This window comes from Acanthopagrus latus, chromosome 23 (assembly GCF_904848185.1).
Source record: "Acanthopagrus latus isolate v.2019 chromosome 23, fAcaLat1.1, whole genome shotgun sequence".
NCBI classification, from domain to species: domain Eukaryota; kingdom Metazoa; phylum Chordata; class Actinopteri; order Spariformes; family Sparidae; genus Acanthopagrus; species Acanthopagrus latus.
Window position 1 is genome coordinate 7,263,788 of NC_051061.1, and position 69,098 is coordinate 7,332,885.

At 43.4% G+C, this 69,098-nt stretch overlaps 7 protein-coding genes and 1 long non-coding RNA gene across 13 annotated transcripts; 5 read left to right on the forward strand and 3 right to left on the reverse strand.

The window, feature by feature from the left end:
* The first annotated feature begins 366 nt into the window (after positions 1-366).
* mief1 (mitochondrial elongation factor 1) lies at positions 367-6,140 on the forward strand. Of its 2 annotated transcripts, none has more exons than XM_037088439.1 (6): positions 367-496; positions 1,410-1,723; positions 2,072-2,225; positions 2,326-2,506; positions 2,896-3,167; positions 3,463-6,140. In XM_037088439.1, the coding sequence occupies exons 3-6, from the start codon at positions 2,079-2,081 to the stop codon at positions 4,300-4,302; spliced, it is 1,440 nt and encodes a 479-aa protein (XP_036944334.1). In that variant the 5' UTR covers positions 367-496; positions 1,410-1,723; positions 2,072-2,078; the 3' UTR covers positions 4,303-6,140. The 2 variants fall into 2 exon arrangements, with proteins under 2 accessions (XP_036944334.1, XP_036944335.1); XM_037088440.1 differs by having other exon boundaries at positions 468-602.
* Positions 6,141-6,809: 669 nt separating this feature from the next.
* napsa (napsin A aspartic peptidase) lies at positions 6,810-12,797 on the reverse strand. Its single transcript, XM_037088441.1, has 9 exons — positions 12,602-12,797; positions 11,364-11,517; positions 10,770-10,893; positions 9,531-9,649; positions 9,179-9,378; positions 8,827-8,949; positions 8,416-8,560; positions 8,085-8,183; positions 6,810-7,499 (listed from the first exon to the last, which is right to left on the reverse strand). The coding sequence occupies exons 1-9, from the start codon at positions 12,775-12,777 to the stop codon at positions 7,338-7,340; spliced, it is 1,302 nt and encodes a 433-aa protein (XP_036944336.1). The 5' UTR covers positions 12,778-12,797; the 3' UTR covers positions 6,810-7,337.
* A 2,211-nt stretch (positions 12,798-15,008) lies between these two features.
* Positions 15,009-24,514, forward strand: LOC119014315 (verprolin-like). Of its 2 annotated transcripts, XM_037089355.1 has the most exons (14): positions 15,009-15,051; positions 15,450-15,635; positions 18,617-18,712; positions 18,883-19,032; positions 20,144-20,296; positions 20,414-20,530; positions 20,688-20,807; positions 20,999-21,079; positions 21,832-21,963; positions 22,092-22,163; positions 22,308-22,347; positions 22,684-22,738; positions 23,016-23,725; positions 24,416-24,514. In XM_037089355.1, exons 2-14 carry the CDS (start codon positions 15,630-15,632, stop codon positions 24,418-24,420), a joined length of 1,737 nt encoding a protein of 578 aa, XP_036945250.1. In that variant the 5' UTR covers positions 15,009-15,051; positions 15,450-15,629; the 3' UTR covers positions 24,421-24,514. The 2 variants fall into 2 exon arrangements, with proteins under 2 accessions (XP_036945250.1, XP_036945249.1); XM_037089354.1 differs by lacking the exons at positions 15,009-15,051; positions 15,450-15,635; positions 24,416-24,514 and adding an exon at positions 16,265-16,305 and having other exon boundaries at positions 23,016-24,246.
* Positions 24,515-24,542: 28 nt separating this feature from the next.
* On the forward strand, positions 24,543-27,332 carry atf4b (activating transcription factor 4b). The gene is made up of 3 exons (XM_037089356.1): positions 24,543-24,700; positions 25,429-25,887; positions 25,978-27,332. Exons 2-3 carry the CDS (start codon positions 25,533-25,535, stop codon positions 26,922-26,924), a joined length of 1,302 nt encoding a protein of 433 aa, XP_036945251.1. The 5' UTR covers positions 24,543-24,700; positions 25,429-25,532; the 3' UTR covers positions 26,925-27,332.
* Positions 27,333-29,802: 2,470 nt separating this feature from the next.
* si:dkey-110g7.8 (GTPase IMAP family member 8) lies at positions 29,803-38,211 on the reverse strand. Its single transcript, XM_037088877.1, has 7 exons — positions 37,939-38,211; positions 36,932-37,563; positions 35,567-36,125; positions 34,139-34,236; positions 33,918-34,049; positions 33,065-33,655; positions 29,803-32,319 (listed from the first exon to the last, which is right to left on the reverse strand). Exons 2-7 carry the CDS (start codon positions 36,960-36,962, stop codon positions 32,246-32,248), a joined length of 1,485 nt encoding a protein of 494 aa, XP_036944772.1. The 5' UTR covers positions 36,963-37,563; positions 37,939-38,211; the 3' UTR covers positions 29,803-32,245.
* Positions 38,212-38,340: 129 nt separating this feature from the next.
* adsl (adenylosuccinate lyase) lies at positions 38,341-44,441 on the forward strand. Its single transcript, XM_037088878.1, has 12 exons — positions 38,341-38,628; positions 40,528-40,731; positions 40,922-40,966; positions 41,212-41,291; positions 41,478-41,649; positions 41,958-42,004; positions 42,181-42,271; positions 42,397-42,466; positions 42,573-42,720; positions 43,037-43,217; positions 43,327-43,503; positions 44,267-44,441. Exons 1-12 carry the CDS (start codon positions 38,485-38,487, stop codon positions 44,351-44,353), a joined length of 1,446 nt encoding a protein of 481 aa, XP_036944773.1. The 5' UTR covers positions 38,341-38,484; the 3' UTR covers positions 44,354-44,441.
* Positions 44,442-44,577: 136 nt separating this feature from the next.
* tmem150b (transmembrane protein 150B) lies at positions 44,578-48,976 on the forward strand. 4 transcript variants are annotated; one of them, XM_037088880.1, is made up of 7 exons: positions 44,578-45,211; positions 45,323-45,462; positions 46,481-46,540; positions 46,683-46,750; positions 46,883-47,010; positions 47,129-47,306; positions 48,231-48,976. In XM_037088880.1, exons 2-7 carry the CDS (start codon positions 45,398-45,400, stop codon positions 48,440-48,442), a joined length of 711 nt encoding a protein of 236 aa, XP_036944775.1. In that variant the 5' UTR covers positions 44,578-45,211; positions 45,323-45,397; the 3' UTR covers positions 48,443-48,976. The 4 variants fall into 4 exon arrangements, with proteins under 4 accessions (XP_036944775.1, XP_036944774.1, XP_036944776.1 ...); XM_037088879.1 differs by having other exon boundaries at positions 45,383-45,462; XM_037088881.1 differs by lacking the exon at positions 44,578-45,211 and having other exon boundaries at positions 45,378-45,462; positions 46,481-46,587; positions 46,857-47,010.
* Positions 47,218-53,215, reverse strand: LOC119013953. Its single transcript, XR_005072861.1, has 3 exons — positions 53,071-53,215; positions 51,977-52,106; positions 47,218-47,327 (listed from the first exon to the last, which is right to left on the reverse strand). It is a non-coding gene; the product is annotated as an uncharacterized LOC119013953 (long non-coding RNA).
* Positions 53,216-69,098: the final 15,883 nt, after the last annotated feature.

The following is a 69,098-nucleotide window of genomic DNA, read 5'->3' on the forward strand; positions in this document are numbered from 1 at the left end:
AGGATACAAATAAAGATTTTACTTGGATCAACACTGTGCGAAGATGTGGTTTCTTATCATGGCAAATTATATATGACATGTCTAGCTTACAATAAAACACAGCTTGCATAGACTAATATTATCACTACCATGCAACACTTTTGGTATACTAACTACATAAAGACTACCTTATAGGTCTTTAAACCATAACTCTTACATCATTAAATCCATAATAAATACACAAACATAATAATTGCTTAATGCAACCATGTAAAATAAATTTTAAAATGCAAAGTAGATGATTATTATAACAATAGTATTAGATATTATTATAAAAGTAGTGACCATTTATAAACATTTTAATAAAATCTATGACGTAGTGTAAGAAATTGTAAGTAACCCGGATGTAGTTTGGAGGGGCTATTAGTTTCCGGCTGCCACTGTCGCATCTGACCCCCGGCTAGAGCAGAGCCCAGTCTCTGTCTGAAGATAAAATCTCTGGTCCAATTTCACGAACGTAGGTTTGCTCATGTTTCCTTTCTTTGTGAACTTGTGTTTTTCTGCCTCCGCAATGTCCCCCGCGTTTTTCTACAAGCGTGTTTCGTCAGTAAGGCTGGCTGAAGGTAAGGTCAGCGCTCTCCTAGCCTAACAGCTAGTTAGCGTGTTAAGCTAACAAGCTAGTCAAGAGGTGTGTGACTTTTCCATCGGGCCAGCCATTTTCTGAAGACAAATGTACCTCGGCAGCTTACAATGCCAGTATTTTATCCTCGGTAAAGGTAGTGCTCACATAGCGGTCGTTGGGAATCAGGGAGTCGATGAGTCAGGATGTTTAGCTTAAACTGTCCCGTTTGCAGGGTGGTTGATAACGTGAGCTCATGGCACAGCCTGTACGAGCTGACTCTGCACCGGAGAGGATGTAATGTTGTTGGGTGTGGGCCATTTGATCCATATAACGGCTACGTTTAATCTGGCAAAGGCGCACCTTGTGTAAAGATGGCACTCGCTGAAACGTGAATACAATATGTCATCTTCAGAGCAGAGACAGATTGAAGATAGATGGACTGAGGGATCATAACTTTAACATGCTACTGTTGCTCTGTCAGAGCAGAGTGACCACTATTCAGGAGTCAAAGGCAGGTGGCTGTTAGCTCCCCCTGGCTTTATATTGCATTGCAGCGCATTGCAGAAACTGTTTAGATAAGTCAATCTCTTTTGTTCCCTCTCCCCACCCGTACTCTCTCACTGTGGCTGTACTTTCACTCATTCCTCCACCTCCTGCCTCTGACATCCATCACTCATCATGAACCCAGCATGAAAACTGGACACACTTGATCCCAGATGACCTTTCTAGTATTTAAGATGAAACACGTTCTGCAGTGTCACTGTTTTCTCTCTCCATACTTTTATAACGTTTGCTGCCCTCCTCCCAGGTGCCAGGGTGTCCCCCCTCTCCATGTGTGGTCCCTAATGGGCGGCTGGTCTCGCAGTGCCGTGCTGGAGCTGTACCGGGCGCTGCTCCGTGCAGGGCGTCACCTTCAGTACACCGACCGCAACTACTATCGCCGCGCTGTGGCTCGCGAGTTTCGCCGCTGCCAGGCTCTGACAGTACCTGAGGATAAGGAGGACGCGCTGAAGAGGGGCCAGTTCTTCCTCAGCAGCCGACTGGGTGGGCTTATGTAGCGGGGGAGAGGTTCACGGATCACCTGGAGGCGGGTTAAAGGTCATCTGGTGGTGTATCTCCCAGGTAGGTTCACAGATATCATTTATTGTGGAAGATGGTGGACAGTTTAGATCTCATGAGTCAGGTTAGGTGTGGTAACTTGTGACTGATATACCTTCTGTATGTATAGTACTTCATCAGTGCTGATTGAGAGGTGTCAATGTGCGTCACAGCAGCCAAAGGACAGCTCATTATAACAATAAACAATGATTATATTAAAAAGCAACAACAACATAATAAAAAGGAAGTGGATAAAGAGACTTGTGTACGTTTCACTTGAGAATTTGGTTATGCTACATACTCTGTGGCAGCGTCTGAGCTAACCAGCAGAACACAGGAAATACCTTTTATCTTGATGTCCTCTGTTTTCAGTGCCAGGATGGCGGGCGTGAACGGAGACCGCAAAGGGAAGAAAGATGACAATGGGATCGGCACAGCCATTGACTTCATGCTCTCCAATGCCAAGCTTGTGCTGGGAGTGGGAGGAGCAGCCATGCTTGGCATCGCAACACTAGCTGTCAAAAGAGTAAGTGCGAAGTGATTTATGCCCTGACTTTTCTCCACCCCACTCCGCGTAAATATCCGTACTAATGTGAACGACGTGCACATGATTCTTTGTCGTGCAGATGTATGACCGTGCCATCAGTGCTCCCACCAGCCCCACCAAGATGGAGCAGGGAGGAAAGAGAAGCTGGGAGGAGCCCGCCTGGATGGGTTCATCCCCGCGGGTTCTAAACCATGACATGAAGTCTACAGTTAGCAGGTCGCTGCAGTCTCTGCCCACTTCATCGCATGCTTTTGAACCAGGTGAGGAAAACAAAGTGCCCTTTTAAATTGCAGTTAAAATTCACCCACATCATTGTTTCTAACATGTCTTTCATGTTAAATTTACCAGCCAATTTATTTAAGTTTCGGCTTTCAGCCAGCTGTCATTTTTGTCTGTTGACAGACAGCCTAATTGGAGGAATCTTGCTCTTCCTGTACAGTGGGTGTTAGCTCTCTGTAGTAGCTGTTTTACGTTAGTTTGATTTGATGTAGTTGAACCTTAAAATCATTATTTCTCAGATGCTGTAGAAGCCCTTTAATTAAGTATTTGTAGATTCTACCATTTTGAAAACGACACATCTCCCCTTCAGAAGTCAACAGTGTTTTGCCAAATCCATATTTTCACTTTCACTTGTTTCTAATCTCCTCAGACTGCCTGCGGAGGGCTGTGGGTCGAGCTGCTGTGGGGAGCAGCGGTGCCACTCAGTCGGACCTGATGCGGGCCCGAATGCGTCTGTCCCTGCAGGAACATCTGTGGGAGTTCTACCAGTGTAACGTGAACATCCCGGCCGAGGAGCAGGCTATGGCCAGGAGGGCAGCGCTGGACATCTGTGCTGAGCTCAGAGTGTTCCTGCACGCCAAACTGCCGGACATGCCGCTCAGAGAGATGTACCTGAGTGGCAGTCTGTATGACGACCTACAGGTAAGAGGTTACACACATTCGGTCCAGTGTTTGGACAAAGGAGCTTTGATTTTACTTCATTTGAGAATATTAATTAGATTTTCTGATCCTTAAGTTGCCAATTGGAGCTGAAAATTCAACTTTTAGCCTTTTTCATCAGTTTTCTATTTAAGTAACTTTGTTGTTGTTTTCCTACATTGCCCTTGTGTTATTTTTAAATAGGCATAACTGTAAGGGTTTAGCAAATGCAGATAATATCACAGCTGTTGAATTTGTCAGTGCTTCTTTAATTGGTATTCATTCCGACATCTTCTAGGTGGTGACAGCAGACCACGCCCAGCTCATGGTGCCTCTCATCCTGGAGAAGAACTTGTGGTCATCCATCCCTGGCGAGGACACCATCATGAATGTCCCTGGTTTCTGGCTTGTCCGCAGGGAGAATCTGGAGTACTTCCCACGGAACAGCAGCTACTGGGACCGCTGCATGGTTGGAGGTTACCTCTCCCCAAAATCGGTCCTGGAAGTCTTCGACAAGCTTGTGGCTGGCTCCATCAACTGGCCAGCCATAGGGAGCGTCCTCGACTACATCATCCGTCCCGTGGTTCCCTCGGAAACGCTGACCCTGGAGGTGCAGTACGAGACAGACCGGAAGCTGTACGTGGACTTCTTACCTCTACTTGTAATGGAGGATGGAACTTCGCTGATTGCCAAACCTCATCGACTCGCTGCAGAGCGCCATGAAAATCTGTGGCGGCAGAGTTTCAGAGTTGCTGAGACAGCACGACTCAGGGCCCTGGACCAAGAGGACGGGGGCTGCCGGTGCGCCTGCCTGAAGGTGGCGAAGGCTGTGTGCAAGCTGAACCCCGCCCTTACCCGACTCAACGCCAGCCAGCTCACCAACACCATCTTGTTGCTGTGCGAAAAAGAAGGTGACTGGACCCAGGAAGCGCTGGCCGACCGCTTCCTTCAGCTGCTGCGGGCGTTAGTGGGACACCTAGAGGCCGGGAGGTTGCCATGTGCCCTCAGCCCTAAAGTTAACTTATTCTGTGAGCTGACTGAACATGAGGTGGACGAGCTGGGGTATACGCTCTACTGCGCCCTTTCAGATCCCGAGGGGCTGCTGAGAACTGCCATGGCACAGTCGGACCATCCCTGACGTCCTCGCTTGTCACTGCACAGCAATGTGGCTGAAACACACCCCTCTGTTTGTGGCGAACAGCGACCTCGAGCCATGATGACGTCTCTGGAAATGAAAACAGTGCATGAAATCATCCTCTCCTGGTCTCTTCATCTTAAATGTCTCTTGATGAACACAGTAGCAGTAAAGATCAATGTGAGTCTTGACATGAAAGTTGCATATGTGGGATCATACAAATAGTCTTTTAATCTCCGAAAGTGGCAGCCTGTTGGAGTGCGTGTGGCTCTCACTAAAGCCACTGTATTAATGAAGTTAATGTTATTAATGCCTAGCACACTGGATGGAGGGATTGGACTCTGGTTGACTCATATCAGAATGGAAGTGGAACACTTGAAATCTTCGACAGAGTTATGTACCTCTGTATTGAATTTAAGCTGTCTTAACAGGTGTCAGAGTTCTTGGAGGACAGACGTGTCCAATGCAGCTCAGTGCCGTTTACTCTGTTTTGAGTTGGGTTCATATCGGGTGAGAGAATGTGAAGTTGACTGTGTGAAGCTAATAAATCTTTTGATCTGCCTGAGAGACTCAAAATTCTTGAGGTAGAGACACATACTAAATCCTTCTCCATGCCCCTGTTGTTGGCACTGACATCAAACAGTGCCAGTTCAGTTTGAAATCCAGGTCTTTGTCTGAGAACTTCATTAATACAGTGGCTGTGCTCATGATGTAAGCTTTACATGTTTGCAGGGATGTGTGAAAGCAAACATTCCGCTGTGATTGGAATGTCTGCCGCCTGCATGTGTTTATCTAGAAATCAAACCGATGAATATACACCAGAGATGTACGTCGATGTCCATTTTTAATGTTTTCTATATCGCGCCAATTTTATTTACTGTTATATACAGGTTAGTGGAAATGGCTCAACAAAGCGGCATCACCATCTTATCATCCACTTATTTTGGCGTGACCGGAAAATGTTTCCATGTGACTGTCCATGTCACACAGAGCCGCTCTTTGTTTGTCCCAAGCAGGAAGTTTTGCTTTCCCCAGGCTCACATTTGTTGCTTTTTGTACACAGGTCGGATTTGCTTTAACTCCTTTTTTTTTTTAATCTCTGAAGACCTCCATCACAGGTTACTTTGCACTGTTGAAATGTTTAGTGTTCTGTTGTAGATTTTGCGACAAGTGTGTCTCAGTGGGACATTCTGAAAGTGTATTTTGTCCACTGGTTTTTGCTTTAATTTAAACTATGAAACTCGTTCAACATCAACTGTTTTTTTGTTTTTTTTTTTAATTGTCCGCTGGCGCTAGTTTGTGCTGGATCTAGTGAGAGGACCTTTCTCAGCCACCTGCAGGAGAAGGTTTTTGTCATTTGGTGAATTAGCCTCAGTGTTAACCTCGGGTCTTGGCCTGATTTCAGTTACGGCCTGTTACTTCTGTAGTCCTGTATTTGTGTGAGCACACTCTTAAGTCCACATTAAACCCTGATTAACTTGTAGTTGCCCTTCTGGACCAGTCTTACTAGAGTAGGTAGCTAGACATGGATTAGCGGTATACAATTAGGCCATGTTATCTGTCAATTCTGACCCTTTACATCAAGTAGGTGTATGGCAATGTTATCATCTAACCTGAAGGCATGATCACTACTTCTGCCCCGTCAGGTCTTCCTATATAATAGATTTCAGGTGCTAGTCCTTTAGATTGTGATCTGATTGAGAGTGATCCACTCACAGGTCTTCTGTTATGTAAAAACAGCTTTGATAGCCAAGGTATCCCATGACATTGCAGGTGACAGCAGGTGGCGTCACTAATACAATAGCTGCCAGGTGGACATTGTGTCTCAACTCTACACGTTGTCCAAATAATCCCACGGTTGCTTTTTGTTCTCACTTTTAGCCTTAGAATGAAAAAAAAAAACAAATGCAGTTACTACAGAGCAAGTGTCCCCTCAGTCCCTGTCCCACTGTCTGTATAGTGTACAATATGTTGATAGTTCTGATGTGCATTCAGTTAATAATCAGCCAGATAATAATGGAGAAACAGGTGAATATTTTTGTATTTATTGTACATTTGTAACCAAAAAGAGCCGAAAATTATTTGCATTGATTTAATTCAACATGTTAAGTACCACTTATTGTGCTCCATGAAGTGCTTTGTTCTGGATGTACTCGTATAAAATGAATCCACAGTAGATCTTTGTGCGCATATTAAGTGTCTTCCTTTGCAGACCTGGTTTATGCTACAAGTTACTACTGTGCCGATGGGAGGGGAGTCACTGTGCCACATTTATATTGTTAAAAACAAATCAAAACAAATCCAAAGTAGATCTCTACCTCGTGGAGAGCATACTGGCCATATGCTGTGTTGCATGCTTTGTATTTTCCTTAGCTTTTTTTTTTTAAGTTCAGCTCTGGAGTTGAACATTGCAGCACTTTGAATACTTCATTAAATGTTACAAATGACATTCTATCGGTTAAACTTTGTGTTTTTTCCCCGCCCTCCTCAAAAGGAAGCGCACACATTTCAAAATTTGAAAAGACAGTTATTTATTTCAAGTTCATTTAGTGACATTTGGTAAGAACAATACATGGCGTGTTAAAAGAAACATCCTGAGATACCTTCAGCGTACAAAAGCAGCTAGTTTTAACAGACACTGGAAACTGGAAATGTGGTTCAGTTGGTAAGAGTTAGCTGTTGTTCCATCAAAGCATAAAGTACAAAAATTCTAGCACAAATGCATAGTTCTGATTGACCCCTGTCATATTAAAGATGAAGGTCAACCTCAGACAGCTTTGCATACAAGTGGAAGTAACCGAGTGAAGCAGTCCCTTTGTTCAGTGGCAGAAAGAACATCCACGCTTCTTGCTAAATGTGTGGAAAATAATTATTGCAGCATCCATATTCATGTGAACTCCACATTCTAAGCAGATATGACCATTTTGAAATGCTTTGGTTTGTTGCAAATCAAATAACGCAACATTGGTGAATTATAGCTTTGCCTGAAATTATCTTTAAAGTTAGATTACCACCGCAGATGAGACGCATTTAGCAGACTACTTGGCTGGGGCAAAGCCCACACGATCAGCGTTTCTGTCAAAGACAGTGTAGTACTTCCCGATGAATATATCTCCCAGGATCCACAGGGGCCCTGCGGGAGGAGGGATGTCCATAGCCATGAAGCCCGACAGACAGATTGACATACCCATCTGAGACTCCTGCATCAAAAGTAGAGAGACGAAATATCTGTCAGTTTTGCAAGAATAGTTTAAAGATATGGTGACACGTGTATCAAATTCTGTTTTACGACAGTGGTCTGGTCACAGCACTTATGCACGTAAAACACCTCATTGGCCACCATTAATTTCTCCTGTCCATGTTGGCTGTGAGGAGATCACCTAATATAATGCTTCCCAGTGTAAAGGGAAAGGAGACAATTCAGTCCCCTGTATGGGCAAGAAACTTTGCACTAAAATGGCAATAACCTTTGGAAGTCTAGAATATGACAGGCTATTTGTCATGGCTGCCAGCCTAAATATATTTTTTGGCACTTTTAAAATTGATCTTGGAAAGTCTTGACTGAAAACCTTTTTGCAAATGAGATCAATTATACTTTTGGAGGTGGTTGACACACACACACACACACACACACACACACACACGAGGAGACTCTGTGCTGCTACTAGCAGAGCTTGTCTGCTATGATGTAGGACATACATGTTAATCATTTAAGTAATGCTGTATGAAATAACTGTCAGTGACTGAATTAAAACAAGTTATCCATCTGACGTGAGTGATTGTACCTTCATGACATAATCCTCTCCAGTCAGGTTAAACATCTTCCCTCCAATGTTGAAAGAGATGACAGGCAGCGATGGGATCCTATTACAGTCAATCCAGTACTAGTGAAGAAGCACAGTGGAGAACAGTGTTGAAATTCTTCAGAAGTAAAAAAAAAAAAAAAAAAAAGGAAAAAAAAGTGAGCCTTGTCGTTATGTTTCATCAACCTGCATTAGTGTCAAATGCAGCTTTTGCAACCCTTGACCACAAATGTCAACTGCCAGTAGGTTTTAGATGTTACAGCAACATGTAACAACTGTCAAGTGAGCTTTGTGTTTCATGCATCATCTTCACCTCTCCCATCAGCAGGGGCAGAGCTCCGATGGCTTTTTGCAGCGCTCTGACTTCTTCCACAGGACCTACAATTAGGGATGTTCCCGTGTCAACAATGGCCTGGCAACCAGCTTTGCAAAGACTGAGCTGGTTGCCAACTTGAAGTCTGTAGGGTGGGTGAGAGAGAATAGATACTTCAGTTTACTGTAAACTCCTGCTACAAATTTTGTTTTGTTGCTGTGATGGGGATTTTAAGACCATGAAATACCAACATTTCACCCATGTGCCCGCAACCATTTTAATGTACAGTTAAAACGGACTGAGCCTTAGCAAAATGAACTCCATCTATGACAAAACAGAACAGAGTGTGTCAACCTCGATACTACTCCCAGTTCTGTGTGATAATGATATCACATAAAGGTTCCTACTCACCCGTTCACTCTGATTTGCCAGTAGGCCTTTCGTGTCACATTGACATAGTGCAGGTCTCCAGTGTAGTACTGGGGATCTGTCCCTCCCAGAATCAGCTCTCCTCCTACAGCTGCTTTTGGGTCTCTAAGAGACAAAACAGACACAAGCAGAATTGTCCGAGTAAGCAAGAAATACCAAAATATGCCAACTAGAGTTGCGAGTGTGAAAACCCCCACACAGTTGCACAATTCATCATAGGCTGGGTTTTGATGTAGCAGTAGAATATAAACTTAGGACAAATTTGACCAATACAGGATCCAGTGACAGTACAGCCCGTTCATCTGACTATTTTATTCTTTTGTCAGAGACCAACCTGCTTATGTAGAAAGAGAAAATGTTCTGGGGCAGCAGTTTGGCAGCCATGGCTGTGTCAAACACAGGAACGACATTAGCCACCGATATGGAGGGGTAGGCCATGCCCAAAACCCCATCAAACCGTGCCACTGCAAACGTGATTCCAGGCTGCTTCACGGCTTCACCAAACTGCTGGTGAGGAACAGGCAGACCCGCAACCTGCAGGCAGAGGAGCAGGAGGCCGAGAGAGACGTCAATACTGATGGAAAACACCAAGTCTTATAATGAAATAATAGGAATGGTGTGACCAGCAAAATTGAGGAATGCCGTTAAACAAAAGTGCCATGTGAGCGAGCACGTGTGAAACTCACAGAGACTGTGTCCTCGCTAATGAAGCCAGACAAGCTGCCTCTGCCGTACCGGATGGAAAACTCTGTGCCGTTCTGAACGTATGTGGTCGACTTCTTTGAGTTGTAACGATGGTGAAGCCCTGATGAGAGAAGAGTCAAACACAACAATGAGCAGGATGTCAGAATGTTTGTGTTAATACATCAATAACTAAAATACTTTTAAATAGGGCCAGTGAGGTGACACAGACCATAAGGACACAAAACACTACAAAGAGACTCCACTGAAAGAGACACAAAAACAACTACCAAAAAAAAAAAAAAAAGGGACATTTTATGCCGTTTAGTCTGGGGGTCTGTAGATGTAGCTTGGGACTTCTACATGTTTGTGTCCAGGGACTAACTGCCATATTTGGATTTAAAAATGGCAGCTGTTATTGTAATAACTATACATTACAGTATTTAAAGTAGTTTGTTTTTTTCCACTTATTGCACTGAACATATCTGAGCTATAATTCCCACAATGATGCAACGCTGCACCTGTAATTTTGCACAATATTACTCAAGATACAAACGAACAGGATGTGCCTTTTCAACCATTTTAGAATATATGTAGTTAATATTTATCTCTTCTTTGCGATACATGTCAGTATTTCATCTGATCACATTTCTGCACTCCAGTCAATTGCTCAAGGGCACTACAACAACAAAAGTTAAAACTCTGGACAGAAGGATTGTCCCTATAGATTGCCTGATGATGTTTACTAAAATAATTCTAACCACCAGCTGACATAACATTAACCTGATTGGAACTTCTAGTTGAATTCACTCCATCTTGAAATCATAATATGTCAACCATTGCTACTGTATGTTTGTCTGATATATTGATTACCCACCATGGTGAACAGATTTGATTAGAAGCAATTCAGTTTAAGCTAACAGGACAACGTGTCTTCACATTGTTAAATGTCTTTTGAATGCAACTGAGGTCAAGGTCAAGTTTTACTTCCTTTTTACACAACACTGGAACTTTCCTACGGGTAACTTTTTAACTTCTGAACTTCAGTTCAACATTCCTGTGAATAAGCATTACTAAACAGATGATGGAGTGACCCTGAGGAGAAGCAAACTCTAAAGGGATAATGAGAGTAAGTGTTAAATTTTAGTCACAACTGTGACAGCATCTTCCAGGAAGTAGCCAACAGACACACAGGCAGTACAGAGAATGTCGAGCAAGTAATTTCCCCAAAGACGCAAACTCACAGCAGGCGATATCGAGGAAAGAGCAGTGTATGGAGGGGACCCAGAGGTTGGAGGAGCCTGTGTCAAACAGCACAGTGAAGTCCTGTGGAGGGGTGCCAATGCTGATCAGCCCATAGTACTGGGCCTGAGAAGACAAAGAAAAAAACTAAATATGAACACAGATTTGCTGTGAAACCTCCACTACATCTGCACGGCAATAGACAAGATTCATGCTTTAACGTATTGTGATCTAGTTCGTGTTCATTGCACAATGTGCATCAGGGAACAAATGCAGAGCAAACTGTCCCCATTTCATGTTTCAAAGTCAAAAAATTCAACCCATGATATCGTGGTTGCTAAGAGTAATATTTACTCAGTCATTCCTCCTTTTTCTTACTGTTAATGCTGCTCAAATATTGAACTTTCAGACTTTTCTTGGCCCACAGTGCCTTCTGTGGCTCCAAACTCTTGGGTTAAACTGAAAAGTATGACGGACATTTTCCACATTTGGTTGGAGGTACTCAAACCTCACCGTGGGGCGCACTCTCACCATCTGCCTCAAGGGGAGAGGATTATGACAGAATTGTCAATTTAAGTATACTATTAGCCACATACATCCATGAAGTTGGTCAGCCTCTCCACAGGCAGTTTGGGGGAGGGAGAGCTGTCCACCGCTCCTTTGCTCTTTGCTAAAGCCCGAAGCTCCTCTAAAGACATCCCATTGTCGCTCATCAGGCGGCGCATGCTTCTGGTTTTATGAAGGGGGACTCTGAAACAAGGCATTATTGAATTAAATGCAGCGGCAGAAAATAAGGAAGTACATTTAATCAAATGCTGTACTTCAGCACAGTTTTGAGGTGCTTGTATTTTGTTTTCTGCTTCATTAGGGTCTCCCTCCAGTACAACTTGGCAGACTTTGTTTAACAATACATAATATGATCAACAAATAATGCAATAGTATAGATTAACACAACACTTTATCAATACCTGAGGGGGAGCTACCCAGCAGATGAACTGTACTATTACAAGAATTAACATTAAACACTGTAATTTTGAAGAAGAAATTCAAACTCAGATTTATTAAGTCAGAAATATTTATTTTTATTTTGACCAGAAAATGGCTAATTTGCTCAGAGGAAGATAAGGTCCCCAGAACACTGTCTGAAGTTAGAAAGGTGGCAGGGTCCGCCACATATAACTAAAAGCAAAACAGTTTTTGGAATTGTGTTCCAGTTTATTTATCCAGTCATGAAAACATTTATTTGAGGCATGAGATCAGTCAATGAGGATCTCTCTCATCTAATTAACATCTCTTCACGCAAAACCAAATAGTACAACTTTAAAGTGAGGAGGACATGAATGCATCAATAACTGACATGTGTATTATTTAATACACTTGTCAGTTATTGATTCTGAAGATTTTTTTCTCTTTTTACTTAAGTTACGACTTTCACTTGCATTTTTGTAAAGTATTTTCTACTTTACATAAGTTCAAGAGTTGAGCACTTCCTCCATCTGGTTAAATATAACATGACTGGAGGCTGCTTCCTGGAACGGGGCGCTTGTCTCTGTTCTCCACATTCAAACTACAAAACTGGGCTAGGTGTTAGCATCATTTTAACCGCAACTGCGTCATTATCACAGCGAAATACTTTTTTTTTTGCACTAATTCAACGAGTGTTTACTGGAAACACGTGTGGCTAATTACGAGTGCACCAGAGGTCAAGGACGCTAAAACACCCACCCTTCACCTGCAGCCATTGGAGTCTGATGCTACGACCTGTTGCTAGGAAGGGATGCGGCCGCAAACGTTACGTTAGCTGCCAAAACATCAGCTAATAAACAGCCTTTACCTGATAATGGCGGCGCACTGTGTCACCAGCAGCGCCGCGACGATACAAAACATCTCCAGCCGTGTCATTTCTCGCCTCGCAGAAATAACACACACACTTTTTGTAAAGTTTCCTTTCCTGACGAGCGCACAAACACACGCTACTTTTTCAACTGACGCAGAGAGACAGAGTGACATGCATCGGCAATGTCCGCCTTCACTCGGTTTTCCCCGTTATGTTGCTCTGTGATTGGAGGGGGCATAATCAGTAGCGCGCTCTGATTGGCGGAAGAGGTTAGCCATCATCCCGCGTGCCAGACTGGCGCTCAAGGTGTGTTTACAGTCACGAGTTGTGATGGAACTGTCAACTGAGAGATAGAGCACGCACTGACACCTTGTGTCAATGTTTTAAAGTCCACCTGAGAAAACTTTTCATATAAAAGGGCGCATTAGTTTGTTCTTTTGATGAATACTTCTCACCAGAGAACTTATAAACCCAACCACGTAGACTGAAACCGACAGATAAGTGAGCTCATTAACCAGAAAAGATGTTGATGTGCCCTGACTGGCTTTTCTAATAAAATTTTGCGCTTGGTGTGTTGCATTTGACAAGCCTAATAAACGACACTGCCACCCCGCCCAGTCTTGCAATTCAAGTATGATCAGAACCAGAATTCCTTTATTAGTCCTGCACATGGCGAAATGTGTGTGTCACAGCAGCCAAAGGACAGTTCAATTTAACAATAAACAACAATAATAGTGAAAAATGAGTAATAAGTTTAAAGGTAAGAAATAGAAATAGACTTGTACATATATACTGTACAATATAAATTGTAATTATAAACACTGTGGGCAGTGTACTGTTATTAATAAATGATAATCCATATATCCATATAATTCAATAATTCCATCATTTGAGCCTTGGGAGAAAAAAAAACAGTCAGCATGAAGTTCATGTGTCAAACTTGGCAAATACTGAATCCTACATAACTCATAATCTTCATATTACTTTTGTCCCATGTCTATCAAACCCCATGACCCTGGTATGCTACACATGTGTTCTGTTAATTGGCACTCCATCAACATCAGGTTCAATTCAGTAGTACTCAGCTGGAGAAGACAGCTGTATTGTGTCCTCTGTAGCTGTGGACGCAGCTTTCAAATGTCTGAGAAAATGAGCCTTGAGTTGGAAACTATTACTACTATTACTGTTGCATCAAAGCAACCCTGCATTGCACACTGGGGACCTCACGTCTCAAGACTTTCCAATCTAATGCAGACAGGGGGACTGAAAGTCAGGACATGTCCTTCAAATTGACAAAAAGACGTTACACCCTTTAAAGCCAAAATCTTCACTGTTGCTGCTAAGCTTAAAACAAGTCCCCATCTTCCTCAGTTGTTCAGGAGAATGCTGCAGCGCTGACTATGAAATATCACACGACTCTCCACCAGCATGATGGATGATGGAATTTTCATTTTTGGGAGAACTGCTCCTTTAAGACACTGACCATGTAATCACAATGTCCCTGGTTAGAGGGACAGAGGGAACATTACTGCATGTCATGTGACCTCTGGTTCCCCTTATTTCCTGTCTCCTCTTTTTTTGTGTGTAAAGTTTAGGTGTAGCGTTAAAGGAATAGTTTGACATTTTTAGAGGTACCCAATTTGTTTTGCCATCTTTACTTTTCTGCTTGAAGTTAAATGAGAGGTCTCACACATGACTCAAGTATAAAGAAGTAGCCAGCAGCCAATAGGCTTAGCTTAGCATTTAGGCTTGGAAACAGGGAAACAGGTTAGCCTGGCGCAATTAAACATGTTTAATCTTGTTTGTACAAAAAGTAAAGTCTGTTGCCAGTGGATGGAGCCAAGCTAGCTGTTTCCCCTTGTCTTCATGCTAAGCTAAGCTAATTGTCTGCTGGCTCCTGCTTCACAAACATGAGCGTGGTGTTAAAGTTAATATTGATGTTAAGAATGAGGTAATAATACAAACTCATAAATATTCATTGTTTCTGTAACTAAATAAACAAGCTGCTCTCAGAGGAAAATAAGGTCCACCAGAACACTGTTTGAGGCTAGAAGGGTGGCAGGGTCCGCCACATATAAATAAAGTAAAATGGTATGAAACTGTGTTGTCCTTTAAGGTGAGTTTGTTTATTCAGTCATGAAAACAAAGAGAGTTTGTTTATTTAGATTGTTTAGTCATCACATCTGTCAATGAAGATCTTTCCCTTTTCGTCAAACATGTCCTCCCCGAAACGACATTGTGCACCTCCAATACCAGACTTGACTTTATGAGCACCCAGTAATAACGTGCAATTATGAACGATAAAAGAAGAGCTCCAGATCCACACCACAGTGAGCAAAAAAACTGATGAGTCATGCGTCAAGCTGCCCTTTCTGACATGAGCAAATGACAAAGTTTGAAAGCAGACGCCAAAAGGACACTCGCTCTGCCTGCTGGACGGGTTTCAGGTAAACTCCACAACGGAGAAAACAAAAACACACCGACACGGAGACTGACAAACACACAAAATATGTGCACACACACACACAGACACACACACACGCCTTCCATCATCAATCAGACTTAGGCCTGTTGACAATAAGAAAAGCTAGTCGCCTCAAGGTAAACTATGACACTACAGGGTTGTTGTTTGAGGTTTAGGTTTGTTTAGAGTTAAGGTTAATAACTGGCGTGCATTCTGGTCAAGGTGAGGGTCAGTCTCCAGGTAATGAGTGTAAGCCAGTGCAATGTCCTTCTAACTGACACAAGCATGTGTGTGTGTGTCTGAACGACCTCCTCTCCATATGTCGAAATTCTGCAAAAAGTGACCCACCCACACACTTCTTTTTTCTTTGTTGTGACGCAGCTGGAGAATCACACCTCTACATGCATGACAAAGAAAGAGGTGGAGGCATGAGTGGCATCTGTGGCGTGAGAAGTGCACAGACTTGTAGGTGTGCGACGGCTCGTTGAAACATTTCTGTCACCGGAGTCAAAATTAAGAGATCTAAAGGAAACGTGGCATCAACGGCTGTAAAGCTGGACCATGATGGTGAGAATCAGCTCTTTGTTTTGTTGTTTAATACACAAATGTATGTTTGACGTGTTATCGTGGAGAGATGGGCCTCAAGGCTACATGACAGAGGATGGACCTGGTTTTGTTGATTAGCATTGTTCACCTTTATTCATACCGTCGTCACCCTTCATCAGTCTCATTCACAGATTCAGAAATGTCATGTCAACATGTGTATGGGGTGTGCAGGTACCAGTCCCTGACTAGATGACTGTAGATGACTGTACTCAATTAGATATCAGTCTGAAACGGTGGCTTTTGATTTGGTAAAAATTGAGTGCACTGAGAGCACTGACTGTATGACACAAAAGTTTAACATAACAAACCAGTACGGTGTAGTTGCTCAACTGGTCCAACGCAAACCCCCTCAGAAAAGCACCCATGCATTGAACCAAACACGTGGAAAAACCCTCAGAAGAAAATGATTCTGCTTGGCTGCACTCCAGGTGGGCTGGTCACTGCCAACCTGCACGTGTGCAGCATGTCAGCTCATAAACTTGACCTATGAAAATACTTTTTACTTTTTCATGCTTTTGTTTTACACACTACAAAATTGATAAACTGGGACAACAACACAAGCCTTTTTCATGGCAGACATTTTGACTGGTTGGACTTCCTCCAGGGATAAACCCAGTTGCCGCCAATTATGGTGAGTTCAGCGAGCATGCACGGCACCAAGACCCTGAAAGTGAGCCGCCTATATAGCCAGTGATGGAGGTCAGACACTTTACTTGAATAAAATGACTGTGAAAATACTCTGTTACAAGAAAAAGTCCCGCACTGAAAATGTTACTTAAGCAAAAGTATTCAAGTTAAGGAAAGTGTACTTAAAGTGTGCAAAGAAAAAACACTCAATTCAGAAATGGCCCCTGTGACTGTCATACTCCCACAGAGGTTGTCTTTGAATTATATCTCATGAATTCAAATAGAATCAGGATCAAATCAGGATTTTTCTGTTGTAGTTTGTTGAAATAGAAGTTTGGTTTGCAGAAAATAGTGAGAAATTAGTACACACCCTTAGCAAAAAGTGGTATACTTGAAGTTAATTTTATTAAGTATGAGTATAAATATAGCAAGTATACTATGGAGCATGCACTTATAGCATACTAGAAAGTATACTAATTTAATACTTCTTTGGACTAAATTTGAACATTTTAAGTTTATAAAAGTATACTTTAAGTATATTTTATAAGGTCATTTTAAGTTTACAGAAGTACACTTTCAAGTATACTACAAGTACACTCATTTATATACTACTTTAGTTTAATAACATGCAAGTTTATAACAGGGGTTATACCTCAATGCAAACGTGTATAGTGAAAACATTTTTCCTCTGTTAACTTAAATGTAAGCACGAATCAATGACTCGACCTTTATCTGCAGTTACATCAAGATATACTAAGTATTAGTACTTGTAACTTTGCAAAGCCAGAGATTCTCCAAATATTATCACACACACTGATGACTTAACAGATGGGAAGTCTCACCCGGAAAACACCCCTTCACTCACAGTGCCAACATTTTTATCATCTTTGTTAACTCGAAACAATTTAACCACAGAACAAGGATGTGAATTAACCCACAACTGTCTTACACATCATCTTATTCACAACCACGTTCACGAACCATAATTGCACCAACAATAACAGAATACCCAAGAGTACTTGCGCCACAGTCCTCGAGGGGGATAACAGTAAACTAAAGTACAAGTATAAGCTTTAGTGTCTAAGTATTAATGTACTTTGTCTTAGACTACTCTTTATACTGTACTTTTCTTAAGTATATAAAATATAGTATATAAAAAGTACACTTCAAGTATACTGCCTCAGTTTTAAGTTTTACTTATGAAATAAGTATACTTGTAGTACACTTGAATAAACTACTTTTTGCTAAGGGAAGTGACACCCTCACAATACAAAATTAAAAAATGAATGATAAAATGATTTATTTGTTGTTATTTCATGGGAAAAGCAGCAAATAACACATTTGAGGAAATGGAACATGATGTGTTTTTATACTACCTTACAAATAATACTTGTGGAGATGGTATTGTTGGGTAGTTTAATTTTTAACATGGTAACGTATGTTTTGTGTGCAATTGCCAGATGAATATAGTGGAGTAAAAGGCACGTTGTTTCCATCTGAGACGTAGTGGACATGAAAAAGATTCAAGTAAAGTACTCAAACTTGTACTGCAGTACAGTATTTGTCCAAATGTCCAAATGTCCCCATTTGTCATTATGTTTTTACTCACAGCATCAAACTGATCCATTCACAAATATTGAACACTGGTCTCTTGCCAAAACTGGTTTACTAATGTGTGCCAACTGATCTGTAGTCATTTCATTCCTTATCATTGCCATCTCAACATCAACTGAAGTCATGGGGGGCCTCAGTCAGCTTCCTCCCTACTACTTACGTGATCTCACCCAACCATATGGTGCGAAGGGTTATTTGAAATGGAGCCTCTGTGTCAAAATCTGGCTTTAAAAGATCATTGTGTCAGTATGACGCTTCTGTGTCAAATAATGTCATGTGAAATAAGTCTGGTATCAGGTGTGGGAGTACTGTACACACTGCAACAGGTGGTTACAACTACAAGTGCTGGTTTGCACAATGAAAAGTCCCAAAACCCTCACATTATATCCGGGACGTGTGTGGTCAAATGTGCTGAGGAGCTACAGTAACAGCTGATTTTTGTGTGTGATATGATAACACGGTCCATGCGTGCAGTCATGTTTGGAGATAAAAGTGTCATGACGGGAACAGAGCAGAGTCAGTTTGACGAGAAACCTGAAATTTAGATAACAGATAACCAGGGCGCTTCTTGTAACATTTTGTGTAGCCCTATACAAAGAGCGAAGAGAAGGTCAGCGTGGTGAAACAATGGACTTGGTTGTTGTGCTGCCTTTGCTCTTATCTTCATTCGGAGTTAATGATGTCACTATTAAACTCCATAGCCGCCCAAACCCCCCAGGAAAAGCTACACGATGCCCTCCATCACCAGCTCCTATGAAGTCATCCAGCCTACCTATGAAGACCCAGATGCAACAACGGTAAAAATGCATTCTTATTATCAGGATGGCTGCTTCATCTTGAATCAGCTGGCTTGTTATCACCTCATTCTATTTTTCACGGAACTGGAGACAAAAATAGACCTTGTACATGTCTCATCCTGGGGTTTTTCCTTTTGTCATCTGTGTTCACCTCTGGTTTGTGTTGACAGCCTCCCGTCACAGATGGAAGCCAGTCAGAGGTTGAAGTCAAGCCTGTACCTCGTCCCAGGAGTAAGCTAAAGCCGAAGGCCGACTGTAACAGCAGCAACAACAGCACAGTTGACTCTATCCACAAAACCAGCAATACAACCAACACAGAGGTGAGTAACAGTAACAGATGCCAGAAAACATTGGCATTGTACATTCCTGCAAACTACAGATACGTCAAATATCCCATCAGCAATTCCGCCATACATGTTATATCACGTTCAGACATCTGCCGAATGAGAAACAGCTGTTTGAGATGGCATTTCAACATTTGCAAGCACGTAACCACTGGAATTTCTATCTGAGAGTTAGATGAGTTGATCAGAGCCTCTTTGTGGAAGACTTCCTCTTATCTCTCTGAATAGCAGGAAGTCAAGCAAGAAACGCTCATTTCCCCCTTTGGAAACTGCAAATTCTCATTGTTACACTTCAGTCTTTGTATGAATTGAGCAAACAACATTTAAATGTTAAATTAATGAATGGTAGAGATGTTGGCAGTCAAAGCATTCCAATTCGGACGGAGCAAGGCTAACTGTTTCCCCTTGTTTCCAGTCTCTGCTCTAAGCTAAACTAACCGTCTGTTGGTTCCAGCTAGATATTTACCGTAGAGACATAATGTGTGTATTAATCTTTGCTTATAAGTCCTCCTTCCACAAAATGTCAGCACAATATCCATCTGAACAGCAAACCATGGCCGTTCATATCCAGGGGTGAGCTGTCCTGATTCTTGTTGGGATAGAGGAGTGGGGTGAAGAGACTGTGCCAACCGCGACACATACTTCAAATCAAGGGTTATGAGAACTCTCGAACCTTTCCAATGTAATGCAGTCCTTTAACCTAGAACGAGCGCAAAACAATCGCAACACTAGCTCTGTGAGCAGATAAAGCCACGCTGACACTGGGGACCAGTAATAGGGAGTGTTCTTTGTCTTTTGACGGCTCGATTGGTAGCGTGAAGTTATGAGCGAAGCGCACATACTGTCTGATAAGACAGCGTTACAAAATCACAGCAAAAAAATGTCAAATCAGGAGTGAAGAAACTTAGTTTTCAAAGTTTCAAAGTCTCCGTGGTCTGCAGAAACATACACTGCCAACGTTTTTTCTCTCGATTGAGTCGTGAGTTGAGCGATGTTGACACTTGATACTGATGACATCGTTAACTGAGATTAACTGCCGTTTGTATCAATAAGCATGCATTCATTCTTTCCATTTCCCCTCCGTCAGCAGGTTTCCCAGTACAGTGCAGACTGTGGGAAGCCTCGCTCTGTTTGTCCTCCTCCCAGACCACCACCACCGAGCAAAAAAGCTACCTCCAGTCAACCCAAAGCAGAAATCGCCACAGGCAGTTGCTATGTGAACACTGTGACAGCTTTGAAGGTATGTGATTTTGTAAACAAAATAATGACCTTCATTATTTGATGTATAAGATGTAAATGTTTTTCTTTTATAAATGATGACCAAACCCTACTGTTTCCCATCTAATTTGTCTGCCAGTCTGCAGCTGTCAGCTCTGAGAGCGCGCCGTTTCCTCCTTCACTGCCACCCAAACGCCCCCCTCCTCCTGCCGTGCTCTATGACAGGCCAAAATCTACAATGAGTCCAGAACCTGAGGTACTTTTCACATCATCTAAACATGTCTGCAACACTTGACTTTGCACTTTGATGTTTAATTGAAGGTCACTTGTGGGAATACATACTCACCTTGACTCACCTTTTCGCTGATTAAAAGCTGTTAATAATGATATATATATAATGTTTTCTCGAACAGATGTACATTGATGAGATTCGGCGATCCAGATGTTCATCCTCCAGCTCTATGCAACACTCTACCGACTCCTCCGCTCTCTCTGACGAACTGGTGGGCCTCTGTGGGACTTATAGTTCAACGGTAAATTGCAAGCTTAAATCAGTAGTATTTTTCTCATAGCTGACTCATGACATGAGCTGTTGTCATAATCAGTGACACAGTGAAAGCTCAGCACCATGCAGCTGGGAAAGGAAATGTTGGAATTCATTCAATGTTTTTATTTATATTCAGCTGGATTATGCAACCACAATGTGAACTTCTTTGATATTCAGGTCACGGACGGCACAGGCAGACCTGTAGTTCCGCCTCGACTCCCCCGCTCCTACTCAACGTGTGAAACCTTGCCTCTACAGGTATGCAGCCAGATATCTACAGGTGATAGACTGTGCTTTGACAGGTGCCACAAGGCATTAACAGAAGGTGCAGAGACACATTTGTTCATCATGCTGTCATGGGTAACATCCCATTTTTTCTGTAAGGCCGGCCAAGCAGCTTTTTGTTCCTTAAACGAAAAAATGTTACCCCGTCCAACTCCTGTCCTATAGGTGTGATATGTAAGAACTGGCTACCTTTCACATCTATTCTCCCAACCACTCCAAACATGTCTACTAACTGCTGCTAGCTGTAGCTGCTGTTAGCAAAGAAGCTCAGTTAGCCATGCAGCTTAGCTGACTGGGAGCTCAAAGCACCGGGGGAGTTCTGGTGTTGTTGACTATGACACTATCACCTCTTGAAGTGGCTAGGAGCTATCTGGTTAGCATGCTATCAGTATATGTCTCTGCCACACAATAGATAGATTTGACATCAGCTCAAATCTGATATTTCTTCACATTCTGTATTAAGATTTAGTTATTTAAAAAAAAAAAGTTTTAAACTAAAGTTTTCACACAGTGCCTCTTTACTGCAGATACCAGCCCCGACACATTCAAGAATTATTGGTTTATCAATTAAGAGCCCTTTATTTCTATATATATTTATATATATCTTCTTTTTACTCCCTATTTTTCGCAAAAAACATTCATCTTATTAGAATTCTCCGCAGAAATGTTTTTTCTCTATTTTCTTTTTAATTGCTTTTTGATATTTTTGTTTTGGTCTATCACAGACAAGACCAAAAGTACCTTCATTCAGTCCACCACCACCACCTTCACCGGAGGCGCCATCGGAGTCAGTGTACTGGGAGATAGAGAGTCGTCCCTACCTGGACATTCTGCCAGAGGACAATAAAGAAGTGATTGTGAGATACTGTGTCTCTGTATCTGTGTTTGCTTACCCTTAAATTGGGTATGTTAGCTAATTTTTACAACAACGATATGCTTTCATTTATTTCTGATGCATCCATCTATTTCTGTTAAATACTATCAGGGACAAGTTGGGTCATCACCCTTCCAGAGTGACCGCTGCACTTCTAATCAACAGACCGCATCGGACACAGAGGTAAAGCTTAGTTCCTTTGCTCCTCTGCTTCACCTGCAAATCTGTGATTGAACATAGTGTAATTTTGTCTGAAGACGTTTCATGAAGAAGATCTGTTGTGTCTCTGTGATGGTTTCTGACGAGAAAGTAACCTGTTTTCCTCAGGACATCAATACGATGCTGAGATGGCTGAAGAGAGTGTGCAGTAAGTACAAGTGTTTGTTTTCTCACAAGGAATCACATTTGTGTTTGAAGCTTTGTGCTGCCATGGCAGTTTTTCTTTTGATTTAGCAATTTCAAAACAAAACGGCAAAAAAATAATTTAGTTACCATGCAAAGGTGGACAGAAAATGTCACTGTTTTCAGCGAAGAAAGCTAAGTATGTGTTCTTTGCCTCAATCGTCCGGAGACTGGTGTCTAAGTGGTTTGGGAGCGATGAGAATGATCACTCACTGACTGTTGGCACATGAGCCCATAACTGCCGGTGGGCTGTTGGGTTATAACAGGTTTTTAATCTATTTCTGTGCTGTCACTCCAACAGAGTCTGATGGCATGGCTCCATCACTGTATGGCCTCAGTTTAGAGGAAGAAATCAGGTAACCACACGGAAACAACATAAAATGCGTCTTTTTATTACCTTTAGTTTTGTTTTGCATCATTTCAATAGTTAAAGGAAAATACTGCTTCAGAGAATCTAAATTTGGCACACACTGTGGAACTAACAGTACTAGAAACCTGATTACTGCACGGCCTTGAAAATGAAACGTGACAATGGAAGTTTACGGGGTAGACTACTTCAGAATTAATATCAAATTTGACCAACTTAAAGGAGCACATTTTCGTTAAGTCTTGTTTGTCACTTTCCCCACGCAGAACATTTAATCAGAGAGCCCTGAATTTGAAAAAGGCCCTGCGTCTGTACAACCTCCTCATGATGAAACGCTGTGAAAGGCTGCGGGACCTCATCGCAGAGTTCAGCTCCATCTCCCGCAGCCTGGACAAGATGCAGAAGAAGACCAAAACCATGGGCATTGCTGGAGGCACCACAGGTGCCGTGGGTGGAGTAACTGCTGTGTTGGGTATCGCCTTGGCTCCTGTGACCATGGGTACCTCATTGATCGCCACAGCTGTTGGTGCAGGTATGGTGGCGTCTGCTGGGGGTATGGGCGCCCACACTGCTAAGGCCAACAAGAAGATTGTGGGAAGGATGGCAGTGGAGAAACTGGTGTACGAATACAAGGACAAAATCGTCGACCTTGGACATTGTCTGGATTTTATCCTCTCTGAGATGAACGAGCTGCGAAGGCATGACATTCCCAGGTTACAGAGGGCAGGGGCTCAGACTGATGCACTAAAGATGGCACATCTGTCACAGTTTGTGATTAAGAATAACATGAACAATGCTGGGAAGGCTTTTGCTGGGATGTCGTCCGAGAGACTGCTACAAGCTTTTGCTAAGGAAATGGATCTGTATTTCTCAGAAAAGGATTGTGAGAAGCTGAAGAAGTCAAGAGAGAGCAAGTTTTCCGGGAGGGTTCGCCTGCTGGCTGAAAATCTGCAGGACGAACTGGATCAAATGAATCGTATGTGGGAGATGTTTAACTGAGCCAAAGAACTTGTTGATGGCTTGTGTGTGTGTGTGTATGTGTGTCTGTGTGTGAAAGAGTGTGTGCTTGAGATATATGTATTTTTCAAAAGAGCAGTATGTAAGAATTTGCCACTTTCTGAATTCATACAAATACTGCACAGCATAACACTGGAGTAGTCACTACCTCCTGCTAACTCTATCCATCGTTAGCTACTTAGCTCAGTTAGCCTTGCAACTAGCAGTTCAGACTGCAAGCTTGGAGTGATATCATGAAAAAGGCTAGGCTAGCCGGTTAGCATGCTTTAACTTCAGTATATATCTCTTCAACACGATACATCGATGAGTTTGATATAATGTCTAAACTATTTTTTCTTCACATTTTGTTGATCATTTTAGCTAATTTTTGACTGTGGTAATTTATATTTCACACATATTGCAACTTTGACTGTGATAAACAGTGCAACTTGTATTTAAATGTCTTATTTAGCATTTTATTTCAATAAACATTTTATATTTGTAAAACCTACTGTGTGACTTAACTGAAGCCAGTGTTTAAGGGTGGTTCAAGATTGTGGTCCCACTAAAAACTCTCACTTGAATAAATAAAATGTCATAATTCATGTAAATCACTGTAATAATACATTAATCTTGTATTAATATAGTTTATGCCATGGACTACTTTCAGGCTGACTGCAGAGTACGTATGGAATGTGAAATAACAAATGTAGGCGGAGTGATATTACGGGCACTGCGGAAGGATACCTCCAGGACAGCCCATTAGCTCTATAACAGCACCGCGCCACAGCGTACGCCATTTTCCTGTCTGAAGAGCAACAACAGAAGTGACAGCATTGTTGAACATCGCTCGATTTGCCGAAATGGCAGTGTAAAAGTGAGCCGCGACCCAGCCGCCAACAAAACAGTGCATCCAGCCAGTGCACTGAGTCACTTCTAATTCAGCAAACATGTCGTAAGTATATTTTTATAAATTTTATTCGATGACAGCTGTCCGGCCTACTGTGACCTCGTGCCTCGGCAGCCTGGCGCTACCGCGAGAAGGAAATTAGTTGTTAATATATTTCAATTGAAATCATTTTCGCTGTTAGAAATTATTAGTCATCGTCTGAAACGGCGAATAATTGGGAAAAGTGACTTTGGGGGTGTGTCAGAATAAACGACAAGCTCTTGACATGGCGTAACACGTGATATTGGCATGTAAAATGTCCATTTGTATTTGTCCTTATCTGATAACGTTATATCAATGTGATGCTCGACAACAGAGTCGTTGGATTTCAATAAACCTTCGGTGTTATTGTCAGGGCTGTCGACGTGGCAGTCAGAAAATGGTTCGTTTCGTCTTTGTGTCAAAATGGCGGCTTCGTGTAGGCGGATTGGGAACAGAAGCGGCTGTTTATAGAGAGCCAGACAGACAGACGAGAGGGGTGGTGGAGTTCACGCCTGACCCTGTTTGACGTCAGAGTCATAAGACTGGTAGCTGGGTGGAAACACGTGACGTGCAGCAGGTGTACTGCAGTGGTGGGGGCAGTGTTGTGCTCAGAATACACAAACACTGCTTTAGTTTTCACCCACATGATTCCTTTGTTTACACAACTGAGTCTAAATGAACCATTTTTCTATATTGTAGTTTTTATAATGCTGTTTATATTTCCACCACTAATGTCTCCTTCTATTCCTCAGGTCCTACGTGGAAACCCTCGCCACTGCTGCTTTCGACAGCATAAAAGAGTTCGAAGCTTACCTAGCATCGTCACGCACTCCCTTTGTGACCAACAACAGCCATTATGACCATGATGATGACAAGCTCACAGTTTGGCCTGGAAGACATGGAGGCCCTGCTCTGGGGTCCTTCCTCTCCCATGGCTGACGCCGTGGACTTCCTGTCTGTTCGCCCTGACCAAGAAGAAAAACAGGAAGGAGGAGGAATCTCACTTGAGGGGGACACTTCGCCCGCGTCGCCCCTCACCTCCTCATCGCTGTCTTCTTCCTCCTCTCCTCCTCCCTTCTACTCTCCTCCTCCCTCACCACCGGCTGTCCTCCTGCAGGGGGACAAGGTCGGGACTGAGTCTGAACTGCTCTCCCTCCCCTGGTTGGACCACCCTGGTCAGCTGAGACAGGCAGTCTCAGCTGACAATAAAGGTAAAATAATGTCCCAAAAAAAGCTATCTTTAAGCACACCTGACATAATTGAAACAGCTCATTCATATAATTCTTTATTTGCCTCCACAGAGGATATGTTCAGTGACCTGGACTGGATGGCTGAGAGGGTGGATCTGAGCGAGTTCGACCTGGACTCTCTGATTGGCTCCTGCAGTCCTACTGAAGAGTCCCCTGGCTCTCCAGAAGACCTCCTCGCCTCCCTGGATTGCCCCATGGAACTCGACTCTCTCCCAATGCCCACCCTCTCCACTCCTGCTCTCCCCCTTCCTCTTTCCTCTCTTCCTGCTGAGCCTTCTGTCATCACAGTGGATGAGCCTGACTCCTACATCGATGAGCAGGATGTCCCCTCCCCTCCTCTGTGCGTCCCAGAGCCACAAGAGGAGCTGGAAATCAAGTCTGAGCCTGCCTCTCCTGACCCGTCCTCCCCCTTGGTCGATTCTCCCTCCTCCCCAGCCTACACCCTGGACCTGGGCAGTGAAGTGGATGTCTCTGAGAGCGAGGTGAAGCCGATGGTGGCTCCTGTCATCCCTCAGGTCCAGAGGCTTGTACTCTCCCTCTCTCCAACCCGCATTGTCCTCGTGCTGGCCCCCAAAGAGGAAGTTGCAATCACCACCACCACTGTAACCACCACACCAGAGGTCAGTCACTCGCCTGCTGCAGCGAGGTCCTGCAGAAGCAGACCATACCCTGAGCCTTCATATAAAGCCAGTCCACCCTCTCCCAGCGCCACCAGTGTCAAAGTAAAGCCCCTAAGAGGTGCTGCTGGAGAAGAGAGGGGCACAAAGACCAAGAAACTGAAGAAGATGGAGCAGAATAAGACGGCTGCCACACGTTACCGTCAAAAAAAGAAAACTGAGCAGGAGGCACTGCTTGAAGAGCATGCGCAGCTGGAAAGGAAGAACATGGAGCTGACAGAGAAGGCTGAATCCATGGCCAGGGAGATAGAGTACCTGAAAGAGCTGATGGAGGAGGTTCAGCAGGCCAGGAGCAAAAAAGGGCATAGTGCTGTCCCCTAGTGGTTGGACCCAACAATGACAGATGAAGCATGTCATCAGAGGTGATAGTGAGATTGTGGGCTCAGCTGATTTTATTCCATGCAAACAAGTATCAGAAAAATGTGTTATGTCCTCACCGCATGTTTTTAGATGCAAAGTCCTGAAAACCTGACATTGGTTAGAACATGTCCTATTTTAATACTGAACACTGGTATGAACTATAGAATCCTATTGTCACATTTAGAGTATTTTCCACTCAGTATGTAAACTTGTGTGATATGTTGTATGTTTGTATTTTTTTTTCTATCACTGGACCTCATAAACTTTCCAGTAGCATGTCTTTTGTAATATTTTAACATTTGTGTATTCTAGTATACCCGGACCATCTGTATTATGAATCTCTTAATAAAGAGTCTTATCTAAAGCCGATTGCAGTCGTTGGTGTGATCTCTGGGCATCAGTTATGTATGATAGTGGTAGACCTGTGGATAGCAATGAGAATTTTTCCATTTATTTATTTTCTTTTGTTTTTTTTTGGTCTGTGTTTAATTAAATATAAAGGAGTGTAAATGTACACGTAACATGATAGCATTGTCAAAATATGTTTATACATCAAAAAAGGCTTGTAAGATTTTAAAAATTATAGTTAGTATGGAGTATGAAATCCAAACCACAGGTCTAAATGAAGTCAGTAACTACACAGAAGTGCAGGTGATTTGTTTATTGCCACAGCCTATGTTGGTGACCTGTTAACAGTCTGTTCAGAAAGTCACCTTTAACAGAACACGGTCTTTGTTGCTGGTCCGATAATGCATCACAATGAGCGTGTGGAGGTCCATCTGAGTGGAGCCTCTTTCAAACAAACAAACTGGGAGGAGGATAATGGAGGCCGCCTGACCAGCAGTGTGCTGCACACATGAGTGTTCAATTAATGGATAGTCATGTGAACTTAAAAAAGGCCATTTCCCAGAACAAGAAAAACTAGTTTCAGATAAAAACAGAAGGTCTTGTTTTGGGATCATTTAATTAACAGAACAGATGCTGAAGCATGTGCTTAAGAGACCATATGTTTGTCATCGTCCGTGGGGGAATGAAAGAGCATGCAGGGAGAGAAGAGTGCTGACTAGTGCTGACGATGGCACAGCTTGAATAATATCACAAAAAAAAGAAAAGAAAAGGCAGGCACCCAGCTTACAACTAGCCCGAGTGTTCACACTGTAATTGGTCCAGGCTGTCATCCAGATAGCTTAGGGACGATCTATATCTGGAGGCACGCCAAAGTCGTGATGCTGCAGAGCCACTTAAAATAGGAAAAAACATTTCTTTCCAGGACACAAAGACTTGGCCAACTCCTGCCCATATAAATACCCTCATTTTTCATGGCTATTTTCAAAGTTTATTAGTGTCTGATGTGTTACGGTGGCTTCCAGCAATTCCCAGATTCAGTGAGAACAATTCATTCATAAAAGGTCACATCTTTTCCCCGTCCAGAGGTGGTTCAGACACAGTGACATGCACTGTAAAGGCTTACCCAGCCAGGTAATGCCACCAACACTACAATTACAGTACTGTATACCTAGTGTATTTTATAGCCATAGTTTTTGGCAAGTAGAATTTCATAGTATTTTGTTAAAAAGGTATTTACCTGTCCTCAAGGTCCTTTGCATTGCCTGGACATTTCTTTCTATTCTCACCCACACAACTTCTTAAAAATGATTTTAAGAAACACTAACCTTTGTCTGAGGAGACCAGATAATACCCAGGTAACACCTTATTGTTAATTACACTTCAGTTAGTAGCTACTTCACTGTTCAATGCTTTATATGCAATTTATTAAGCAATTGTTTGTAAAGTTGCAACTGATGCTAATAATATGTTGTAAATGATTAATTAATACTGTGTAGTTTAGCTATAAACATAAATAGGATGACCATTACAAAGTTGCAACTTACATACCTTCCCAACTGCTTAATAAATGGTTTATTAGGCATTTTAAATAACTATTAAGTTTATTATTTATGATATTATTAAGGTAATCATACAATAAATAAGGAATACATATTATTATTTTTCCTTAAAATGAATAAACAAGCTGCTCTCAGAGGAAGATAAGATCCCCAGAACAGTTTAAAGCGAGAAAGGTGGCAGGGTCTGCCAAATATAAAGAAAACTGAGACAACGTGAAATTGTGTTGCCTTGGAGCTCAGTGCACCATGAACCATAAATTGACCATTTATTAATGATAGTTATTATAAAGTGTAACAATACTCAGTGTCTTATTTCACATTGTTTTGGTAATACATATTTTCTGTCAGTGCTTGTTACAGGGCCACCTAGTGACGAAATTGCACAATCACTACTTTCACTATGGGGTTATCTGCCTTGCATGTCAGAATATGACGCTATGCTCTAACACCCATACTGCCATACTATATAGTATGTCATAATAAACAAAAGGTATGTCCCGATACATAGTGCGTCAAAAGCTGCGTACACCGGGGTTACTTACTGCATCTGGCTGCATTTTGCTGCATGCTTTTCTGACCCACAATCCTCTGTGCAGTGGAAGATGCATCACATCATCTTAGCTGCGAGAGAGCACACACAGACGACAGCTCATGGGCTGCATTCCAAATTGCATACTTTTTGTTTCAAAAATCAGAATGGGGGTGTGTGTCAAAGTTCATGTATGACCTGCTTGTATGCATACTGCATGAAACAGTTTGTACTTTCGAAGGGCAGCTGAGGTCTGCACTAACAGGACAAAGGAGAAGAATGTAATTTGGAATCCAGCCATAATGTTTTTTGTCCTCTACAATAGTACTGCAGTCCATCAATAACAACAAAGTACACAACAGATTACCAAACACCACTTAAATAACAAGATGGAAGCCAAAAATACACAACAATATATCCATATCTTTTATTTTTGTCTGATGATGAGCAAAGTACTGATGATGCAATCACCATTTAGGTAAGGACGACACAGGAAAGTAACGTCACTTTGGCTACGGTAAAGTGGTAGAACTGACACAGTGCAAAATGCTTCGCTAAAAGCGTACAATGTAACATCATTTACACTGTAATAAATATACACGGCTTATACAATATATTCACAGGTGAGGTGGGACTCTAAGACTCCAAATGAATGTTTGAAACATCCTCATATCAAATTGTAACGTCATGCTCGTCACACAAGGTGCTGCGGTGGCCTACATCACTAGATGGAGCACAGAGTCGGTAAAGCGTCGGGGAAGCAGTGTCTGGGATTTTCTTTTAGAGGCTATGTCTTCTGTATAAAATAACATTTTACAGCATGGCAGTGGTATCGGTCACATTATCAATGCTTTTATTTATACCTTTCAGAGCGTGAATTCTCTCTTTTTTTTTGCAGTTGTAAAAGTAGGATGTGATGTCATACCAGAAAACTCCCATAGACTCGAGCAAGAGTCAGAGGAATGAGACGTGAGGTTGCCTTCAACTCTATAGGCACTCGTTTATCTGCATGCGGTGTCTTAACATGCCTCTGAGAGCTGAATATATATATGTATTTTTTTTTCTTTTCAAAACATCACTATTGAGGTCAGGAACAGATGTGTCACTGATGTAGAAAAAGGTAGTAAAAGCCCTATGTGAGCTCGTATGGTTCATGAGGTTATGTTGTTTCTGTAGCATGCAAAAGCTGGATGTAGCCTATAGGATACTGCCCTGCCGCAGGGCTGTGCCCCCACTCTCACGCTTTGATGCTGAGGCACATAGCTGAGTCTACCTTGTCGATAATTGCATGAACGCAAACAGTGAAGCAGAGCCAGCCCTAGTAGCTCCGCTGGGATCTGAGACTGCACACAGTTTCTGTACAGCCATTCCTCTCTGCTTCCCTCGTCGTGTGTGTGAATGCTACAGCAGAGGCGTGCTACGGATGACTCTGATCACTGCTTTGGATGGAGCTGATCTATTTTCCTCAAGCAATGGAAACAACACCAACCAAAGTACAAACATGGACTCTTGCTTTCAGCTAGGGGTGGGCGATCTGGCCAAAAAAATCGTATCATGATGTATCTGATCGAGATCATAATCCACGATAAAGCCCCTCATCTTTCATGTTGCTAGCTTTACCTGATGTTGCATCATGTACATTGCGTCACCCAAGGCATTGGTTTGTTCAAGTAGCATGGATTCACTAGTCAGAAAGGTTGTGTAAAGTTTTGAAACAGAAGAGGACATTAAATACCACAATCTCTCTGATTCGTCTGACGGGACAGAAGGTAGATTGTGGACGCCTTCGAACGATCACAATCTAGTATCGTCTGATCACCCACCCCTACTCCCAGTCCCAAAGCAATTTTATTATTTTTTTTGCACAACAGAACCAAAGTATCCAACTACAACCACAGTGCAGCGCTGTCTCCCTTTGACTTCCAGCGAACTAAAGCAAATGCTCATAGATTTGAGTTAATATGTGTCTTGCGTCTGCAGTTTAGCGATCAGCATTGATCAGCGCTTCTGTAAGTGTACCAGATTTTGCCCTGGAGGAAGCATTTCAACCCTGACTCCCTGAGCAGAAGCTAACCAAATGTTAAAGACAAGGCGGCTGTCGGATGTTTCATATCTGATGGTGTACTTCTATGATGCCACAAAAATGTCATCTTGTTGTCTGTCCATGTGTCAGTTTGGTACTCACTGAACCATTTCCTTCGAACCATTAATTTGAACTGAATGACAGAAATGGCACTTGATGCAGAGATGTGAATGGCAATATTATAAGTCCAGTCGAAAGTCACGTTACAAGTCATACTAGTCAGACATTGCTCTTGGTCTTCCAATAACGAGGAGTTACTAACTTATCGCAAACATGAGTCCTGCCACCAAATCTGACTGGCCATGATAATATTTAAGTATATGCCTTTTGGTTTCGATTTTATGCTTTCAACTGGTGTAAGTGCGATCTGAAGATAGTTACAAAGATGAGTAATTCTTTACTCTGCAGTGTTGAACAGGGTCTCTTTAGCAGCAGTTGATATTCGTGTACATGCTCATGAACAGGGACGGAGCTCTGGTCCCTTGAAGCAGAAGCGGAATATTTTTCCTCCTCCTGGGTCTGAGGAGAGTGTTCTTGAACATTTATTCGTGCTTGCTCATCGCACTCCAAGTCCAGGTCGAGCTTTGCTCAGTGGTCAGTGAGTTCGGTCTTTTCTAACAAAGAGCTTGAATTCCCTAAAACTCTTGAGAGTCGGAGAGCGACATCTAGATGAGGTTTGAGTTACACACGGCGATGTTTGGGCCTGTTGGAGACTCACAATGAGGTTAAGGAGCCGGAACACTTCCCCTCTAATGCAATTGTGTCACTGTAGCTGGCAGCCTCGACAGTCATCCTCAGGCTCAGTGTTGTCGGAGGAGTAGGAGCTCTCCTCGCTCACTGTCAAGTACAACACAGTTATATTAAACAGATTGATAGTAAACTTGATTAGACACAGAAACTTCACACATTTACACTAATCAGCCACAACAATGAAACCACAGGTGAAGGGAATAACACTGATCATCTCATTAAAATCTTATTTTCTGCTGGGAACCATTGGGTGCTGGCATTTATATGAATGCCACTTGACACTAACCACCAACATCCCTGCCCCTCATGGCAGTGGTACTCCCCGATGGCAGTGCCCCCTGCCAGCAGGACTGTGCTCCCTGCCACTCCCTAAAAACTGCTCACCAATGGCCCGAGGAATAAGACAAAGAGCTCAAGAAGTCCACTTGGTTTCCAAATTCCCCAGATCCCATTCTGACCCGTGGGATGTTCGCGATCCATAGAGACCCCACTTTGGATTGGACTTGCCTGGATCCTGTTGAGGCAGGAACACAGCATCTCTGGGCTATCTTGCACCACGGTGTTGACCACAGAGCCTTTAAGTGTTGCCTGTTGTGACTGTTCCTGAACTTTCCATAGATGCATGATGGGATTGGGATCTTGGTAATTTGGTGCATCAGGTCAACGTGTAGAGTTCTTTGCTGTGTTCCTCGGGCCATTTCTGAGCAGGTTTTGTCTTGTATCAGGGTGCATTGTCATGCTGAAGGAGTCATTGCCATCTGGGAGTGCCAGTGTGGCTGATCGGTATTTGTGTTCAGATTGCAAAACAAGAAAATTAAATTGTGTTACTTACGCCACTCTGTCTGTATGGGGAGGAAAGCCTTGTCTCCGTTCTCTCTGATCATCTCCTCTATCTTATCAAGCAGGACTGAAACACTCCTGTCCTTTCCAGGGGTCTTACTGTCCAAGACATGGTAATAGTTCCCACAGTATTCGAGTAGTCTTTGCAGCTCCCGCCCACCTCTAAGAATGTGCTCCTCGATGGGCGTGCGGCCCAGCCAGTCACCACAGCTGAACAGTACCATGGTGTGTAGGCATGCACTGTCACCAAACAGAGTCTCTATGTGAGCGAGGAGCGTTCGCCTCTTCCTGGCGGTGAGCGACGAGACGACGGGGAGGACCAGCAGGAGGGTGTGGGGTCCGGGTCGCAGGAGGGCAGCTCCACGCTGGGACTCTTGGCGGATGCGCTTTGGGGTTCGCCTCACCGAGAACCAATCCCACCCAGGGGTGTCAACGATGGTGATCCGGCGACCAGATACAAGCGCCTGCCTCCTGAGGCACAGCTCTGTCTCCTGGCCAGACTCAAAGTACCTACGACCCAGGATGGCGTTCCCCACCGAGCTCTTACCAACGCCCTTCCAGCCCAACAAGAGCAGTCGCAACTCTGTAAATGCACAGAGACAGACAAAGAAATAGTGAAACAGAGAGAGAAATGGTCCGGGAAACAGTGTGACAGAGTGTGAGACAGCAGTATTGATTGACTTCCAATGACTAAGCTATTTCTTTAGAACACCAGATCTGGGGCTTTGTTTTCTCGGGAGCAGCACTACAGCACAGGTGCACCACTCATCTCTCTCCCTCGCCACATGACTCACTCACTTTCAGACACTAACACACACAGACACTAACACACAGATCCCTCATACCTCTGGGAGGCCCTCCGATCATCTGCTCCCTCTGCCTGGCGTGCTCCTCCATCCTCATCCTCTCCTCCTCCAGAGCTCTCCTGGCCTGCTCTTCCTCCAGTAAAATCAACTCATTCACCTCAAAGTACCAGCCTGCACAACAGCAACGATACATTATTCACTGTTTTCAGGATATCACAGCACAAAAAACGCAATAACATTTCTTCATTTGAAAAACAAACCTTGGTTGTCTGTGATCAGTTCCTCCACCTTTTCCATCAGCTCAGGTACTTGGGTGTTGTCTTCGGTGTCTTTCCGAGTGTTATCAAAGGCGTGGTACCTGCAGGATTAAAAAACAAACAATTTTAAAGGGGCATTCCTGCTGATTCCTACTGAGTCTGTGAAAACAGTTATACAAAGTCTGCTGCTGCTCTGGGGGAAGCAGAACTTGAACAGATAACTGATGGTGTCATAATGATGTCATGTGGGTTATCTCAGTGGGGAGGAGACTTGTTTTTTTTTTTATTATCAGAAAATGAAAATGTAGGATTAAGCATTTTGGAAGATTAAACCATCATAGGGACTAAAAGGGAGCTTTTCTCGGCCAGCTGCTTCAATTTTCACCATTCTTGTTAAAAAATCTATCTCTTGCGAGTCCCCTGACTTATAGAAATGCAATGTGAAAACACTACAGTACTCTTGGTTCAATGCAATAAAGATCTGATGAAGATACTGTCTTTTCAATTCCTTGTATACAGCAGCTCCCTACATTGCACAGAATGCATTTTGACTGCCAACTGTGTTCTGCTCAGCTAATAAAGCCTGGGGTGGCTACAACCACAACATTTTTTCAAGGATATTTTCTTGCATGTGACAAAATTAATCATGTCAGGCTTCAAGCTGTACACTTTTGGCCAAACACAGGGGTTGAACCAACCATCTTCCTTTGAAGAACTACTGGCTTCTATGTTTGTTGTTTGGGGCTGACAATTAATATGAGAACTGAATGTTTATTTGAAAACAACACTGGCGGCTCCTCAAGAGATTAGCTTAGCTGTTCTTCTTCCATTGAAAGAAGTGCAAAGAACAGTGCTGAACGCTGGAAAGGATGCTTCTCTTGAATGGCTCGGGTAAGAATTTGTTCTACCAACTGGCTCCACTTGTAATGGTCTCCTTCTGTGGATCTGATTGGTTGAAGAAAGCCTGCGATAGAGTGATATGTGATAAACAGATGGTTTGCCCAATCACCTGCCAAGTTTTTTGTGCCTGCCCTATTCCAAACCATTGCAAAGGACAATTTCCCAGATGGTTCTGTGGAACAAACCATCTGGCTCATCAGGACACTCAGCCGACCCTGACTCAAGAGACATGACTTAAGGCATATGATTTGCTTCCCGCAGCTTCCTCTGGAGCCACAAAAGGTGTTATACAACTTTTCCACTTATGCAGTAGGTCTCCCAAAGACACAGGCAGAGACTTTCATGCGTAAAATCCCTTTTTAAGCTGTATACTAACCTGCTGCCGCCCTGTGGTTCTGACCAAATGATTGTGACCAACAAAGACTTCACACACAAACATCTTGCTTTGATTGGAGCGGACTTTTTGTGGAATCACACAGAGAGACAACAGAGAGAGACAAAGAAAGAAAAAAGAGAAAACAGACTTCGTACCTGCTTCCACATCTCTCCACCAGCCACTGCAGGGCGTCTCCAGTGTTCGCTATGTGCTCCTCAATGAACACACCTTTAGTCAGCTTGTCCACTCCGGTAAACACCACCATAGAGTACCTCCAGGTCCCTCCACCCAGGGCCCCCAGCTGCTCCTCTGCTGCTCTCCTCTGGATCTCAGTGAAGGGCTGTGTGATGGACACCACCAGCAGGATGGCGTGGGGTCCAGGAGGGCAGAGAATGGCACCCATGCACGGCCCCTCGCTGTCCAGGCTCGGAGGGGGCTGCGGTGGCGTGTCCGACTCGGCGCCGGCATTGTCGTTGTTGTTGTCAGCTTCGGGTTGGTCCTCCGGGTCACTGGGGATGGCCCATGGTGGCGTGTCGACCACAGTGACCCGCCGGCCGAAGATCTCTGTCTGGCCCACGTTGCTGTGGGTAGTCTCTGCCCCAGAGTCAAAGACCTCCTCCCCCAGGATGGTGTTGGCGGTGGAGGTCTTACCGGACCGTGGGCCCCCGAGGATCAGCAGTCTGCGCTCAGGGGGGTGTCGGCCCCTGGGGTCCCCTGTTGAAAGACAGAAAGATTAGACTGGAGGTTCCCCACATGGATTGGTTTGTTGGTTTTTATTTCTCTCTGTGATCTCAGAGGAAATCACCTTTATCCTTGACTCTGTTTTAATCTCCTGTTGGGTCTCATCCCCAGAGTGCCTTTTAGAGATGAGGAAACTTCTGCATTCCTTCTATTGCAATCCATAACCTGACCTCTCAGGTCTCCCTCAGACATGTCTGTCCTCCCTCCTCAGATTTCCCCTTCCTTATCTGAGCACATTGCTACCTTATACCTCCTCTTTCATACTTGTCCTTCTCTCCCTCTAACCCCCCTCACAGCATGCCTTCCTTTTGTTTTCCTCTGTCCTTAGCCTTTGGAAAAATTGGGTCAGAGAGGAGGAACCTTGGAGTCCTTCCAGAAAGAATGGCATGTGGACAGAATACTGCGCGATTTACTTGGATTGAAAGTTACACAAAGAGCATACATGTTTTGATAAGCGGCATCCCCCCAAAAATAAGAAGATTCAGATGGCGGCAGGAGGAACTACAGATGCCTGCTCCGTGCTGATGACAAGAGGGGAGAACAGAGAGGGAGGAGAGGGAAGTTTATTGATTTACCCCTGTTACTCACTGCTGCTGGTACTTTCCATGTGAGCTGCTAAACACAGGAAGTTGCCAGCAACAGTTTCCAAGAATTGGGGATGTTTGGGACCAAACATGAAATGGCTCGGAGAGTGTACCCCGGATGCTACCAGTAAAAGAGCAGTGATGAAGGGGGGAACCTGCGGCGAGGTGTGCAACAAAGGATGAAAGCCCACTTACCAGTGTCAGAGGCAGAGGACACAGCAGCCATCTTGTGTGTAGAACCTCTGGCTTCCTCCTCCTCCGCCCCCCTCCTCCTTCTCCTTCTCGCCTCCACGGTGGATTCCTCTTGTTGCCTCTTCAGAAAGCGACGGGACCTGAGTGGCGTGCGAAACGCTGGCAGCTCGAATGCTTCTTGGCTCTCTCTTTCACTCTCACCCTCATTCTACTGCAGTGCAACCCGCTGTATCTTCTGCTTCCTATGTCTACCCCCTGCCTCCCCTTCTCTCCTCATACCTCCTCTGCCATTCAACTTCTCCCCCTCTTTTTTTTTTCTTTTTTTCAAAATCTATAATCTTCCACACCCCCTTTCACCCCAGTATGGCTCTTTCGCGTCCTTTCCTCCTCTGTAAAGCGTCCCTCTCTCCTCTTCTCTCCTCGTCTTCCAGCGTCTTCCTTCTTTTGTCTTAGTTATCAGTCCGAGCACAGGGGAAAGATTGTGCAATGCAGGAGACTGGACGCCAAATCCACCCCTGCTGCAGCAGCTCCAGGAAGATGTCTCGTCATTTTTTTTTTTTAAGGCAAAACAGAGGAAGCTGGTCCTCCCACTTGATCGTATCACACAGCAGCAGCAGTGTGGCACTGTATGCAGACTGCAGTTAGGAGGACAGATAGAAAGATGGATAGACAGAGAGAGAGAGAGAGAGAGAGAGAGAGAGAGAGAGAGAGAGAGAGAGAGAGAAGGGGGGGGGCATGAGGAAGGAGAGAGGGGGCACTATGTTCTCTATTTACAGCTGGATGTATTCCCCAGCTGCTGCATCATGAACAAACACAACTCTTTATATGATGCCCGCAGACATGGAACCACCATGAGGCAAGAGGGGCGCGTATGCTGCATGAATACATTTAAATATTGATATAAGACGTGCAAGCACAGCTTACATAATACATTAAAAAAAACACCTATAAATAGCACATGTGAGCATGTGAGACCGTATGTAATTGCACTGAATTCAAAGCGCCTTCACCTTTAGTGTCTCAGGGCTGCCTCACAAACACATGATGTTCGGGGCCGAGACATGATGTGAATCACCCCGAGAGGCTGAGCTCATCCTTGGCTCCTCATCAGGTTAATTATGCACGCTGGATGGCGAGGAGGCGTTCACGGACTCGAGGGAAGTCACGTAGGATAGAATTAAGGTCACAAAACATTCGCAGTATGAACTTTAAATAAAACAGCAGCCGTGTTAATAAGTATCTGACGCTTGTTGGCGCACTTTTTTTTGCCGTGACTCCTCTCCGTCGCTGCTGTTTTTTCCACAAACAGTTTAAGCAATTAAGCGGTGACGTAACAGCGCTACTCTGCCGTACACCATTTACGGGACGTCCCTCTGACCTCACGCCGTACGCCGGATTGTACTGTCGTAAAAACGCGCGTCGTCCTCCTCCATGTGATGCCGGGAGCTGCAGTCGGCGCAGCCTCTCGGCAAGCAATAGTGTGTGTCGGTGTGTGTAGGTGTGTGTAGGCGGACTTCTCTCGTTTTTTTTAGCGGACACAACCACGTCTTGCGAGCATGGAGGGAGCCGACGAGTTCATGAAGTACCGCTCGCCGCTGGTGTCCAGGTATGCCAGCAAGGAAATGGCGTACAACTTCAGTGACAGGAAGAAATTCACGACCTGGAGGAAGCTGTGGATCTACCTGGCCAAGGCTGAGAAGGTTTGACACATTGTGGCTCAGTTATAGCAACCATGGCGTGTGCCCTGGCCATCGTTGTCGTGTTCGCTCTATATGCACTTGTTCCATGCTTTATAAGTCCTATGAACTATAGTGTGCGACCTTCAGAGAGCCCTATCAAGTTCCCTGCTCTAAATATAGTTTTAAGGAGGACCCCTAACGTTATTTATGAACTGTTCACGGTCCTCCTCTGCTTCTTGTGCCATGCAATAACCAGAGAACAGTGAACATTAAGCATAAAGTGTAACAATGCACACGTCTCAGCTAGGAGGGACTTGCATTCATAACAATATTTTAAAGGGTCAGTATGCACTTTTGGAGAAGACATACAAACTCAGATTTCTAATGTTTACAATGAGGTCACATGCACAGTAAACAGTACATGTCTACATTAACATCTTACAACATCTCAAATCAGATGTTCTATCAAATGTTATTTTTTTTTCACCATTTAGACACTTTTCCTCCCCTCAGTGCCCTGTCATACAGCAAACACCATCCACATTCTTTACTGAGATAAATGGAAAAGGTTTACAATCATTATCAGAATATATAGAAGAATATAGGAGATGTTCAAACCTAACACGCCTCAATTTTTTTTTTTTTTTTTTTTTTTTTTAATTTCTGCACCACTGCATCAAGTGGAAATATTCTTCATGATTTCCCCCGAATCTCAGTTTTCATGGATTTCTTTCATTTGGAAACTTGTGGTTTTCACCAGAACTTTGACTCAGTTCCTGTGGGTCTGAAGAAGGTTTTGCTCCACAGAATGAGAAGTTGTTGTGCACACTTCAGGGGTTGTTGGAAATCACCTCTGAATCATCTTGACATTTAGCTCCCAAACAGCTGTGTGATACCAGGCCCACGTTTTAACTCTCACAGTTGATCAACAACCACTGAACTTTGTAGCCGCTGATGATTTATAAAATATCTATATTAACATATTTCTCTGTAGCAAAATCTAATTCTGTAATTCTCTTAATTCCGCTGAGGGCTTCCTGCACTCGACGTATTAAAGAGGTCAGGTGGGGTTGACTGTTGACGGACCCTGTCTCACATGCATCACCTCACATCACTAATCAGAACAGATTATCTGAGTCCATCTTTTGTTATTGTTCTGTATATTGAGTTCTTCCTTCGCTACAGTTTGCCTGTTCACATTTAGCGAGGCCTGTGGCCCCCTCTGTGTGGTTAGTGTGTGAAAATAGCATGCAGCGAATGTCACAGTAACAGGAGACCGCCCCCGGAGAGGCTGCGTTTACTGGCCTAAAACCAGCCCAGCCGTTCCTCTGTAGCCTTTTCCCTCAAAGCAATGTTTGTCTTCTTCAGTGACATTTCTTGTACCGAGTCGCTGTGTGCTTGGAATCGGACTGCACACAGTCTGACCTTTGACACAGCAGAGTTTGACGTCGTTAGAGCTTGGACTCTGTGGAATCATGGGGGGGTGAGGTACTCTCAGGAGTTGAGCTCGATTTCTCAGTGAATCCATTCTGTGGTTCCATCTCATGACCCTGTCCAAATGGAAAAAGACTGTAATCTAATCAGGATATTGAGAGCCTTCTCATGAGGCGAGCACATGCCCGTCAAGACAAGACAGAAGGTTGACTGATGTTATCAACAGACTCTCTGTCTCTTTTTTGGACATGGAACTGGAAGCAGTCGTCTCACCTTTGCCCAGATTACCTGCTTCTTAAACTCTCTCATTTGAGAAGCTGAAACTAGGGCCACAACTACCGATTATTTTCATTATCAGTCGATCCTCTGTAGAATCTATAAAATGTCAGAAAATTGTGAAAAAAAGTAATTCATAATTTCAGATATGACACTGAATCGAAAACACATGTTTCAAATTGTCTTCAATATTATGTGTGTCCTCCTCAGGCTTTGGGTCTGCCCATCACAGACGAACAGATTCAGGAGATGGTGAGCCATGAAAAGGACATCGACTTCGCCATGGCGGCCGAAGAGGAGCGCAAGCTCAGGCACGATGTCATGGCCCACGTCCACACATTCGCACACTGCTGCCCCACTGCTGCTCCCATCATCCACCTCGGCGCCACCTCCTGCTATGTTGGAGACAATACTGTAATTACGATTGACGCCGCACACGCTGCTACAGCCTTGGTTACATGATCCATAATCTCATATTTTCTCTCCAGCTTGCCCTTGAAAAAACAAGTCCCATCTAGAAAATCCAATTCCTGTTTTGGGATTACATTTATTGTTTCTTAAAAGGGTTTCATGCTCTCTAAGTTGTTCTGCTTTTCCTGCTCAGGATCTGATTATGCTGCGTGATGGATTTGACATTCTCTTGCCTAAGGTGAGCCCCAGCTGTTCGACTGAAAACACACACACTCCCTTCTATGGAATTGGTGGAAATGGAGGCATGTTTTTCTCTTCTTTGTAAGCCCCAGCTGCTTAGTAACAAGTCAACAATGTAGAAATAATTGAAATGCAGTGTTTTGTCACATAAACCAGAATTAAGCTTATGAACATATGGGGATGACTAATAATATGTATTATGTAATAAATCAGCACTTAAGCCCTTTGTTCTTCTTTCCACAGCTGGCCAGAGTCATTGACAGACTGGCAACGTTTGCAGAGAAGAACGCTAACCTACCCACGCTCGGCTTCACACACTACCAGTGAGTCTGAACACAGCTGCATGTCCTCTCATCAGACGCACCCTGTTTGCAGTGTTGTTTGTTGTCGTCATGTTGTTATCTGACATATTTGTCTGATAACGAACACATAGTGTTTACACAGCCGCTTTTGAAATCTGTTACATTTGGTTGATGGCCGCCGCCTGTGTGCTCCCTCTCTCCCTACAGGCCCGCCCAGTTGACCACGGTGGGGAAGCGCGCATGTCTGTGGCTGCAGGACTTGACCATGGACATGCGCAACCTGCAGCGAGCCCGCGACGACCTGCGTTTCCGGGGAGTCAAGGGGACCACCGGCACCCAGGCCAGCTTCCTGCAGCTCTTTCAGGGGGACCATGAGAAGGTAAAAATCATCTATAACCAGGCATGTTGACAGAGATTATTATTTTAAGATGCAATGTACAAGAATTTGCTACCTGTCAACACCTGTCGTACTCAAAATGAAATAGGGGGCGGCATATCACCAGGGTAACCACTACTTGCTGCTTACTGTAGCTGCCGTTAGTTAGTTAGTTAGCTAACCGTGCAGCTAGCAGTTCGGACTGGGAGCTTGTTTTTTGTTTTTTAGCTTACACGTTTACATATTGCCCCTTTCAGTCATGAGGGATTTAATGTAAACAATTCCCACATTTCATCATTTTATTTCTCCAGGTGGAGGAGCTCGACAGACTGGTGACAGAGATGGCTGCCTTCAAAAAGTGAGTTCTTTACTGAAGTGGGGGAGATTAACAATATTCTGTAATTCACCAGTTCATTTACTAGAAGAAATGTGATTTTTAGCCGCCACAGCTAAAACAAGGCTTGTGTCATTTAAAGAGCTACAGAGACTTGCTCTGTTTATTATCCCTGATGATGTTGTCCCGTTGCTTCACAGATCCTACCTGGTGACTGGACAGACCTACAGCCGCAAGGTGGACATAGACTGTCTGTCCACATTGGCCAGTTTAGGAGCTACTGTTCACAAGGTACACTGCAGCAGCTGGACAAACATACAGTAATGCTGCCACCTAGTGGTGTGTAATCTGTATGTGTTATGATGAAGCAGCCCTTTGTCTGACTTCTTTCTCATCTCTTATCCCTCTGCCTGTAGATCTGCACGGACATCCGCCTGCTCGCCAACCTGAAGGAGATTGAGGAGCCTTTCGAGAAAGAGCAGATTGGTACAGTCACTCACCTCATACAGTCGCATAACACTCAGAAATCCAAAGACGCGCCACCCTCTAGCACAAGCAGTGTGCCAGAATGATGGTGTCTTTGCTCCGGCAGGTTCCAGTGCCATGCCCTACAAGAGGAACCCCATGCGTGCAGAGCGCTGCTGCAGCTTGGCCCGACATCTGTTGGCGCTGATGTCCGACCCGCTGCAAACGGCAGCCGTGCAGTGGCTGGAGAGGACGCTGGACGACAGCGCCAACAGGTCACAGACACGATAGTGTGCTTGACTTTGATGAGATAGTTTGATGTCCATGTTTCAGTATCATTGACTAACAAGCTAAGACTTATTCGTCACGTGATCAGTTAAAGGGACAATTCACGGTAAAATGAAAAGACACAATTCTCCTCTCACCTTTATCTTCTGGTACTCCTTACCAGCTTGTAGTTAGTTGTCAAGTTGTTGAGTTTTAATTTTTTGCTGTGAACTGTCTCTTTAAAGGTATCTGGGCTCTCACTTGGTACTTGACCGAGTGGATACTTGTTCATGTTTACTCATTTTACCCCTTGTTCCTTTACAGGAGGATCTCCCTTCCTGAGTCCTTCCTGACGGCGGACATCATCCTCAGCACCCTGCAGAACATCACAGAGGGTCTGGTGGTCTACCCCAAAGTCATCGAGAGACACATCCGCCATGAGCTGCCCTTCATGGCCACAGAGAACATCATCATGGCCATGGTGAAGGCTGGAGGGAACAGACAGGTATTTGTGTGCGGTTATACGTTTGTAGTGTAAAAAACAAAAAAACAAAACATCTGACCTTTTGGAATCAGCTTTTGTGCTTCACACAGTATATTTCTATTTCCTTCAGGACTGCCATGAGAAGATCCGTGTTCTGTCCCAGGAGGCAGCAGCTGTTGTCAAACAGGAGGGCGGTGATAACGACCTGCTGGCCAGAGTCCAGCGAGACCCCTACTTTGCCCCCATTCTGGGCCAGCTGGACGCCATTCTGGACCCCAAGACCTTTATCGGCCGTGCTCCCCAGCAGGTACAACATGAACAGCGCTGCATTTTTATTCTAGCTCCTCTGTCATTCAGTGTTTTTTAAATTTTGGGTGTCTATACATACATAGAGTACACAAATAATTGAAAAAGAATAATACATCTACAGAGCTTGCAGTAGGGTGCAGAGTAAAAATATCTCTTTTCCTCTTTTTTATTATTGTGTAATTTTATAAGATTTGTCAGGTCCAAATTGATAGTTTTGTTTATCTCAGTATAAGAATTCTCACAGTTGGTTCCAGCATCTCAACAAGGTTTGCGAGCCAATAGTATAACGCTGCTGTAATCACATGGTATCTGTGTTTTGTCAGTGTCAGACATTTTGGTGGTTGCCAGTTTGTGGAAGGAAAAAAAAACAACAACTTGAAAATGGCTGATTTCCTTCAGTATGCGCCCAGCACCTTTACCGCCTTATGTTAGCTAGCCAGTATTTGTGATGTCAGTGCTAGCTATTAGTAATATCAGTGTGTGCTGGTGTTAGTGACCTTGACCTTGGCTTTAGCTAGCATTAGCGAGGTTATCGTTCACTAACGAGGTTAGCCACAACAATCTAGCAACCACTTGAGGGGGCAGATGACTGGAACAACAGTTGTGTTGTGACGTGAATGCAACAGAAGGGGATGAGATGGAGAACCACATTCAGTGGCGGAATGTTTTCAGTAACCCCTTCTTAAAATTTTTCCCAAAAGCACATTTAGAGTGTCAAACATGATAGTGTGTAATATATTCTTTCTCCCTGCCGTGTCCAGGTGACCAGGTTCCTGTCTGAAGAAGTCCACCCCCTGCTGGAGCCTTATAGGGCGAAGATGGATGTCAAGATCGAGCTTGAGCTCTAACGCACACAAACACGTCCGATAATGTAGACAAGAAAACAAGACTTCATGGTGTGTGGCCTCAATAAAGAAAAAAACATTTGCAATAATTTATCCCTGTCAGAGAATTTGTTCATCCAATTCATACACAGTGTTACATTTTTTTTCTTTGAACATACAAACAAATAGAGGTAGATAACATCTGGATTCCATCAACCTTACTGACTAGAACCAAAGGTCACATGTGCAAGCCTGCATTGTAATTATTAACATACCAATTAAATATTGAAGTGATTTATTTAGTCACACGTATATTACTTAATATTTATGGTTGATCGTGACATAATCCTGAGGCCTGAAGATGGTTGCGAAGACCTTTTGTTTTCCCCACTCATTCTAACTTGTACTGTTGGGTAATTTGGCTTCCGGTTCAAATCGCTTACACATTGAGGTTTGTTTTCAGTTAACAGAAAGGAAAAGGTTAACTGTAGAGGGGAGGAAACACACTGTCAGAATTCATAAGAGGTTGTAAATCTAGAAAAAAAAAAAAAAAAACAGCGGCTCAAAGTCCAGCCCAGCTCTCGGATATAACCAGTCGTGTTACCGTACTTTGTGGTGTAGTGCACCACTTTAAGAATTCCAGGTGCTTTATTTGGTTTGTTGTTAAGAATGGCTACTTTCTCTAATATTGAGCCCCCCTCGGTCTACACCCTCCTCCCTCGCAGTGTTTACTTTGTGTGTAACGTCGGGACAAAGTGCGGTCATATCTGAGCCGACCTCATCTATTTGTGTTATTATGGTAATGGCGACGATGATGAGCTACTCTCAATGAAGTTCTAATAGATCCGTGTTTGAATCTTTAACCAGTCATTACTCATCACAGTGAGTACAAATGTTTTTCTCTTACACATATACACACACTCTTAAATTACAAGATTTAACCACTGTCTTTGGTTTCTTCTCTCTTTGTGTTTTTACTTTCCATGTGACCAGCTTGTTTTATATGTGAGAGGTGACAGTTGTTCATGTTTCTCCTCCATATGAACTAAGCAGCAGCTGTAGTGCAACATGTGGCTGTGGGCTTTACTCCCCGTCTGCATGGCTCTCTTTGGTACTGTTGGCATCTGGACTGTGTGAGTATAACTGGCTCTTTTCACTGAGTTTTGCGTTTTTATATTCATATTTACACATAATTTGTAATATTTATTTGATCTATTCATTTATATGGTAATCCCTTTAGAGAAACAAATGACAGTATGTCAGATGGATTACAGGTTAGAGAGTCTTGATAAAGTAAAGGGGCGGCTGTGGCTCAGGGGTAGAGCCAGCGTCCTTTGAACGGAGGGTCGCTGGTTTGATTTCCCTTGTCTGCATGTCAAAGTGTCCTTGAGCAAGATACTGAACCCCAAACTGCTCCTGATGTGCTGGCTGGCGCCTTGCATGGCAGCCACCATGCAAGGTGTATGTATGTACGTATGTATGTATGAATTACTTTAAGTTGCTTTGGACAAATGCGTCTGCAAAATGTAAAAAGTGCCACCAGAACAGCTTCAGTGCACCGTGACATTTATTGTACAAGCCTCAAGACCTCAACTTGAAGGGTTGGACTTCGTTCTTCTCTTATCATCTCTGTATTGATGATGATGGTGGAGAGCGTTGGTTCCCACTTTGGACAAGAGTTGGTGACTGTGAAGGCCGTAGCACAAGGGTGCCCAAACTTCACCACCTGGAAGACCAAGACTAGAGCTCAATGGTGGAACCAAATGTGAAAACCTTCATTATTGCGTTGTAATGAGACAAAAACAGTACTTGGGTCAGAAGTTCCCTTAATTGACCGACTTCCTTGTGCATTGTCACTCACTCTGCCCGACACGCTCAGATTATGAAATGTTTGTTTTCACTGAAAACAGTTTGCTGGCTTGTAAGTTGGTACTCCATATTTAAAATAGTGTCATTTATTTCTAACCTCTGGAAGGCCTCAATTGTTTCTCTTGGTACCTTGTACATACTTGACACTTATCCTGTAGTTTGGGGACCATAATCTAAAGCATTACCATTTATATTTCTTTAAATTTAATAGTATGAAGATGAATTGGATCCCATCACGAAATAAATAAGTGCGAGCTGAGCTTTCACATTTCTTCCCATCAGGTTTGCTGTATCTGTAACAAACGGATCGGTCAACCTGACAGAGGGAGTCCCTTACATCAGGTTGGTGACGAAGAACAGATGAAGTGGTTACAGTGAGCTGATACTGAGTAAGCAGGTGGTAATGAACCAAACAAGCCAGATCATTATGTTCCAAGTTAATGTAAAAATGAAAGCGATTCAATTTTCTCCATCTTCCCTGAAGTGAATGTGGCACCTACACCCCTCAGAGCTGTCTCTTCTCCCAGGTCTGCAACATCTGCTCGGTTTTAGGTAATGACAGATATATGTAGACATTACTGGTTGTAGCAGTCCTTTATCTTAAGCTCTGTCCATCACATGCTTCAGCTGTGGACACAAACAGTTTTCGGATGTCTAGGTGTCCTCTCTGTCTGCGTCCCTCAGCTGTGTGGATCGTGGTGATCCGTTTCCAGCAGGTTAAGGATTTTGGCGACCATGGAAAGGCCAACGTTGCCAGCATTGTTTTGGGATTCATCTCCTCAGTAGGAATCTCTGTCCTCGGAAACTTCCAGGTAATGGCTTCAAAGAATAAATTGATCATAATGAAATAATTACATTTTATTTTTTTAAGCCGACATTATCAGTCTGCACTCTCTAAAATCACTTCTTCCTCTGCCCATGCCCACCTAGCCGTCAGTGGTGCGGAGTCTTCACCTGTTGGGGACGTTCCTAGCTTTCTTCCTCGGCTTGGCCTACTTCTGGGTACAGCTTTATCTAACTTATCGGGCTCAGCCAGCGAAGGATCGATGCTATGCTGGGCCTGTCAGGGCGATCTGCTGCATCCTCTGCACCGTCTCGATTATCCTCAGTATCCTTCATATCTGAACAACTTAAAGAAAAAGTATTAGGTGAATATAGAATCCAACACCAAGTTGATACTTGATATTAATATTATATTCAATAGAAAAAAGAGAGTATTTATAAAGGAGCCTGTGCATATTGTTGCAACTACAAGTGCAATACACACAGCTGTGTGTATGTGTAACTATTTCAGCCATTATGCACCTTTAGCCAAACAGTGTAGCCTAATCACTTCTGCTAGCCTACAATTTCCAACTGTTTATAAAGCACTTTAAGCTAATTTAACCATTTATGCTATCTATTACTGTTATCTTTCTATTTTCTACTGTTTAAATACTAAATACTCGCTTAGCTTAGCATTTATCAATTTGTTACTTTTAGTTAACTATTTTAACTATTAGTTAGTTACCTGACTATTTATCCATTACAGTGAGCTACGTTGGCTATTTTACCATTTAGCCTATCCATTACTTTTAGCAAAATATTTCCAAAAACGTTAGCTTGGCTATCTTTTTAAATCACTTATCTATTACTTGCTCTATTACTTTTTCAACTATTTGTATCTAGCTGTTAGCTCGCTGTTTCTCTTTGCAACACCATATTGGGATTCTTTCTCTATTTATTGTTACTATAGATTTAGCTCATTTTGTATAGCATGGTACATGTAGCCCATAAAGCCTGAGGTGGACAGTATTTTATTATGTAAGGTCCCTCAGTTGTTTGCCACCACTCAAGAATAAACCAGAACAGGAAACTACAGACAGACAGGTACAACATAATATCATACAATAAAAACTGGGACCACACTGAGTCATACAAAAGTGACAACATGCACCACAGAGCAGGTTTTGAAAGTGCCCGTGAACCCTTTGCTGTTGAATTTATTGTCATTGTGCTTTTACTAAGTATCATATTCCTTGACCACTCTCAGTGGCCGTTCTCCACTTTACAGGCCGTTACTCTGCAGCTGCCATCTGTGAATGGATCCTGGTCATGCTGTTCTTCTGCCTGTTTGGCCTTTTCGCAGCCGAGTTCAGACACATCGACTGCCACCAGCTCACGGTACAGAAGGGAGCTCTTGAACATGAGCACAGGCCTTCGACAATAGAAATCAACGGTTATGTTACAAACGCACTTTCCTGAACAGGCGCACACGTGCAACTACGAGTGCATGTGGTTCAAAACCCACAGACTTGTTGCCACGTTGCCTTTAACGTAGGCTTGATGCCTGTACACTAGATTCATGATGTACACATTCAGTTGCTGTACAGAATATTGCTGTTTTAGTGCTTTTCAGTCACTCAGTGGAGAGTTTTTTTACTCTAATTACTAATTATTGTTTTTGGTATTTAACTGTATTATAACCTTGTTGTGCACTTTATTTTCTCATGTCTCAAATGTTTATAAGACCACCATTTCCCCTTTTTTTGGTCATCTTGCCATTACATGACTCACACATTAAAGAACACACAATACATTCATAATTGTATTTTATTTCGTTTGACTTTCAAAAGTCACTCTTTAGCTAGTGAGGAAAGACATAATAAGACATAATGTTTTATCTTGTCTTTTCTCTAAGCTGCATGTGATCTGACTGAATTTGTAAAGCCAGTCTTTGCCAAATACTGCAATAAATACAGCTAACACAAGGTGGCACCGTTCAGCCACCGTTCGCTCCTCACAGTGTCTCAACTTCTATTCAATAATCACCATTTAAATGGAACAATACACAACTGATTTATTCACAGTTCAGCCGTTCACGCATATACATTACATCCTCTCATTTTTTTTGTCCAGTAAACCCCCGGGCACCCCTCTCTCAGCGCGCTACGTCACACTCTATAACACTGTCTCCATCTTTACAGTGTAGCCAGAGCTCATGATTAGTGCATAGACAGTGAATACCAGGAAAAGTCTGGTCATTTTCTCCCTCACCCTCCACCTGTCAGCTGCGCGCTACAGCGGAGGAAGGGGAACAGAAAAGGAGGATGGAGGTATGAAGGAAAGGTTTTGTTAGCAAGAGAGTTATTTCCCCCATGACATAATGCGAGATGAGAACTGTTCTGTGATGTTTGTGGTGCTTTTATGTTGACGAGCTTTGCAAAAAATCCCCATGAAAGGCTACTTCAGGTTTAAGTCTTCAGATCGTCTTTCTTCCCCACTACAGAGTATCTCTTTATTATCAGGAGTTGCCCTTCTACCATCCTCAGTAATAGCGCCGTCCAGCGGGGGCGCCGTGGAGCGCTGCTGCCCTGACGAGCATTTCACTGATGGGAAAATGCAGCTCTGGTGTCGTGCCAGCATGTTTTTTTGGAAGATGCCTCCAGTTTAAACAGAGGTTCTACATTCAGCACGATTTGTCAGGGCTATTTGAGACGGCCAAAACAATGGAGCTCTCACAGCCGTGCCGATAGTGGGAGAGGTCCTACTCTTGGCCACGGCGCTCAAACTATTTCTCTCATCCTAGATCCCTGTTTATTTAAACATACTGTCATGGGGTCTGTTGGCACGGACTCTGGTCGCACTTTGCGATCACATTTTCACTCGTGTTTGCATATTTTGTTGATGTCAATAAAAGAAAAAATCACTGGGGGCATGTAGGGAGCCTTGAGATGGGAATACTGGGCCCCCAGTGTCCTGCTATGTCCCGGCAGCATTCTTTCACATACTCCATGCTGTGTGATCACCAGAGGGGGGCTTTGACGAGCGGGCACAGGGATCAGACGGACAGCTCGGAATTCTATGGGAATTTCTCAAATGCTGTTAGTTAACAGTGTTTGTGCTGCAGGCAGCACGCAGATTTTACACTTGTGGTTAAACAGTGCTGTCTTTGGGTCGCTAATGAACTTGTTTGGTGCAACATGAACTTCAGGTCACACTTGTGGTACACGCAGACGTACACTGGGGGAAGAAGCTCATTTTGAATATGTCAGACGCAGAGACCCAACAAATGCTTGAACCAATTAAAGGATCTTACACAATTTCTAAGAATTGGCCATCTCTTGAATTCATACTCCTCAAAGCATAAAGGGCAGCATATGCATGGCTAACTGAGCTAATGGCAGCTACAGTTAGCAGTCTGGTCTGGGAGCATAGAGTGGTATTAGAAGAAAGGACAGGCTGGGGCTAGCTGGTTAGTATGCTAACTTGAGCTGATATCTCTGATGCAATACACGGACGTCTGACATGATGTTTAATCTCTTGTTTCTTCACATTCTGCTGGTGATTTTAATTTATCTAAAAAAAAAGGAAAACTAATATTTCACAAATTGCACCTTTAAAGGAGCACTTTAAGCCTAAACAAGCTAAATAAACAAACTATCTTTGTTTTCAACACGAATAAACAAACTGACCTGAAAGGACAACACAGTTTCATACTGTTTTACTTTGTTTACATGTGGCGGACCCTGCCACCTTTCCAGCTTCAAACAGTGTCCTGGAACCTTATTTTCCTCTGAGAACAGCTTGTTTATTCAGTTATGGAAAAAATGGATATGTTTGTGTTATTACCTAATAAAAGAAAGAATTTTGAGCTTCTTCACCAAATCTACATAGTGCCCCTTTAAATTCAGCTGGCGTGAATATTTGTATTTAAAGCCCGGCCCATCTTGGCGAGGCCTGTTAAAATGACATACTGTTCTTGAATTACACAGCAGCTCCTACAGAGGAATTAACGGGCAAAGCATCGGCGCCACAACACCCTTAACCCTGCTGTTTTCATTAGCGAGTATAAAAGGCTTCTGATAAAGTCATAGAACTCATAAAAATCACCTGTAGCGACATGCAGAGACTTGGAGGCCCTTGATGCAAATGTCAGAAAAAGGTCTGGATCCTCCATTGGAGCGTAGGAGAACATGGTTTATGTGATGCCCGTCTTGTTGCTTTTGACTTTAATTCAAGGAGGAGGTAATAGCACACATGCTTTCTAGGCCTGCGCTGTAATCTCTCCTAACACCTGCTTGTGCTCTAGTCTCTCTTATCCCTTCAACAGCTCCCCACCAGAAACAATAGCAATGCTTTCTTATCACGCGGCCGAGCGGTCGCCTCCGAGTCCGCTATCAGACATCGGAGTGGTAGCCCCCTTATGTGCAGCCCGTCAGCTCTTATCATCGGAGCGCCAAATCCTGCACATTCCATCTCCAAAAGGCCACTTCATCTGCAAGACAGCGGGCAAACTTTAAGTTCTTTTGGAGAGGACGGGGAGAAAGAGAGATGGGATTGTCCAGAAGTGAGAGATCCAAAGAGGAGATAAAGAGACAGGCGAGAGAGTCTCAGAAAGATGGACCGAGTGATAGAGACAGAGGAGAAGGAGAAAAAGAGAGGAGTGGGCACCAGCAGCCGTGATCTCACCCTCCTCTCCTCTCCTCTGGCAGCAGCTTCCAGAAAGCTGCCCTTTCGCTGAAAAATGCCAAGCGCACCGCATTCCACCGGCCACACAAAGGCCCTCCCTCGTCTCAGCTGCACAGGCACAATCAGACAAGGGATAATTATATAATTAGGCCGGCCGCTGCAGACAGGGACCCTCAGATTGTGTGTTGGTGTGTCATATTTATGTTATCGGACAATGAAGAGAGACTGGCCTTATCAGAGGAGGCAGCAGCAGAGTGTGTGGGGGGCTCCAGCTGTGGCACTTAGGAACAGATGTCACGATAGAGAAGAACGGGTCGATGGACTGACCTTCAGTGTGGCCCGGCTGGGATCAGGGTCTGTATTGTGGTCGAGCCTCAGTGTGTGTGTGATGGAGTCCTGTGAAGAGGTGGGGACTTCTAGGGGTCCAACAACCAGATGATGTAAACAGACAGGGGGCCTGTTTACAAACACAAAAAACAAAACTCAACTGAATTAATTGGTTGTGATGCTCGAAGGGCCTTTCCTCATGGTTTTGCACTGCACTGACATAAACCTCGGTATTTTAGAATGATAACCTAAATGTATGCTAATCAGCTATTCCTTAGCATTCATTCACCAATGATTAGGATTAGTCACTGCCCTCAACATCCGTATGTGTGTTTAAGAATCCATTCATTGATTACTGTTGGCTAACTACCCTTTGTAACTCATTTATCCAATACTTGCAGCTAGCTTTTCCAATCATTTATTGATAACTGTAGCTTACTAGCCTATTTCAACCAATTATTGATTACTGTTGGCTAACTAGCCTATTGCAAAAAAATATTGATTACTGTATGCTAACTAGCCTATTTCAACCATTTATTGATTACTGTTGGCAAACTAGCATATTTCAACACTTTATTGATTACTGTTGGCTAACTAGCCTATTTCAACCATTTATTGATTACCTTTAGCTAACTATTTCAATTATATATCGAATACTTTTTGCTAATGACCCCAACCATTTATTGATCAGGCTACTGCTAACCATTGATCCAATAGGCCTACCCTACTTTTAGCTAACTATTTCAATTATTTGTTTCGACTATCTCAACTATTTATACATTAATTGCTAACTTATTCAACCATTCATTTCATTTTCGTAACCATTTGGCCTGTCTGGATAAGGTCACCATTGAAATGTTCAACCTTCCCCCTTTTCTAGCTTCTTGCTTTTTATCCATTAGTATTAGTATTAATTGCCCAGACTTCATCCAGGTTTTACAGCTGTCTCAATACATGACAAAACAACAAAACAATAAAGTTGTAATTTCTATTTTCTGAACTACCCCCAAATCTTTCCGTGTAGCCCTGTTGACTTAGCTGCAGAAGTGCCCCTGGTTGTGGAGTCACCGCAGTAAATGGCCGCCAGAACTTACAGCCAAACAGATGAGACCACCTCTTCCCTCTTGTCGAGGCAGGATCCACGCTCCCAGACGAGAATCGAGCCTGTGTCCTGCTCAGCTGGCCCCCACCCAACAATCTCCCCTCGCACCGTGGCCTTGGCTTTGGGTGTGTCTCCACTCGCACGGGACAGCACAGAATAGACTATTGTTGATCGCACAAGACAGAGAGCTAAGGGAAGAAGGAGGGGTGGTGGAGGGGGACGGAGATGGTGGTGGTGGTGGTGGGGGGGGGGGAGAAATTAGCTTTTAACGAGCGAGTGAAAAGCACATGGACAATGAAGTATGGCTCCCCTCATTTATATGTGCACTGATGCAAATCCAGTGGACATTTATTCTCCCACACACACCACACATCTTCCTCCGGGAGTTCTAGAGGTATGGAGCACCAGGCAATCACGGCAAACACTGGGCATCTGGTGCTTCACAGAAACAACTGTGTCAAGAAGTCAATAGCGCCAGACCCAATCTTTTTGCAAAGCTTAAGAGCTTGCATGTTCACACTGTTGTGTATCAAACACAGTTTTCATTGCTAAAATATGGGCTGCAAATGCAGAATAGTTGCCATGTTTTTGGATAATTGAAGGCATGCAAGCTAGTTCACTCAGTTAAAATGTGCAGCTAGCGGTTTTATTAGCTTCCCCAAATCTGTCAGGATTGGCATCTCGGACTGCTGGGTGAGTGCTTGTCTTCACGCCATCAGTTAGCAATGAGCACCCACCTCCGGAGGCCGGAGCCATAACATCAGACTATCGCCTCTTGCAGTACAAAGTGGTTTAAGTAGACAGGGTAGGCCTTGCTAGTGGTTAGCATGCTAACTTCAGAAGATATCTCTGCAACATAGATGTCAAAAGAGTTATTTTCTCATATTCCATTGAACATTTTAGTTAAGCTTTTAATGTTTTGAAGGTGCAATATGTAAGAATTAGCCACCTGCGGGAATCATACCAAAAAACAAACAAACAAACAAAAAAACAGTGGACATTGTATTGCAAGAGTGACAGCTAACTGTAGTGGCCGTTAGCTCAGTTAGCTCAGTTAGCTGTGCATCTAGTGGTCCAGACAGGGAACACAGTGCACCTAAGGAGTATCATACAATGCATATACCTCATGACATCAAAACTGGTATTTTTTCTCAACGTAATGTTTTCATTTAAATACATAGTGCACATTTATATTGAAGTTCTTACATGTTTCAGGAAAAGAGTGAGGTATCTTATCTCCTGTACGTTTGTGGTTTAGAACATTTTAGCCCATTAACTTTAAATTTCCTTACACAGATTACATTAGCCCTGACCATTTTTTCAAGTGCAGCAAAGTTTTTCAGATCGATTTTCGCTTCAGGGAATCCTCCACTTTCTGGATAATAGAAAATCAATCTTGAATTCATGGTGTGCTTCAGAAGAGTAATGTGAACCATTGTAGTTAATGAGCCAAAACATGCGGAACGTGTGTGCAGTCCTCTACATTCCTCTTACTACTCAGCACGTATGGTATTTTGTCCTTTTATAGGGGATGATCATGACACACATAAACACACATTTACATGAGACATACGCTTCTGTGGGACCGTAGATGAAAAACTGTAAGGAATTGCTTTATCTCACATAACCACAGGTGACTGTTTGCCTTGAACATCAGCAAACAGTCATTAGCGCTTACGAGGCTCCAATCGTCTGTCTCTTTGGTGAGATTACTGCTTTTGAACACGTGGAAAAAGAACAGATCTTCATGTGGCAGAGAGCATCACTCTCATGGCAACGCAAAACAACCCTCTTCAATTACAGATTCTCATCCCGTTCAGAGAAGATGTTCACATGTAAGCCTGAGCCGCAGAACTATATTTGGGCTACAGAAGTTTTCGGAGATGGTGAGAAACTACTATCTAAGTAGAAAACGGCTGACATCACCAAACGTTTCTGCTCTCAATCATGCTGTTTTTAGACACTGGCAACAATCTCTTAAGCTTTGTTTGTCCCCAGAGGTTTGCATTGCTTTGGAGCTTGTTGAACATTTTTTGGAGGGAACAAGAAGTGATTTGGCAGAGGTCAGCTTTATTGGCATGGAGCATGAATTAAAAATATAAGCTTTTTCATGTCATGTCACGTTAATTTGACTGGTGCCACTTAAAAGTGAATGATGGAATCCATGATGCGTGTCACCGTTAACAATGACTGATGCACTGTAAAATGACTAAACTGACAAATTGCTCACTTTGTGTGACAGTGGTCTGAGCCACCCTCTGAGGTCCAGTTCAGTTGCCCACTCACCATACCAGTATAACAAAGCCGTTCTCAGACTTGAACACACACTTCATAGGTCACTTACAGACAAACTGTGCAGAAAATCAATACATCAGCATCCAGGTCAGGGAGAGAGGTCAAGAAAGCTTATTCTCTATTTATCCAAATTCCCACTCTCCATGCTAACCTTTCGCGCGATGCTAGTCGGGCTTGCCAGAGCCATTCTCTCCTCTCTAATGTCTTGACCTTTTTGTCTTGTTGGAGGACTTGACAGCGGGGAGAAGGGTATAGCTGCTGTGCCACGATGGAAAATACACGCAGGGATTATGTAAGAGGCCGTGACATTTTGGAGTGGGCTGTGACCTGCGCTGCTCCTTCACTGCTTTGAGGATCAGTCAGACGCTCGCTCAGACAGACCCCCGAGGTTGGCGCCACTCGTGGGCTGAATTGATGTCTTGATGCGGCATCAATTAGAGTAACAGTAAAAAGGCTTACTATGGGCTCACTCTATGCAATGCAACAAAGACGTCATTATCAGTGCCACACAGCACCTTATATGGCCTGGTGAAGGTTCTCCTCCACTCAACAATGCAGTGCTGGAAACACTTTACAGTAAGGTGTAGTGGTTACTGAGGAGCGAGTAAAGAATGGATTGGGAACACCTTGATAGTTAATTGTTAATGATTATTTACTCAAGGACTGTGATTTGAGGACTATATTGTAGATAACGATGAGTTGCTGCAGAACAGACTGGGAGATAATTTGTTAATGAATCATTAGCTAATGATTAGTTCATAAATCAACATACTGACTACTTTCTTCATGAGTTGTTCTTGATTAACTATCAACCATCTACTGAGTGGCATGAACTAGTGATGACTCATTAATTCCTAATAACTGAATCATAGTTACTCTTTTTGGGTACCCTCAAGTAATGACCACCATCACAGAGTAGTTACCCACTGTAGATTTGTTAATTACTTAATCATTATTTACTCTTTTTGCGTACCTTATTGTAAAATAAGAAAAGGTGACGATGAAACGAGGGATGTCCATTGGTCAGTATTTCTATATCTTAGCTGCAGAGCATAGAAAAAACTGAAAAAATGCACAGTGTGATTTAATAATTGCAACACTTATTTTGTCATATACAATTTGTCTTGTCCATATGTAGAGGATTCACAAAAAGACTGGGATTAAAAAGTGGATTTATCATCACTCCTATATATCAACCTGACTGCAGCAGTGGTCAGTCTCTGGTAAGTGCTGAATTAACTGAGAGTTGACTTTATTTTACACGTACAGACACAGTCACATTAATCTTGTGCCATTGTCTCGCTAATGTGAGTTTAGGGCTACAGCGAAGTAATGTGGTTGTTTGGGATGGATAAACACTGAGTGACTCAGATAAACATGATTGATCCTTGCTTCGCTGTGGTTTCACCGCTCACTTGTGATCATCTGACGTGGCTCAGGCACAAATGTTCAAAGGTGTTTTATTCGTCTGAAGTTTTGTATGTGTTCGTTTCGTTCGTAGACTTCCCTATCCCGACTAATGAAACACTGGTCGCGTTAACTTGCCCAAACGTTTGGATATGATAAATGTTTGTAGAGCGAAGGTTTTGGGATTCTTAGATTCAGTGTAATTGTTATGTGTTTATTGGTTCCATGCTTTCTATTTGTGTCATCTCGAATGCTTTTATCTGGGTCATGTGATTGCCTCTGACTGGCTGTTGTTACAACACAGGTAAAGCCGCATTGTGTTAATACAGTTTCACAAAGTGACCCAGGATCCTCTGATGGGTTGAAGGTGCAGCTTAAAAGTGTATTTTAATCTGACATGTGTTAACAATTTATCAGCTCGTCCTTGCATATTGTTTTAACTCCAGCAAAAAGCAAGACAAAAAAAATATGTCGCACTCTCAAAATGTTTTGTCTGGTAGCACATTCATGATCATGATAGGAATGATTAGTCCTTTGTGTGGAAACAAGCAGATGTCCGTGACTTTGGCACCTGACCAGAGCTCTCTGATGAACCTGAAGTCCGATCCAAAGCTGGGCCAGGCCATGGGAAACTTGACGTCAAAGAAGTTCCCCCTCCAAAATAAGTAACCTTTTTTCCTCTCCTCTCTGGTCTGGCCTGCATATTCATATTTCACTGGTATTTCCGGATGGCTCCCACATTTGCAAAATAAAGGCCATCAGAGTAATCATTATAATGTTGAACAATAATAACTGGGGGAACTGAATGAAAGCTTGGAGAGGCTTGTTGACCTTTCAGAGCTAAACTGGTCCTGGCTTCTGTCTGTGCACTGCTGAGCCCATTGTGTTCCCAGACCTTATCATTGTGTTGCAGTTTCCTCTCCCTGCTGCGTGTGCACACATGTGCATGTGTGAGAGTGAGCGTATGAGTTGATGCGTGTGCGCGGGAATCCTGTCCTTGTGTGTATATATGTGTGTCTGTGTGTGTGTGTTTGTGTTAAAAATGAACTGGACCGGCGTACAACAAAGGTACAGAGACTAGAGGAGTGATACACACTGTTTCACACTTACTGGACCTCTCTCTCTCTCACACACGCACACATACAAACACACTCACACACATGATTTCACACATCTGGATCGAAGGTTTACATCTTGATGAGACATTTCAGGGTGCTGGATGGTTAGCAGAGTTGCTGTCACTTGTATTAGAACACACACGATGACACCATGAGGGGACGTCATTTAACATTCAAACAGATGCAACAATATGAGGTGTAGCAATGTGACATGTGGCTCTTTAAAGGGTAACTCCACCAATTGCACACATTAAAGTGTGTGTACAGGCCTTGGGGAGTACTACTGCATATGTGAAATGGTAGTCTAAAGCCTTTTGTGGCTCCAGAGGAAGCTGAATTTAATCTAATAAATTGCCTCTGCATGACATAAAAAGATATTTCTTAATGCCTAAGCAATCAAAATAAACAAACTATTTTCTTTTTCAGTAAACTGAATAAACAAACTGATCTTAACAGACATCTCAATTTCATGCCATTTACTTTTTTTATATGTGGCGGACCCTGCCACATTTCTACCTTCGAACAGTGTTCTAGGAGCCTTATTGGCTTGCTTATTCCGTTATGGAAGTTTTGGTTGAGAGGTGAAACATCCTCAAATAACATGAAACAGGTCCAGTTGCCTATGATACAGCACTTAGTTTGAATTTCTTCTCCAAAACTACATAGTGCCCCTTTAAACTGTCCATAATGAGTCAAACGGTGTTATATCCTACATTACCCACAGTGCAACATGACATCACTGGAGCATGCAGCTTCCCCTGGAGCCACAAAAGGCTTTATAAATTTCTTCACATTTACATAAGTACTCCCCAAGACCTGTAAACACACTTTAATGTATAAGATTGGTGGAGTTACCCTTTAACAGATGCACCTTTTATCAAGGAAAAAGACAGAAAAAAAAGTTACTTAGAGAGTGCAAAACCATAATATAATCTGCCACATTTCAAACACTTTATTTGATAAATGCATAGAGTGATATCATCAGTGGATGATGCAACCACACTATGGAAATGAACAGATGGTTGGCAAGACATTATTTCATTCAAGAGTGAATATGATCTCATGGATGTGTCACAGTAACACGAGCGCACACAAAGACACACACACACACACATGCACACACACACACAGAGCTGGTAGATGTCATCGAAAGAACCGGTGCGACTTTTTCCTCCCTCTGCATCACATCTCAGTCAGTGCTGCGGCTAAATCCTCCTGAAAAACAGTGAGGCTCATTCATAAAAGTTAATAGCTGATGAGAGCTGCAGTTATCAGAGTATTACTACAACTCAGAAATGAGTGATGGAGTCTGCTCTCACCAGTCCGTCCCACACGTAAGAGAGAGACAGAAAGAAAGAAGGGGTCAAGAGAAAGAGCCACTGCCTCCACCTGTCACCCCCCCTCCAGCCTCCTCCTCTGACTGGTGTAGGAGCGAGACATCCTATGATGTCACGGCCAGCTCTGTTCTTCTGCACAATACACCCACACCTCCGGGGTTTCCCCTACCCCGGCAACAGGGGGAGCTGTTGTGTGCTGGTGGTATGTGCGCTATGAGTCATCGCCTCCTTTCTCCCACGCAGGACACACACGCAGCGGCTCACACACACACACACACACACAAGCACTTTTAACCAGCCGTACACAGCTGCTGTCAGCTCCATAGTGATACACAGACACACACATACACAAACACAACGGTGCATCAGTGGGTACACAGTGCAGCGTATGGACAGAAACGAAAGGGGCTTCATTTGGGATGTGGGGGCAGGCTGATGGAGATGTTGCCAGGGGCAACTGATATCCCAACACAACTCTGACCCCGCTAACGCCCGTGGCTTATCGAATCAATGGCAGTATTGATACTCATGGAGAGAGTGAGACAACAGAGAGAAAGGAGTGAAGGACTGTATATGTGTTTGTGTGTGTGTTTGTGAGAGAGAGAGTGATGCACCACTGACTTTGTGCTTTTTGTGTATTGCTGTTTACAAATGTTTGTGTTCTTCTGTTTTTACAAAAGACCCAAAACTCAGGCAGCTCTCTGTATTCGTGTGTGTGTGTTGATGAGGTGAAAAAAGTGAAAAGTGTGTGTGTGTGAGAGTGTGATTTTTTTTCTCTGCCCCACATAGCCCTGTATGTTTCCTCTGACCTTGTGCCCGTGTGTGTGTGGCGGTGTAAATCGCTCCAACCAGGATCAGATGTGCTTTACACAGGACTATACAACAGACTTATGTCAAGTACTTCAACATCAGTGTGGCATAATGTTACAGGCACCTATCTATTGTGTTACAGAGACATCTACTGAAGTTAGCATTCTAACCAGCTAGCCCCGGACCATCCTGTATACTAAAACAATGTAGATAACCCCATAGCCCCCTTTAGTTTCAGCTGGGATACGTGAAAGTGAGTTTGCTATTTAGTCTAGTAAGTAAACAAAATAAACTCAAAAAGTATTGGGAAAGGATTCTGGTGTCCAGCTATGTACGCTTGGAGGCTGGTATGCATTAATAAAAACAAAACAATGAGCTGAAAGACTCTAAAGTACTTATTAAGCTAGGAGAAGTCGGTGCTAATTATCTGTTACATCTATTACAAATGACAAACACTTCATTTAGATATATAAAAGGTGCATAATTGGTGCAACATTTACCACAAAAAGAACTGTTAGCTCTTTCCAAAATCACCTCACATATATCTAGTTCACGCCAGGATAACAACGAGCCATCTTTTCTAAGTGCTGTCTGTTAATGCAGTTGGCTGTCGTCATCCACACATCCCGACTTCCTGACATTGGTTGCGCGTAAAGCTGTTCCATACAGTCGGATGCGGCCGGGATCTATAGCTGATCTGCTGATGTCAGGCCCGATAAGGGAGTATCTACAACAAACCACCTCTGGCCATCAAAGCTATCCTACCATTGTTCCCCCACGCACAGGAAGCAAGGTTTGTTGTGTTATTGTTGGATGAGGGAGAAAGAGTGAGGGAGCTGGGATAAGGCAGTGTGTGTGTGTGTGTGTGTGTGTGTGTGTGTGTGTGTGTGTGTGTGTGTGTGTGTGTGTGCGCAAGTTTGAACTTGATTGTTGCGTTTTGTGTGTGTTCCAATATGTGAGCAGCATGTCACATGTGTCATATTGATCCTTGTGGTGTGAATGGCGGCGCTGGGGGGGGGGTCGCCTGTAACGTACCTGAATCAGAACGGAAGAGGAGCTTAACGGCCCCTCTGCTCAGCGGAACACGGGGCCGCGCAGGAAAACACCTGGGAGCCGAGGGAGAACAAACAAACCCTGAGGAGGGAAGAGGAAGACGAGGGAGAGGAGAGGCAGGATGAGGAGGGGAATTAAACAGAGAGAGAGAGAGAGAGAGAGAGAGAGAGAGAGAGAGAGAGAAAGGCAGAGCAGCAGCTGCTGTTGAAGCCATGTGGAGTCCAGGAAGAGGAAGACGAGGATGAAGAGAGAGTTCCGGTTGATCCGTCGGCGTTGCATCATTAAGGCTGAGCTGCCTCAGGATGAGTTGGTTTGTAACTGTCGAAACTAAGCTGAGGCATTCATGAAGAGTCTCGGGAGTGTTGACTGGCAGAGATCAGAAATTTGTGGCTAAGTTTGTTTTTAAAGGAAAGGATTTACTTGTGTTTGCTGTCTTGCTTTCTTGTTTTTACAGGAGGCTAAATAAAGCTAGCATCAGCAACCACTTAGCTTATCATATTTTGATTATCCTTATTATGGTTTTTAAAATCCTTTTTGTGATGAATGAAACAAAAGATTGAAGGTATTGTGAGCTTTATATGTACTGGTAGGTAGACTTTATTACCTGACAGAGCTTTTTGCTAAGCTAAGCTAAATGGCTGTTAGCTGAGTGATATCGATCATCTTGTCTGACTCTTGGAGAGCAAGCTGACAAAAATGTTTTCCAAACTGTTGTATCATTGCTTTAAAATGTCTATATCTGTACATTAATGTAGGAATGGCTACCAGCCCTCCTTTTTAATGTTCTCAACCTTTTCCCAGTTCCAGATCACTTCTCCTCCGCATGTCCTCAGTTCTGTGTTAATATTAATTCCACATCTTGACCTGACACTGAAGACAGTTGTGTTTCCAATACACTGCCATGGTTACGTGAGTTTTTTACATTAGCTCCGTCACACCTGCTGTTGTTATCAGTGACAGGCTGCTAACCAGCTAACATGATCTGGGCATAGAATAAGTCCATTACACAACCAGCTGGAGGACCTCAGCTGTGTTAGGCTCTTAAAGGGGCATTTCAAAGCAACATGAAAAATTCTGAATTTTAATCTTACCTGTGGTGCTACTTATCCATCTCTCTCCTCTTGAACATAATGGAACTAAATGGCACTCATCTCGAGGGGCCCAAACCACAAAGAAAAATCCATTTGAAAAACCTCAACTGCAATGAATTTTTGCAGAAGTCATGACCATACTACCTGAGATAATCCACAGACCTTGTTGTGGGAGCGGTTTCACATAGGAACTGTTTTTTTGGTATCGTATCCAGGTGTGTGGTGCTTCAGCTGTGTGAAATTGATGAAAAACAGTATAATATAGGACCTTTAAAACTCTCGGCACATTACAGAAAGACAGTGAGTACGGGAGCGAACCCTGTGAGCTTGCACATGCAGCATGCACATTATATTATGGCTTATTTGAAAAGTAAGGCAGCTGCAGCCTTTGTGTGGACAAATTATGCACGTCATTCGTCAAACCTTCACTATCTTTGGTTAAAGTTCTTTTAAAGTTTTTGCACTTTCATCCTTATGTTAGTTAGAGAGACACCTTCATCTTGATTGCTACACGCCCTGTGACTGAACACTAGTAAATTCATTGTCTTTCTGTAATGTGCCGTTTGTTTTAAAGGTCCCATATTATACTTTTTCATCAATTTCACACAGCTGTCAGAGGTCCAACAACACTGTATTCGATATGCATTGCCCCAAACCCATCCATGCTCCTGAATTTCAGCTGTCTAACAGTCGCTAAAGTGAGCTCTACTGTGCCTGCACCTTTAAAATGCTGGTGGATGTATCGCTATGGCTCGTGGAGATGCTGTCATTCAACCATACCAGTTTGACCCAGAATGGGACCCAGAAGGAGAGGCTCCTGAAGAAGTACAGACTCTGCGGCTGCAGCCGGACGTTTCAGAATGGTTAGTGTGTCTGAATAATGCTAGTTTGTTCATATGTATTGTTACAGTACTTACCGTGTAGCTAATGCTAGCTCCTGCTATTGGTAAAGGTAACTTATAGTTCTTCGGCAACTGTAAATACTATCAAACCTCGGCGACACTTACCTGTGGCTCGGGTGCAGTTGCTGGGTCCGGTATGTTTGGGATCCTTTTATGAGGGTCAGTGTCGAGGCAAAGCCAGCTTTGCACTGACCATCATTACTGAAGCAGTCCAATGTGAAGTGGTTAGTACACACATACAAGCTAACGTGAACTGCAGCCGGCATATTGTCATTAAAAATGAAACGCAACCACTGTCTCTTCAGTTCTTCTGTAGCTGGGACAGATAATCAGATAATCACTGATGCTGATTTATACAGCCAACAACAGAGTAATTTGCGTGTTTAGCTCTGAGCGATGACATTGCGAAACACTAATAACTGACCGCCGGACACACCGAACTTCACCTTGAGGATGAACGCCCCCCCCTCTCGGATACCTCCGGGGAGAGGGGGGAGTGTTTTTGTGCCGGCCTATGAAAATGTCTCCTGTCATTAGGTAACGACAGGAGCTGAATCTGAACAGCCTGTAGGAGCCCCGTTTTACCAGTGGGTGAACTGCAGAGACCATGCAGGACTTGTCTGCTTTCCTCATTCTTTGAGATGGTAGGCTCAGGGAAGACCAGTTCATATTTGTAGAGACCAAAGAAAACTTGTTTTTCACAATATGGGACCTTTAAGTGTGCTTGTTTCTTTTATGTGACACTCAACAAATGTATCGCCATGCAGAGAGAAACATGCATCTACTCACGGACACAAAGGCTTGTGCTCGTGAAAGCATGGGATTGAAACATTAACGACGTCCTCCTCAGCTAAGCTGTAACTAGCTTAGTTAGCTAGCCTCTCATCAGTGAGTAGATACATGCTTTATTATGCATGGTGATACAGCTGGTGGGTTTATTTCAGTAAAACTTTATAGCATAAATGGATAAACAGCAACACAGGTAAAAGTGTGTATGAAAAGTATATATTTTCCATTTTAGGGTGAACTGTCCCTTTAAGATTAGGGTCTCCTCAACAAGACGTGGTTGCCATGGCATGTTGTTTGATAAAGTCGTAAAGAAAAAGTGCTTCTAATTGAGAGAGTTTTGAGATTTATCAGTTCTAACACTTGTTTATACACCCCAAAGTGTTTTTCTTGGCTTTTTAAAAGCAATCAGACGGATTGACACATCATAACACAGACGCACACTGTAGACTGGCCCTAACGGGGCAGACAGAGGGCCTGCCTTGTTGTCGTCGCAGACATCACATCCTCGACACAGTTCCCTGGCTGCCGTGCAGCTGAACTGGGCCACTCCGAAGTTTCTTCCCACTCTGTCTCTGCAGATGGCATTGTTTTCAGACACAATTTTCATTGTATCTGGAGTAGGAGGGGATGGAAATCACTGCTGCAGCAGACGCCAAGCGGGTTTGTACTCAACGACCCTCAACGGCAGTCGAGAGTCAGTCGCAAGCCTTTTTTTTCTCCCCCTGCTACCCCCCACGTCACGCTTGCCTTCTCCAACCGTCCCCTCCACCCCTGTCTTCTGGGAGGTAAAGCCTGGATTTCCCCGTTTCCACTCTCCCTTGCTCTTTAACAACTAACGCCTCGCTCTCACCCTCTCATTTAGCGCCACTCCTCTCATTTCCTCTCCTCCCCTGTTAAACCATTATGTCCTTTTATTCACGGGGCTTCCTCCTCCCGTTTTCCTCTGCGCCTACCTGCTCTGATCACCGAACCCCTCTCCTCTGCGTCGTGTATCTGATACTTACGCCATATTTCCCCTTGATTTTCATTGTGCCAATCTCATCGTAATCAAAACCTCATTACTCAGCCCATCCTGTGAACAAATTCCCAAGCCTGAGCTTCGAAGTTGTACCACTCTCTATCTGTCTCTTTGCTTACCCAGAGCAGCCTGATTTTAGAGATAGAAACTGTCCTACCCTCACGTTCCCCAAATCCATCGGATAAGTAATTACCTCCATATTGTAATTACCAGGTACGGCAGAGATATTTAAAGCATTTTCGGATGCAGTTTTGGTATTCAGAGTGTTCCCTCTGCTCCTCTCTCTGTGCTGTCTGGACCTGTCTGATTGTTCGCTTTGATTACAGGGTCCTCGGCTCAACCGAAGTATTAAAACTTCCTACAGTCAGCACGTGTGAGATACTGTACAAGAGGGGATGGATCGTGTGTGTGTGGAACAGATGCGTCGACGGTTGAGCGTTTGTGTGCGTGCGCGTGCAGCATATGGGCTTGTTTGTGCGGTACATTGCCGTGGATGCAGGTGTGCGAGCTCCCTCTGAATAAAAGCCGTCCAAGAATCTGCGCGGCGGACTCGACGTCTGTGTAATTTATGGCTCTCTAAGGATTTTCAACTTTCGGCGAGCAGCTGCATGGCAACGCAACAAAGAGACGCGATACCAAATTACAAAGGTGTCAGGTCTGGGTGTGTCACATTAATTACCTGCCGCCTCCTGACCTTGTATTTTATGTCTCTTTCAGTGGATCTTTACAGTCTTTATTATACACTTAATGGCCCTGACACAGATTCATATGGCACACTGGGGTGCCTATAGGTGATACTTAATAATGATTAGGCAGGTGTGCTGGCTTTTAAAGCAGGCGGTGTGAGGTTAAAACAGCGTTACTCCCTGACCTGACTGCAGAGTTTTTATGTTTTATAAAAAAAGATAGGTAGATAGAAGCAGTATGTTGATAAAATTAAGGTCGATTAAAAAAAAAAAAAAAGTTTGTCAGTTAATTTCACTATTTTGTTGCCTTAAATTTAAAGTAAGAAAAAAAAAACACGGGAAGGAAATATTTCAGACTGGGGTGATAATTAAACAGTGACGGGCAAGTAGCTTCCAACATGTAATGAATGACATGTCTCAGCAGCAACAAATAGCATGCTAGCTATTTCTTGTCTCTATTGTGGCGTGATCATCGCGGCCCACGACTCTGCCTCCCTCTGGTTGTACAGTGGGACTACCCAGGCTACCAGAGGGTTGGACATGGGAGGACAGGAACTCAGCTGCAGGCACGGGCCCCACAGATCTCCTTACCTCTTGTTCAGTGGGCCACCAGGGCCTAGAAAATCTCTGTCAGCTTTACTGACACATTGATATTTCCAAACTGTGCATTCAGCAATTCATAGATTATAAGCTTAGTTGTTCCTCCAGTAAACACACCGACTCTTTGGCTGTCACAGCTGCAGGAAACAATAACATGGTAGTTAATGAAGTTTACATGGTAACTGTAATAATATACCTTATATCCTCAGTGGCACCTTAATTACTCTGTTACTGCTCAAAAAACATTGCTGTAACATGTTATTAGACACTGAAATTAGAGATATAAAACCTATAATGCAAAACTGAACAAACATTGTCTAATGAGAAGCAGTGGGCAAGTCATTATAAAAACGTAATCATTGAAGTCTACATTTTTGAGGTATTTACTTACCACCAACAGCTAGCTTAGCTCTCCAGTGACGGCACGTAAACAGCGCTTTATAAGGCTTCACAATTTGCCTCTCAACTATCCATTCACACACTCTTACACACCAAGAACTAGCATTCCAGAGGACACTTTCACATGGGGACCGAAGAAGATGGAGATCGACATGGCAAGCCGCTGCCTCATGAACCACAGCTGCTCCAGCTAAAGACATGGCCAGTGAAACCATCAGACCGACCCAACTCCTCTCACTGACATTAGAAATAATATACATAAATCTTCCTTTTGCAATTGTGTATAATGTTTTCCCTCTTCCTCTTCCTGGTCAAAGTAAACAGATGAATTCGCAGGTCTTTGTGGGTCAAGGTCTCAGTTTTGTAACAGCCTCGCCGGTCAGGTGATGACAACTAGATCAACAATTTCAAATTTGTCATTTCATTAAGTCAGAGAACAATGTGACGTCCTGTGTTCCAGGATGTGATGTGAACATGTGTAACCTACAGACAACACAGCACAGAGAGGTGAACTCATCGACAAAGTGTTGACGATAAGAAGACGGGTATCGGAAGGATCAGAGGGAGACTTATCTTAAATCTGTGTAAAACTGTTCTGAGGAGCAATTAATAAAGACACACACACACACACACACACACACACACACACACACACACACATACACACACACACGCAGAACGTACATACAGGGGCCCTGATTTCTGAGAGGAATACCAGATGACGGACCATGACACACTCAGCACAGCGTCATCAGGAAACAACCTTGTAAACAGGAATGGCTGGGAGGAGGCTCGGACACTTTGCAGTTAAAACAGAGAAAGACAAAGCTCATGGAGGCATTTTTAGATTGGCTATCACAAATACACCTGTAATCCTGTTCCTACTTCCCTTTTCTATTTCTGTCATGTTGATGAATCCGTCAACTGCCTTCTTGTCAGTCTGACAGAACGTCTCCCGTTACGCACCCACACACTTGACCCTTTGATCGTCCTCCTTTTTACTCTCCAGGCTGCCATCATGGTTCAACCCAACCACCAGTACAAACGTTAGCCGATAGTTTCTTTATATTACAAATTAACATTTGTTTGGGTTGATTCTCTATTTGCCCTGCTTTGGTTTACACACAAAAAACACTTGGTTAGTGTTAAAAGAGATCAGACTTCACGTGAAAAATGAACCGTTTGCCACAAAAATGTATTCAAATGGTGCAGGTGTCCTTGGTGGAGCGAGGACTGTGACTGGGTGTTTGGCAGCCTGGTTGGCAGTCATAAAATATCCTTGAGATGCAAATCACAGATGAAATCATTAAAACCAGCTCTGATGAAGGCATAACTTTGGTCTTTTACGACTTCGAGCTAAATGCTAGCTTCAGCATTCAAACAATGACAGGCTGATGTTTTACTGGTAGACTGTTAACGTGGTCACCACCCTGGTTTAAAGGTCTATCTTATTTCTCGCACATTAGTATGCAAAAGATAAAGCATGCTAACATGCTGTAGCATGCGCAAATTAGCCAACTCGCAGCCGAGTTAATGTCAGCTTCATTGTTTATCTAGTCAGAAATATGGGGAACTTTTGACGTATCTAACATATGATATTAAATATGATACCTACTGTCCACTAACCTACGACAACGACAAGCATAGACTGCTAACATCTAAATAAATACCAGTATAAACCCCTGTGTATTAAATTCAGCTTATTTAGAGGAGCTACAAGGCAGTTAAAGGAGTTTTGGCATAATTATGGTAGCCAGAAGTTTTTTTTTTGTTCTTCCAATTTTATCGCTGTTGCACAAATGCGGTAGTTGTTGGGGACTGATGGGACTCGTGACCTCATGATCGAGCTAGGGAAAGCTACGTGAACGGATCACCAAAGTTACTACAATTAATCCTGAGGGGGGACGTGAGTGTCTGTGGCAAATGTAAAGGCAAATCATCCAGCATTTGTTGAGACATTTAGTTGGGTGAACTCATGAACAGATGGACAATCCCAGCCCAATGTCATACTGCGAGCATGGCTAAAGCCAGTGATCGTTAATATGTAATTATAAATAGCTAAAACTCATTGTAAAGTCCAACTTGATTTAAGAAATACATTAGTGCATTCGTATTATGTGTGCCATATATCATTCAAAGTTTGTGCTGATGCTCGCTCAGCCTTTGAAACAACGGGCTCAGGGCTGATAGATGTGGCCAATGACTGACAAGACGGTACATGTGTGTCTGAGAATAAAGACTCATGGCGGTGTTAGATTCATTCCAGCATTAATGAATAGTTGACAGTGTTTGTTTGTGGTCGTGAGACTGGGAATAAATTAAAGGGCGAGTCCAGCCTCCAAAGAACAGAGGTGATTCATTAGCACGCCGCGCATGGCGATATTAATTATACGGCTATTTACAGTACAGTAGGCCTGTGTGGCATTCTTCAGAGCAGTCTGAGTACAGTAGAGAGCGCGGACGTCCCCTGTGAACCAGGACAGGGAAGGGGAAGCTGGCAGAAGAATGCTGCAGT

Coding starts and splice junctions, on each gene's coding strand:
- mief1 (XM_037088439.1), top strand. CDS start 2,079: ATGGCGGGCGTGAACGGAGACCGCAAAGGGAAGAAAGATGACAATGGG. Junction 2,226..2,325: donor CAACACTAGCTGTCAAAAGA/GTAAGTGCGAAG, acceptor TTTGTCGTGCAG/ATGTATGACCGTGCCATCAG. Junction 3,168..3,462: donor GTCTGTATGACGACCTACAG/GTAAGAGGTTAC, acceptor GACATCTTCTAG/GTGGTGACAGCAGACCACGC.
- napsa (XM_037088441.1), bottom strand. CDS start 12,777: ATGTCACTCTGTCTCTCTGCGTCAGTTGAAAAAGTAGCGTGTGTTTGT. Junction 9,650..10,769: donor TTTCCTCGATATCGCCTGCT/GTGAGTTTGCGT, acceptor TTCTCTCATCAG/GGCTTCACCATCGTTACAAC. Junction 7,500..8,084: donor GAGAGGATTATGTCATGAAG/GTACAATCACTC, acceptor CTTTTGATGCAG/GAGTCTCAGATGGGTATGTC.
- LOC119014315 (XM_037089354.1), top strand. Junction 19,033..20,143: donor GCAATACAACCAACACAGAG/GTGAGTAACAGT, acceptor CCCCTCCGTCAG/CAGGTTTCCCAGTACAGTGC. Junction 21,964..22,091: donor AGGACAATAAAGAAGTGATT/GTGAGATACTGT, acceptor AAATACTATCAG/GGACAAGTTGGGTCATCACC.
- atf4b (XM_037089356.1), top strand. CDS start 25,533: ATGACCATGATGATGACAAGCTCACAGTTTGGCCTGGAAGACATGGAG. Junction 25,888..25,977: donor AGTCTCAGCTGACAATAAAG/GTAAAATAATGT, acceptor TTGCCTCCACAG/AGGATATGTTCAGTGACCTG.
- si:dkey-110g7.8 (XM_037088877.1), bottom strand. CDS start 36,962: ATGGCTGCTGTGTCCTCTGCCTCTGACACTG. Junction 34,237..35,566: donor GTGGAGAGATGTGGAAGCAG/GTACGAAGTCTG, acceptor TTAATCCTGCAG/GTACCACGCCTTTGATAACA. Junction 33,656..33,917: donor GATCGGAGGGCCTCCCAGAG/GTATGAGGGATC, acceptor GTGCATTTACAG/AGTTGCGACTGCTCTTGTTG.
- adsl (XM_037088878.1), top strand. CDS start 38,485: ATGGAGGGAGCCGACGAGTTCATGAAGTACCGCTCGCCGCTGGTGTCC. Junction 43,218..43,326: donor AGGCTGGAGGGAACAGACAG/GTATTTGTGTGC, acceptor TATTTCCTTCAG/GACTGCCATGAGAAGATCCG. Junction 43,504..44,266: donor TCGGCCGTGCTCCCCAGCAG/GTACAACATGAA, acceptor TGCCGTGTCCAG/GTGACCAGGTTCCTGTCTGA.
- tmem150b (XM_037088880.1), top strand. CDS start 45,398: ATGTGGCTGTGGGCTTTACTCCCCGTCTGCATGGCTCTCTTTGGTACT. Junction 45,463..46,480: donor ACTGTTGGCATCTGGACTGT/GTGAGTATAACT, acceptor TCTTCCCATCAG/GTTTGCTGTATCTGTAACAA. Junction 46,751..46,882: donor CAACATCTGCTCGGTTTTAG/GTAATGACAGAT, acceptor TGCGTCCCTCAG/CTGTGTGGATCGTGGTGATC.